Raw genomic sequence first — 72,089 nt, 5'->3', positions numbered from 1 at the left:
ATTAACATGTGTGTCCACTCAGTCCGGCTCACAGGAAAAAAGTTGGATTGTTTCGGCTCTGATGAGTGCTTTAATAAATTATCGTATTTGTCAAGAAACACATTCCTTTGAACATTAGCATTTAGTTTCAACATCCACACTGAAAAAAAAAAATTCTGACTCTGTACTGCAGCCCAGAGTTCATGCAAAAAGACCAAAATATATGTTGTGCTCACTGTAGTTTAGCCTTTTTCTACATTATAGTTTCATACAATGCTGGTGTTTTCTTCATTCTGTAACTGAATAAACGTACAATAAGTCCATTAAGTCCGTGTTTATTTAAAAGCAAAGTCTAACACAGTCGTAGGCTACAATTTAATGCAATGGGAAAATAAAACAGAGTCGTCTTCCAGAGATTATCTTCTGAGTTAAATACAATGTATTAATATTATTATTGGAAGACGAGCCGGTAACTATGGCACCAGCTAATGTGGATCCTCAACAAATAAACATTGTGGGATAAAACGTTTCCCAAATGATAAATTACAAAAACTGATAGGTTAATTTCCATCAGACTGACTCTGGTGGTTGCCACGCGTGGATCATTCCTCTGTCGGCGCCTTTTCGAAAAATTTGACTGACCGTGTGTGATATCACACCAGATTCATGTCTCGCAGTCAATTATTAAAAGAAAGACATGGAGAATGACAATAAATGCAATTTGGACATGTCGTTACAGCATAAAGTGACAGTTTTTCAAAAACACCACACATTTGACTCGGTTCCCAAGGATTCGTACGCAAGTGCAAGTGAAACGAAAAGGGGTTTAATATTTTTTTAAATCACAGGTGTCAAACATACGGACCGCAGCCTGAAAGCAGCGTGCAAGAGGGTCTAATCTGCGCCAACAACACAGCGATGTACCAAAGATGTACTTACTTTTCTTAAGTAATTCCATTTTTTTTGAACATGGTAATCATTCTCCAACTGAAGGCCACGACATATCTGGGTCTCAATAAGGAAACTGATTCTTCTTCTTTTTTACAATTTATATTTCATTTGATTGGCAGTGATTTAAAGGCTGCATGCACATCTTAGATTTAGCTTAGGTTACAACAGTATTTGCTTCAAATGGAATAAATCTGGAGCTGTTATTATTTGTATTTATTTATGAGATGAGTTTCACACCCCTGTTATAAATTCTCTTTAATAGAAAAAAAAAAAACTGCTGACACTGGTGCATGTTCAAGCTCTGTAAAAGTATCACTCACATGTTGTGGACTTGTTGTGACTTACATATCTTACATGACCCAATTCTCTGAAGAGGATCATTTCCACGTGAATTAAAATTAACTGTAACGATGAAATTTAAGATTCGGGCCGTTAAACGCGCGGCTTCTTGCGTCCGATCGCCACGTTAACGTTTCCGCGTTTAAACGCGATCGTTGGGACTTTATAGGTTTTTCCCCGCGCTTAAGCTTCGTTTTACGGCTTTGAGACGCGTTTATTAAGACGACAAATGGATCGCGGCCGCAACCAGCTGCAATTATCACTAGCGCTATGTTTACATTTCTGCCAGAATTCTGGGCTTCTCCTCAGATCTCCGTCACAGGCCCTTAAGTATTTGATACCCAACATCATGCTGTGTTTATGATGCCGCCAAAGCCTTTATTACTTTCTCGGCTATCATAACAGTTGGGGTACTTGCTGGGGGCAGAAAATGGCAGGCGAGCCTTTTAGATGGGAGCACATATGCATGGTGATAGATGTAATCCCTCTCTCCCCCTCTTGCCCTCTGTTTGCTATTCCCCCCTCGTAGCCCTTAATAGCGACGAATCCCCCTTCAAGGCTGTGAACCCACGCAGCGCTCCAGTCTGCCTTCATGCTTGTTGACTTCAGAAGGTTCTGATGTCATAATGAAGAAGGCTGCTGCTTTGATATGGCTCCTCTGGAATTTCATGCTCCCTGTGTTTCGAACGGGCTAAGATGCTCAGCTGGCAGGTACAGTAGAAATAGGAGTTTTATTGCCTCTGCCCGGGGGGATTACCAGCCACCCCTGAGGCAAAGATGGGGCAAAACACGGAGGCGGCACCATCAGAACCCTTCTCTTTCTTCAACCTTTGAGCTGCATTTCTCACGCCATCTAATGTGAATGCGCAGCTCAAATCCTGCTAATCCCCTCCAAATATGAAGGAATCCAGGGTGGAATACCTTTTACTAGTCTAGCGGTCTGTTAAAATAGTTAATTGATTCATTGTGCCTGGGGGGGTGATTATATGGAACTGGAAAACACTCAGCCCTCGAGTTAAAGCATATCAAAAGTTGGATTCTTTTTGTTTCTTGAGACAAAATGTGCCATTTTATAGTCATAAAATATGTGAAAAATGTCTTCTGTGTGGTGCAATCGAAGCCAGATAAATGAGGGAAGGAACAAAAGCAAAGTATTTTGTGAAACGCAATAGCAGGCAGATGCACAATGGCAGATATGGCATCTGCACTTGCCACAAACCATTTGCAAGATGTTGAGGCTTTAGAGGAAAACAGAGTGAAGCAGGAAGAGGATGAATATGTATTTGTTTTTAGTAGTGAGACACATGTTCAGTGTCTGTCTCTCAGCATAGATCTTTATTACATCAAACAGGCTGTTCGATGTCAGGACAATAGCGGGGAACAAAGCCTAAGTTATTTCCTGCGATACCTTTAATGATGTAATGTATTTTGCCATCAGCTAGCGGGGAGCAGCAATCAGTCGGGGGATATACGGCATTCCTACATGATTCCTGGAGCAAATCGTCAGCGCACAGCCGCACTTGACAGGGGTACAAATTTATCATTTGCTTTACGATATCCCCCCAAATCAGTTCAGAATGCCTTTAAAGGGGGCCGCGGGGAAGGAAAGGAGTGCAAAGACACATGTGAGTCGTCTGTTCACCAGCATGCTCCCCGCGGAACATAAATTTTGGGCTTCCACCGCAGGACGGGCCTGAAGTGGAAGCAGACGTACTCTGCTAATAAAGAGTAGTTTTCCAGCTTTGCTAATGGCTTGAAGGGGAAAGGAGGACTTTTGTTAAGAGCAGACATTTTCCAAAAACGGAAAGAAAGAAAATGATCCCCTTGAATTGTCTTTTAACATAACAGTAGCCAAGTTTACATGGAGACTTTTTCCTCATTCCGATTGAAGGTTGCAGGTCAACTGTTTACATGTGAGGTGATCTATTCCGATGTGATGTTTACGTGCACCTCTTCTTTTAATTGGAACGGCCGTTTTACAGACGTGTGACGTGGGCAGATCGATGAAAACATCATGAGTGATCAAAGATGGAGGCCTCTGAACTAACTTGCTATTGTTTTTACAGTTTTATTATTAAAGCAAAAGCTTGATTTGGAAAGTTTGTGGGATCATATCCACTTTCTGAATTTGTTCCGCGCTTCGGTCTGTCCCGGCTTCAATTAATTTTTTTTAATGGACCTTTTTAAACATTTTGATATGTCTAATTTTCTGCCGTCTAAGCGTGCGATAATAGTCGCAGACGAGTTGAGGAAACGTCACTTGAACGTCACTGCACATTTACGTCAAGACAGAGCATGCTCAGACAGAACGTAGCCTGACTACATTCAGATTCACTGTTTACATGACTTTCGATCAGTTTGGGAAAAGGAATATTCTACACCTTCAGACTGAGGTGTTTATATGGAGCATTTTTATGCTTCTAAACCGATTGTAATCAGAATATTTGGCTCCATGTAAACCCAGCTATTGTGATGATTAGGTCAAATATGTTTGTTTGCTGGTCTAAACTGACAACGTCCGCTAAGTCGTTTGACCTTCATCAAGTATGTGAATACGTGAAGTACATAAACAGTAGTCTATTTGTAATTAAGTGTCGAGAAGCAGAAGTAACCAAAAAAAGGTTACGAAAATAATTTACAAAAATGTGTCTCAGGAAAAGTTCACTGTGGGACAACTGTATAACACCCACCGCACCCTTGTTTGTGAACAATCACGATAATAAGATCGACAACACAGAAACCCTTTTTGGAATATGATGAAAATTAGTTTTTAATTCCCCTTTTATTAAACAGCGAATCGGCGCCGCGTTCTGCTTATTTACCTCGCCCGAGCCTCCGCCGCAGCTGGCAGGGGACGTTTGCGCTCTCGCGGTGACATTTTTTGGAGCGAAAATGACAATACAGCTAAACGCATTTCTCATCTTCGAGGCAATAACGAGATTACGTGATGGATAGGTCTCTCGGGAAGCCATTTCCATGCAGGCAATTACGGATAGTCTTTTCCCCCACATGCTGCTCAAACAACACAGTGTCAGATGACAATTTCATTAGCGAAGATTAGAGGCGGATTGTGGAAATTACAGGACATTATTACACTTTTCTGCCTGAAAGATCCATCGTGTAGTGTTTGACGAGCTTTGACAGATGTATGAGGAATGGGGAGGGTTTGGAGATATTCTAGAGGAAAGCAAATTCTGCCCTAAACTGAATATTTTAGTTGTCTTACTCAACTAATGACGATTTTTACGATGCCATACTCATGCAAGCATTATGCGCAATGGCTTTCTTTCAAAGGATTCAAATAAGGAATAGTGTTACATATTCAAATGCACTTGATGTATATATATATATCCTCTATGAGCTTGTGTTGCTTTTCAAATGATACAATAAAAATGATACAGTTGGTCATTTTCTGCCCATTTTTTATCAATATGCAACGTCCACTTCTTTCTTTCTTTCTTTCTTTTGTCCTGGTTCAGAATGAACTGCCATCGCTGTTCCGTTTGATCTGCACGGCGAAGAAGAGCTAAGTAATTGATGAAAGCTTGATTGGGGCGATAACCAGCTTTGGCAGCAGTTTCAAAAATCATGTTCTGTAGCGTTCTGCGACAGCGATAAACTTCTGAGAGAGGACAATCCCGAGCTTAAAAGTGAGGATAGATGCGACGAGCAAAAAAAAAAAAAAAAAGAAAAAAGAAAGCAGATCTAAAACAGATGCTCCGGTCAGAAGACACAACCATTAGTATTTTGAATTTATTATTTATTTCCTTGTTTTCTCCCGTAAATGCCAGGAAATGTGCATTTCACTTAGCTGTCATCAGGCGTGCAGTCGTTGATAGCGTTGCATTCGATCTGTGTGCGATTTCAGTCTGGAGCATCTTCAGCGATAGTTTGTCGTCCCATCGCCGGATCGAAGGCTGGCTAGTTGCTCGTATGCTGTGTATGCTGACGTCCAAAATGAAGGGTTTGGGTTGTGGCGTAGTTGATTGGTCCCCGTTTTTGCAGGGGAATGGAGAGAAAACGTCTTGAGCTTGAACCCAGTAGCCTCTAATCAGTGAGAGCAATGCATCAAGTACTGATGAACACATGAGAGCGAACAGGAAAAGTCACCTTGATTTTGAAATCAAGTTGCAGAGGTTTTTGTTTTTTTTCAGATGTTAAATACTGTAAGACAGATTTTTCATATCATTGTTGTTTTTATGTTGAACCACAGTAAAAGTGTCAAGCCCATTGGCCGGGACGTGAGTACAACAAACACACTTTATCTTGGCTTCATCCACAATAGGAAGTAGGGATATTGTCTCTCTGTATAAACAGTCAAAGGTCATAAACAGTCAAAATATAATCCTTCAGCCAGCTTGCATAACAGTAAAGCATTTTGCTTTTGATAGATCCGACGCCAAATATGAAGCTCCTGATTGTGAAGCACAGGAACAACTGGCATTCATTAAGATGGTGGAGAACGAACTGTCCCCGGAAAGATAAATGAGCAAGGGAGTGCCTTGCTTGGAATCAAGAGAAGTTTGAGCGTGAGATGCATCTTTCAGCAGAGGCTCTGGGTCTTTGTCGGGACACCTTGTTGGGAGTGCTCTCCATTGGGATGGATGCTGCCGCTGGAAGCTCAAGGCACAATGAGCTGCAGACCAAACGATGACTGAGCGTTCGCCTTTGATCTGCCGACGCAGAGTTTGGTCTGTTTTTTGTCTGCGATGCCAAATTAAGTTTAATTTAAAACTATTGCAAATTACTCAAGCGCAGCGTTGATTCTGAGTGATTATGCAAAAAGCTGGATAATATTCAATAACAGAGTCTGTGCCAATATTTCTTTTAAAGATTATTTTTTCCTGATTTATGGAGCATCTGCACAAAATACGTTCCTAATCAAAGTTCCGCCACCGATCGTCTTTGCCAGGAAATGACGTTGGTAGCAGTATTTATGTAGACAAATAGAACAATAAGTGACTTACTTCCATCAACCATAAAATAATAATAAAAATAATTACATGGCATCAAGTTTGGGGATGCGACTAAAATAATTTTGAGAGCCTGAACCAGTATTTATCCTTAACCATCTCCTACTAGTCTGGTTTGGTCTGCACCAAATATAAAATCCTTTTCAGACTTTGATAGACTTTATTGATCCACAAGGGAAATTGCTTGGTCACAGTAGCTCCGTTGCCATAGTGGAGAGAAGTTTGTCCAGTGTCCTCCTGTCTCTGACTGACGCAAACGTCTCCAACTCACTGCAGAATAATATGTCCGGCCTTTGGGATGGGTTTGTCAATCCTACTGATGCTACTTTTTGCTGGTACTGCTCCCTCAACAAACCACCGTAAAGTACAGAGCGCTCAGAACCTAAAGACCTGAGTTTTCTCAGGACGCACAGTCTACTCAGGCCCTTCTTGTAGACACAATTGCTGTTGTTGTCCCTCCATTCCAGTCTGCTGTTCACTTTCAGGTACGTGTAGCGACCCACTACTTCCACCTCCAGGTCCTGGACGGTGATGGGCTCCACTGGTGTTCTCTTCTTCTTCTTCTTCTTGAAGTCAGTGACCAGATCCTTGGTCTTGTCCATATTCAGGAGCAGGTAGTTTGTCTGGGACAACTCCAAAATGTCTCGGTGTCTTGGTGTCCTATATACCTCCTGTCCATCTCTAATACACCCAACCTCTGTAGAGTCGTCATAGAATTTCTGCCGAGGTTGGCAGAACCACTTTGGGCTAAGCATAACCAAAAATGTGGAGGAAATCATCCTAACTGATAGAAATGAAGGTATGTTGTCAAACAGATACTTGACTTGACTACCTGGCAAGATTAATTCCCAAAGCTTTTAACATCTGTCTGCATGAAATAATCTGAGTGCACCAGTCAAAGTATAAAAGCAAGGTAAGGCATTCCTTAAAAGCCACGTATGCCCTCCACAAACACTCCCCTGCATAAATAAAGGTTAAATAAATGTCTACATGTGACCGTTTCAGCACAGTAAGGAGCTGTTTGAAACGTGCTGATTCAGCTGTGATTCCGAAAGGCCCGAAACGCTGACATGCCTGAGAGAGGTTAAGTGGCCCTTCAGCGTGTGTCGTTTAAAAACGCTTTAATGGCGAGCCCACAATAACAACAGTAACACTGTCACAGACACTCACCCCTTTTATAGAGCGCACTCCGGCCCGCGGAAGGATTGATGCGTCGTCATAGCAACATTGACCCTTAAAAGTCTCATTGCAACCCGAGCTCAGCCCCAGATTTATGGGTGTTTTCAGCTTGTTACAGCAGATTTATCTTCACAATAAAAAAGAACAACAATCTGCAGAAATCATTAAGGGGAGTCGGCTGGAAACTCTGGGTTACAGGCAAAGGTGCGCCAAGAGCAGTTGAAAAGTAATGCAGATATGATAAACTACAAACATTTGGAAGGCGAGCAAAGCCTCTTACAAATCGCTTTTGCTTACGTCTGCTTATGGCTGGATGGTCTACATTTTACAGGCAGAAATAGGCCAAAGGGGAAAAGAAAGTTTGGTACATAGCTGTAAACCTCCGACTGTAAAAATGTTTTAGCTGGCACAGTTTCTGGCGAACTGCTTGATTCTTTGACTGCATCATATAGCAACTCGTGGACATTTTCTGGTGTCCTCTGCACAAATTCCAGGAAAAGCTATTTATAGTTTGTGTTTCATTTTTGGGGAGATTACCGTCCTCATTTTCTTTCCCTGAATCTGCCTTGTGTGCCTCACGTATGTGATGAGGCGAAGATATTCAAAACCTCAAAATGATGCCCGGCACTCCGCGATGTTACTCAAGACTCCTTCAAGAATCTAATGGGAAGACAGTGAGGAATGGTCTCTTGTCAGAGATAAAGTCATTAGCAGGGTCCGCTGATAAAGACGGATGACACAAGAAAGTGGTGACGAGGAGCTGGAAGGGTAGAAAACAGTCCGGAGCAGGATGGGCAGGGGGGGGCGGCGGGGGCTAGACTCCGGTATTTTAAGCAGGACATCTTCATTCCTTTGCTGCCAACGTGAGTGATCCTCTTCCATTCGCTACGGTGGGAAGCTGCGTGACCCTGCAGGGGCAGCTCGGCTGACTGGCCCTTCTGCAGGGTAACCAGCAGTGCATCCCTTAAGCAGGCTTGACCGACCCGCAGTCACACACTCTGCGGTCAATCCCTGGGCAGGGGGATTTGAGATGTGACAGCATAATCAATTTCCATGATTCATGACGGTCCCGAAAGGAGGCCACTCGAAAAGACCGGGCAGCTGAAAAAGGAGAGCAGAGGGGGAATGCTGACAACAGAGCTAAGGCCACAGCCATGTTTAGCCTCTGCTTCTGGCCCGGCCCGGCTGAAAGATCTTCCACGATACTTAATATTGGGAGCCTTTAATGATCTCAGTAGGAAAATCTTCTTTTCACTGAATGTCCTCCAGAGAAAACGCAGAGATCTGGGTCAGCTGAAGAACAGAGGAGAAACCCTGGAGATATGAATATCCAGATTCTCAAAGATTAGAATGTAAAGAAACGTGCTGTGTCTTTTGAGACTGCAGTGCAGACGTTTCCCATTAAAGCGCTGTAGTTAAAGCCACAAACTGGACATTCAAGGTTGACGACTAAAATATTTAAATGCTTCCTTGCTGATCTGATGATTTAGGGCCTGTTCAGACGTTGCATTGAGATCCGACTTCGGCTATCGCAAGTGACCAGTTTTGGGTACGTGTGTTCAGCCTTGGCATTAACATATGTCGTCAAATGCAACTCCAGATCTGCAGTTAACATTGTTTGTCTCTTTGTTATTAGTCTTTGACCTCGACCCTGATGTTTGTTAAACCTGCATAAAAATCAGATCATAGCTCCAACCCTGGAACCACCCCTATTGAGTTTAGGTGGTCTTTAATGCAACTCAGGATGCATTTCATTCACACTTCCAGCACTGGTAGGACACATGCAACTCAGACCAAATGTGGTTAGAGATCAGATCTCTCAAATGCGATCTCAGTGCGTCCTGGGAGTGTTCACACTTGTCTTTTCTGTGATTGAATCCAGCTCAGATCTTACTGCAAGATCTGAACAGGCCCCTAGTTGTGATACCTGTTGTCTGCACCAGTGATAGATCTGAATCTTAGCAGGTCCTTTCAGTTAACTGCTTGATTAGAAACACCACTTTTAGCCTTATTTACCTTCTGTAAAGACATTTTCCTTACGATATGTCTGTGTGTCTGTAAGTTATGACTTTGCAATGTTAAGGAATGGTCAATCAATTGAGGTGAAACCATAAAAAAGACTGGCTTTTATTGGCTTTAATTCAGATCAGTCCAGGTTTTTATACCATGCGTCGTATAGAGCCAGCCATCTGAGTAAACGACATATTTGCCATGAACCATGTTATCCTTGTAAAACCCTGGGTTTGTTTTTTAGCCTTGGGAAACGGTGCCGCCAGAGGGACTTGAATTCTAGAAGGCGTGAGGAAAGGTCTGCTAACTCCTCATCCATCAATCCATCAAATCCAATCAGCAGAAGCAGCTGAGATGTGCACATACTGCTCATTATTTTTCCCTGACGTTTTAATTGCAAGAGCATTGTATCATTATTTATATTATTATTGTTATTATTACATTATTATTTATATTATTATTATTAGTAGTATTTCAAATAGTATTCATGGCAAAAAGTTAATTCGAGTTTAAACAATAAATGGTCACAATATCAATTTATTTGGCGCTGCACTGTTTCCCATTGGGCCTCTACAGTTCACTGATAACTCAAGGCCAACACCCACGGCCTCCGTGAATGACTCTAACAGCTGAAAATCTTGTGCAGATGTGAGACTTTGTCGCTGTGGATAATGTCACAGACTCGTAAACGCCGTCTTGAGACTGAGAAATTGAATCTATAGTCACTCCCTTTGCATTCTCGACGGGGTTCATCCCTTGACCTTTCCCAACCCTAAGAAATGCCTCAGATATCAACACAGACCATGGTTGAAAATGAAACAATACCCCACTTAAAACACGGCAAATTACAAAAATGCGTAAATGATACCTTACTTTGAGGATGCTTTATGCATTACATGACTCTCCTTGGGTGGATAGCTTCATTTTATTGATGCTTTAATGAAATAAATAATCCTATTTGGTGTTTTTTTAATGCTTTACATACAAATTCTATATGTTAAAATATGATACATAACTTCCTATACACATTATATGCGTACAATATAATTCTTTACTCACAAATAAATAAAAATATAATGTTTCTCAAACACAATACTTTATAGCTGATTTAAAGTACTTTATAGCATTTTTGGCCATAGTTTAGAAAATTTAATTTATTTATTTTCTTTGTTTAACAAGTACTATAATATTACTTGCCCCTGTGCCATATGAAATAACTAAATAAGTGAAAAATAATAGAAAAATAAAAATACAGATATATCCTTATTTTTTTCATTATGTTTCTAATAGAACACACACCCTCTTTCGCTTTTAAATAACGCTCACAATGATAGTTTAGTCTAAATCTGACGCAGCATTTACTCGCGTCGGCACAAAAGAAAGTCTAAAAGTAAAAATAAAGTCATAAATAAGGGGCTGGTTAGTCGGCTTCGTCCCGTGTCAAGCTCCCTCCTCGTGTGTTTGTCCAGCTCTCAAGGTCACGGTCTCTGGACCCATTAGCGGACAACGGCTATACGGCTGCGCGCTATACATGGAAAGAGTTGATGTGTGTTGTGTGTGTGGGTTGCGGCGGGGTTACAACTCAAGGGTTGATATGTCTGTCTCTCAGAGGCCAGCAGGAGATTGGCCTCTCCTGCCCAGACGGCCGCTGACCCCTGTGGAGACAGCGCCGCGTCAAGTTGCTGCCGGGTCCCTTTGAAAACTCCTCGGCCCTGCTTGAGTGATTGGCCATATGGGCTACAGTACCATCCAGAAACCCCCCCGCTGTGCCAGGCATGGGGTGTGGGGAGGCATGAGTGGGTAGCATGGCAGCCTTCCCCCAACTCCTATATCCCAGTCATCTTGTCTCTAGTACCGCCACAGAATGTCTTAACACAACTACATGCTGTAATTTATTGTATACTAAGACGGGACTTCCCTTTCACATCACACACACACACACACATTCTGTTACCCAGACACTTAAATCATCAATCATGAGCTCAAATGTTGGGATGATCCCACGCATACAGGGTGCTAGTTTCCTGGTTATCCAATTTCACAATTATGCTTTTAATGTTAAACGTGATTATAATAGCCTGCAGGATCTTTATAGTTTTCTTCTTATTGCATTTGTAGCATGCTAGAGATTATACTGTTGACTTACGGTTACGGAAACGTACAGGATATATCATTTAAAAGCGTAATTTTAACAAAATGTGAGGGCTTGAGTCTTGAAATTAACGAAAACATAGGAAAAGATGCATGCAAACAACGTGTACGGTAGATGTAGGGTATATATTTAACTCTTGTAAACATAGCCAAACGGCTAAAAGTGGAGGCAGAAGTAACGGGTGAGGCATTTTTTGAAGTTGGGATGAATAGCACACAACACACACACACACACACACACACACACACACACACACACACACACACACACACACAGGTGCATTCATAACGCACTTAGCATGCTTCCCTTAAGCATAAAAGCTATACATAATACTTTGTGAGTTTTAGGTTTGTTCTTAGATCTTACCGCTCGTGCCCGTGACGCTGCACAACATAGCTTTGGCAAAAGGTTGTTCCCGCACGTCTTAATTTATTTTGAAACTGCCAAGCCGCTGACAACTCAGGATAAAGTGCATATGTTCATATTAAAAGGGGGAAATATCTAAGAAACACCAGACACTTCATCTGCTCGCTGCAACAATTTGAAGCAGGTTCCTGTTCACGGAATTCTTCCTTTTGCAAACACTTGAATGCATCATCACCATCACCATCCCAAAAAAATGTTGATGCAACAGAAAACAACTGCAGAATTAATGACCTTTTTTTTTTTCTCTACGCGTCATCTCAGATGCGCGGTGTTGCGTAACACCGAAAGCATACTTAACGCCGTAGCTTAATTTGGCTAACAGATTAAATAACGCTGCCAGATGAATAATGGAGCAACACTACAAATAGTCCGCTGTTACCACATGTGGCTGCGGCATTTTCCACGCAGTTCACGCCGCAGGTTTGTGCTCGTCAAACATCAAAACCCCACACCTGCAGCACATCAACCTGCATATCTATACAAATTGAAGCATCATGTCTTTTAAAGTATAAAACCGCAGGCGGGCCAAATGGCCCGGGGACATCAATAACAGCGGAATAATGAAATATGTTAGCCTCCCTTAAGTGGGATTTTTTATTGATTTATTTAGACCTGATAACAAGAGTCGTAAAGCCATTTTTGAGGCACCCTCCCCTGCCACCCTTCCTGCGCTGTCAGACCTCAAGTTCAAAACACTTACTGCTGCTGCTGCTTCTGCTCGAGCAGCAGTGGAACATTTCGCCAGAGTTGTAAATCTCCTTGCCAGATATTTTCTTTGATTTCTTTTTTTTTTCTCCCACTCCCCCCCCCCTCCTCTCTCTTTCACCTCTCCCCTCCGTATGGATCATTCTGTTTCTTTTTTGCACACGACTGTGCAAAGCCTCAAAGGCTTATTTGGCAGCAGTGAAAAGACAGAGGGCGTTAAAATGAGCAAAAGTAATTTCACGTTCACGGGTACAAATTTGCTCACATTTTGTTTCAGTTAAATGTTGCGGCTACACACTTGTCTCAGTGAAAGGCCGGGGGGGGTGGTGGTGGTGGTGGAGGGGGGGGATCCCCTTGGAGATTTCCGTTTCCAGTCCATATGCTTTGTTTCACATGGCTTTTTTATTTATTAATTTACCAGGCCATCTGGTCTTGGCCTAAGTCACGCCTGGGTCAAACAGTACTTTCAGTTAACATCAGCGGAGTGGGACTCTTTTTCTTTTCTACTAAAGACGTGGTGTGCAGGGAACATTTCAAAATATAAATGGTGTGACAACAGATATGTGTAAGCTAATAATCCCATATGTTATCACGTCTACATCTGGGATAAGCCCCCTTTTTTTCACTCTTAAATTATACAGAAGTGCATTGTATCATTCTGGTGGCATTTAAATTACTGTATGTGTTTCCCAGTGGTAATTTTAAAGAATTAGTAACCAGAGTAATGTGCTCCTAGCAGACATGTATAAAGTACTAGAGACCCAGACTTGGGACAAGTACTCTATCAAAAAAGTGACTTGAGTAAAAGTTTTCTTTAACTGTTCTTTATGCTCTTAAGTAGAAGTACTAAAGTATTCAACATTTTTTTTTGTACTTAAATATTGCAAGTAGTTTATTATAATATTTACTACTTAAGTACTGAAAGTAAAAGTCTTGCGTTATGTAGTTATTAAAGAAAGCAATCAAAAGTCTGAATATCATTGTTTATATTATTTCAAATGTTAATCACACAACTCCTTTGGCTGTAGCAGCATTACGAGGACAGGATTGTACATGTACAGTCACTAGCATCAGGAGTAGGCTGTCCATTCACAAAATGCCACATGAGAGATGAAAACAAAATAAGTTTAAATTGCCTGTTGCACACCTGCTATGTTCAACTTTTATAAACTGACGAAACATAACGATAGCTTCCAACATTGAGACCCAACGCAACAGCTAATGTTAGCTAGCTAACGTGAACTCGCTAGCTAGCTAACATCATGTTAATTAACATTACTGTATTTTCCGGACTATAAGCCGCTACTTTTTTTCCCCACGCTTTGAACCATGCGGCTTATGCAAAGATGCGGCTTTTCTGTGGATTTATTTATTTATTTATTTTTTTGCGATAAATCCTTCAAAAAAAATGTCCGCATGCGAAAAGCATCATTTTCAGCCAGCTTTACCCCGGGATGACAGCGACACGGAGAGCAACACTGACATAGACACAGAAAAGGTATGTGACGAAGCTCTTGTGAGGCTGTTCAACTTTTGGATATTCAAAACTTTGGATATATGAGCATCTTGCTAGCTCGATGTTAACTAGCTTAGCTGCCACTATAGCTTTAGCCCATTCTAGCCTTACCTTGGCGCAGCCATTGTGTATTTTCTTCCGATTTAGCTGGGGTGGGGGCTTTTATACTGTTTGATCCACTTGATCGTGTTTGATCCTGTTGTCTTTCGGCTTCGGGAAGAACACGAGTCCTACAAGCAAACTCTTTGGGTACCTAGTGTCCGACCACACCGCTTAGCCACTTAGCATGGGAGAGGTCGGCAGCTTCCGGAACCTTGTTCACATAGTAACGGTTGCTCGGATGTATGATTGTCATGATTATGATGTTTACAGCCTGGTACAAAAATTAGTTTTGGTCTCAATAGTTTATTTCACTATTCATGACAACTGCATGGGGTATGAATTTTTTTCGAACTCATTAGCTAACTTTATTTTTATTAAGTTTTAAAATTCTGCTTAATTAAGGGCGTTCCCACTTTGAGTGACAGGTGGTAGCCTGAGCTAACAAGGTAGCGGAGAGTTAGGTGGGTGGGTCTCAACATCCGATGTCCATATTTGGAATGTCCGCGTGTGGGTGGAGTAAAGCTCATCCAACATGGCGACCGCAGGCTCCGCCCACTTTGGGCTTCATTTTCAAGGTGCAGATTCCAATGGGTGACGTCACAATGGGTTTGTCCATACAGTCAATGGGCTCTGCAAAAGGTCACTGCAACAAGTAACGATGCAACACATAAAAAAAAAATGTATTGGAGTAAAAGTATTAAATTCATCCAAAATATTTAGTGAAGTAAAAGTGAAAGTAGGAGAAAAAAAAAATACTCCAGTAGAGTACAGATACACCATTTTAGTACTTCAGTCCAGTAGTGAAGTAGCTCTACTTTGTTACTATGCATCTCTGGCTCCTAGTCCTGGTCTATTTTACACTCGTATAAATCCACCACAGCCACGTTCTTGCTTGTTCCTGCTAACCGCTAGAACCTACTGTTGTTGTGCTTTCTGGCATGTTTGTTTTTCGCTCTGTGAATGCCTGATTCTGACACTGTTTATAAGGAGGAATGTGTTCTGGGAGAGTGAAAAAAGTCTGGCAGGCCCCAAGATCACATGCAACCCTTGTTTGCTCAGCCAGCTGCGCCCCTATGAAGGCAACAGTAACATGAAACACTTAACAGCAGCTTGACAAAGGTCATAAACGAAGTCAAGGTGTTAAGCAGGTGCGGGAAAAAAGATGAGAGTGGGAGGAATAAAAAAAAAAAAAAAAAAAACAAGCACTGAGGAAAAAGAAGGGGATGAAGAGACGTTTCACCACCAGACAAACCTCGACCCCTTCACTCCTAGCCGGACGGTGTTGTAATAAATTGCAGGTCGTTAAGGTTCTGGACACCTCTTGGCACCCACTTCAAAAGAGCTCTGAGGTTCTGCCTGTTAGTTTCAGATTTGGCATGAAGGACGGGCAGGTTGTGATCCAGTTGCCGCTCCGTGCCTTCCACATCTGGCTGGCAGCACCTTGGCTGAAATTGAGACTTTGTGTCTCCTGAAGTTTTTCTTATGACATCTTTATGATCACTTGCTGTTACCCATTGCAACACCCACTGGCATTCTGGCCGTATCGCTCACAATAAACCTCACAGCCCACACCCCCGACCGTCTTCCACTCACCCATGGTTCCCAGCCCCAGAGCTCCAGTGATCCCTGACATAATGCAAAACACTCGGTAGTGTCTTCCGAAAGATGCTGCTAAGTGGAACCTTGCAAACTCGCTCAGAATCCATCTTGAGAGAGTTGTGAACAGCGGAGAAACAATCGCGCACACCTTGTCTAGATTACGACAGCGGAGGCCTTTTAAGTCGCTCTCCTATCAATGAATCTATCTCGGCTACTCTGATTTATTGGTTGGCCCATAAGTGGCCCCCTAAGCCTCCAGCCGCCTAAAGATCTCCCTTTCTTACCCAAGTTGAGAGGAGAGTAAAATAAGAGAGTGGTGTGCAGTTTTTTTCCCCCCCTCGCAAGTCTGACCTGTGCACCCACCTCCACCATCACCTTCTGTCCAAAACAGGCCGAGCATGGAAACAGCGCTCGTAGTGAGCCTGGAACAGGTGCGGAGTTAAAATCGTGGTCCGGAGAAGGTCCGTAAATTACACGGCAGGGCGAATCACACAGCGCTGTTGCTGTGTTAATCTGCCAAGAGCTTTGATGGCCACGACAACTGAATTCAGCCTGGGAAGAAAAAAAACAAAAAAAAAAAAAAAAAGGTTTCATCCTGCGCTCCACTGCCACCATCAAAGACTGTGAGTGTTATATGTGTAGCTGCCATCCTTAACGGCAAAAATGTGTCCTGCTGGAGACCATCTGAGTGAGTCTTTAAAGAAATACGTTTTATTCGTATTTATGTTTTTATAGATGTAGCCTGTGTTGAAACGCAATCAAAACTAAACTCAGTGGGTTCGACAGATGGACTCACATAATATATGACTTTGAAGATGAGCTCGTTTTAAAGTTTGTTATCCACAGGTGCAACTGGCATTGCCTTATGGATATTTTAGGCTAAATTGAAGTCTAGCTATAAATTGAAGAACAGCTAATCACCTTTTTTCAGCTATTCATACCTCACATTTCCTTGAAAATCAAAAATCTTGGAAGAGATTCAAAGATAGGAGTCAGGAGTCAGGGTGAAACAGAGGAGGCTCTGACTGGACCAAACACGACTTAGCTGCATCACTAGTTTTGTCGAATAGATTTTTTACTTAGCTGGATTGAGTTTGACTGGGAGATTATTCCATTACGTTACATTAGTATTGAGACGTTTAGCTCGGTAATACAAACTATCTATTTCTATCTATCTATACTGTCTATTTTCTGGTCGTAAATGGTCTCGCTTTTATATAGCGCTTTTTTACCTATTGGTACTCAAAACGCTTTACGGTCACAGAGCTTTAGTGTCTTGTGGCACATTCCGGGATCAAACAGCACCAAAATCATCATCACAGTCATGCTCTGCCCTTGAATCACCTCTATTAGCTGCATTTAGTGCAAAACATCAACAAATATTACATATACATCCATAATTATTATAACAGATAATAAAAGAATACTTATTTTTACACTTACATATTACAAATAATTTTTTCCCCTCAACAAATACAAGTTCTGGATGCTTTGCATAACCCTAATAGATAGATAGATAGATAGATAGATAGATAGATAGATAGATAGATAGATAGAATGCAGACTGCAAAATACAGTAAGTACTGTATATTAAAAAAGGTGTATATATCAGAATATACAAGTATATTATTCAAGTATTGCAAACTTTATGCAATATGATATGTGGTAATATAGATATAGTACATAGTGAGATATATAAGATACATAGTTGCCTGATATAATGTATAAGATATATAATATATAACGCTGTATGAAAAAAATATTTATACATATCTATCTATCTATGGTGGTCAGTGACTGACCAACAAACACATCCTCCTAGTACTAGAAATAATAATAATGAATTATTGATGTTACCCATCCTGAAGAGCCGTTCTGAAGCTCACTGCGGTGACTCTCTTCCTTGGCAGTGCCCGACTCTGCCTAACGCACGCATGTTTTTGGCAGCGGCTGCTGCCCTTGTCACAATTTGGTAACATGCCATTTGGATTTCATTATGGGGCATGTTTCAACCAATACAAAGAAAATAATTCCTCTCTACACAATCTGACAGTGCTGCAACTAGTCTGAGCCATGTTATTGTAAACAAATTCATCTCATACGACTCATGACTGCTAACACCGTTACTCTGCTGTCCACTGCAAGCTAAAACACGACTCAAATGATTAACAACAAGTAACATTCTCTGCGTTTTGGGGCAAGTGTGTCTTTGTACTTCATGCCAGAAACCATCCAGTCTGTTCCTAGAAAGCTTTCTGTGTTTTTTGTCCGGCCTTTCTATCCCCCACCTGTTTCCCAAGTTGTGTATTTGTGCATCCTCAGCTTTATTTCCAAGCGTTTGTGGGTTAGTGAGTTTCAGGGTGGATCTAAAACTAATGAACCTCTTAGAAGCTCCTCCTATTTGTTGGTCATCAGAACTCCCAGCTGAAAGTGGGATGCACCCTCTGAATGTGGATGTGCGCTCTTTAAACTATGCCTTGAGTGTTACGATAAGTCCTGTCAGCCGTCATTACTCCACGTGAAAAGTGAATAAAATCAATCAAATTAAATTAATTGTGGTTAAAGGAGCCCTGGGCTTGTGAAACCGCAGGTATTCCTCTTAAATGAAAAGAGGAATAAAGAGTAACACCCACAGATGTTCCTATTTAAACCCCAACTCCACCAAGTCCTTCAGACGTGAAGAAGCTGCCTTCAAGAAATTCTACAAGTCCAGTTGCTTTTCTTTGACCTTTTTTTTTAGATGTAACCACGACCTGGAAGGACTGAGAGCCTTCATAGACAATAATGAAACTGAAAAACAGGCCCAACGTTTGCTCCAAAATGTCAAGGAACACTCACTGGAGATGACACGGGGGTCATGTGACCAGTTCATTTGAAGTCCATCTTCTTCAAGGTGAAGTCTCACGTGACGAGAATTTAAGAGCATTGTGGGATTTCATGAGACGAGACTTTATGAGAGTCACAGCTCGTTCATAAAACACCTTTAAATGGAAACATGTACAAAGCGCAATTGTAATTTCAGGAATATTATTTTAATATAATATATATAATATAATATATAGAATTATATTGCTTAGCCATTGGCGAATGGAACTTTCACCAAAGAAAAGTCGTACAAATGTTTGTACCTTCAAATCTACGACGTAAGTGTCTGGACTGAATCAGTTCCTACAAATCTGGGGTGAAACTGTACAAAATCTGATTAATTATAAATAGTAACATAAAAATTGTGTGGAGGATGGAATTTAACCAGAGTCCGTTTGTGATCGGTGGTGAGTTAAGGAAATCTTTAAAGAAAAGTTTACCTGTCGTGTGTTTAATATAAGGCCAAATTATGATCTAATGTACGTTTTGTGTGCATTTTGTAGACAGATATTTTTGAGTACTTACCAAATTCTTACAGCACGACAACTGCTTCATCCAAAGTCAACCAACGGAGCACATGACACTGTGTTATAGCTGATTCAACATATTTCTTATGCCAGTGTTTGACTAAATTGAAGGAAAAACAAACACAGACACGGAGGCAACATCCTTTTCTCTCTCATATGTGGAGAGCACAGTTTGGCACATGTAAGCACTTTTTTTTTCTTTTTTTTTTTTAAAGTTCAACAATTATCTCTCCTATTGTGTTTGGTCAAGTCTGACTGATTTACAAGTTTTCTCTCTTAAGAATGCACAGTTAATCTGTTTGCCATGAGAGTTGATGACTTTTGTGCACCCATGGCTTCAAAACACGTAAAATGAATTTGGAATTTTCTCGTTAAATTTTGTGTGTTTTATAATATAGAGTTCAAACACGAACACATTGCCACAGTCCGCTCCCACAACCCAACAGCTCTGGTATGTAACGGTTTTTGACTGAGAGCGTTCGTTTGGGCTAACACTCGTAATGTTCCCGGTCAAATGTGACCGGAAACATTACATTTGATGATAAATCCACAATGATACACACATCATCACATTATCAAGTTGTATTTGACGTGTTCATGTTTTAATTGCAGTTGTAATGTGGTCACGTTTTCAAGATTTGGGCCTTTGACTAAGAAATGATACTGGTCAGTTTTGACTGGGAACATAAAAAATTTTATTTTGTGCAACTATTTCAAAAATTAAATGGTTTCAAAACAGTGACACATACTACTCAGTGATAAATAGTACAAATATGTACAATATTTTTTTATGTATAAGCTAAAGTAAGCTGGGCCTAGAAGGACATACATGGCAAATAGAAGTTCAAGACGTTTTCACAAGATCTGAAGCTGTTAAAAACATCTGACACAACATTAGGTGATAATACATGTATTAAATATCTATCAGATATAATGAAATGAAACAAACACAACAGGGTTATTTAGATTGTGATATTGCGCAGTTCAGTATGTGTAGTAGCTGGGCTGCTTTTTTTTTTTCTTGCTTTTTTCTGGTGAGGTATCCAAAAGGAAACTCAAACATCTGCTTACGAGTATGGTCGACCAACATGGTCACCAGAGGATTTTGGTTAGTTTACAGTAAACAGCTGAAGTTGCATCTATTTGCAGACAGGAAGCGTCAGGAACATAAGGGGGCTGAGTTTTTCTTGGCTTGGCGGCGGTGGGACGTCCAGGCGGGATGTGACGTCTGACGGGCGGGTTCACTGGAGCCACGGGAGCCGGACTCATGGCGCCGTCCACGGGGTCCTGTTCGCAGCAGGACGCTGGCCCCCAGCGCAAGACGGATCCTCTTCCAGCGGCCTGCGAGAGTCCTTGGGGCACGTTGCCATCGCCCGGGGGCGCCGAGCATTTGACAGTCGGGCACATGGCCGCGTCGACGGCTTGTCGAGGCTAGAAGCGCGCTCACACAGTGAGACGCATGCGCACATTAGGAGCCGGCCCCGGCATTTACACACACAGATGCATATCCTAATTTTATTCTAGTTTCACCGGAAAGAGGACGTTTGCAGACGAGAGGGGAAAAACGAGAAGAAAAAAAAAGAAACGCAGAGGGGGCAACTGAGGGCATTAGCCTTTAGCTCTGACAGGGGAAATAAATCATCGCAATTATGGGCCAGCCCAAGTAAATGGGGACAGGTCAGCCTTATCATTCCCAAGTTCAAGGTGTTTCCTGTTCATCCGAGCCAGCGGGGCCGCGATGCCAATAAACCCATGGCTAGCGACGAGGATCTAAATGTGCCACGCTTGACAAATACTTGGCACAGGCAGAGGGAGACGTTCTTCCCACCCCGGTTGGCATTATGATGTCCACTCAACGTTGAAGCGCAGCAACAATATGAGTGTTTCGATATATAATTATAGCCGCTGCCTCGAGTTTGCGCTGAAACTAGACCCCCAATAAACAGAATTATTTCCAACGACGTTTCGTTCGCGCGTCGTGGGTTCGGATCTGGATTCTGAAAGCTCCTGGGGACGCTCTGGTAAATGACAGGGTTCAAAATTCGGCGTTCCTCGCGTTTACGTGCGTCTTGTTGGAGGTGGGAAGTGGAGATCCGGTGCACGGCTGCTGTGTGCGGCTGTGAGAGGTGAGGCGGCGCCTGTAACCACTCCAGCAGTCAAACACCGACTGAAATTTAAATGGACGGCATTCTGCTCCAAAACAAATCAGCCCTCTCTTTTGACTCCCCGCTGCCAGACTGTGTTTACGTATGTGTGTGTGTGTGTGTGTGTGTGTGTGTGTGTGTGTGTGTGTGTGTGTGTGTGTGTGTGTGCGCGCACACACCCAGAAACATCCCCAACGCCACCTCTGCCATCTCTTTAATCCTTTGTTTCTTCACCTCTTTCTGTCTTTCACCACCACCATCTGACTACTTTGCTTTTATCCCTTTTCATTCTTGTTTTCTTCTTTTTTCCTCCCCCCCTCCTCCCTCTCTCTCCCTCTCCCTCTCTCTCTCTTGTGGGTGCGAGTAAAGGGAGCGCAGGACAGGGGGAAATTGGTGTAATGAATTTAGGGCGCTCATGCTTGCTGAGGCGAGCCTCCCTTGGCTGCTCGTAGCCATTAATCTTCCGCACTCTGTCAGAGCAAAATGTGCCCACAATAGGCAAAGGGGGAGCTCAAATTGACTACCAATTACGCGCCTGTGAATAAAGGATATGGAGAGAGGAGGGAGGGCACAATATGGTTCAGCGGTAACGTTTATTTTAACCCTGCGAACGTCGCGAGAGCATAAAGGCCTGGAGATAGTGAGAGTGTGTGTGTGTGTGTGTGTGTGTGTGTGTGTGTGTGTGTGTGTGTGTGTGTGTGTGCGCGTCCGCTCAAGGGTGAATACTCTTTCCGAGGTCCTTGCTCAGCTCTCAGGATGCAGCGGTTCACGCCAACACGGTGTGTAATGGGTGGCAGAGGCTACGACTCCCACACTGGCACATACAGTGTAACTCCTTCTAAGTAATTTGGGTTATATGGGTTCATACGTTCCCCTTTAAATACCAAGAGATAGATAGATAGATGGATACTTTATTTATCCCAAACTGGGATGTTTCACAATTTTATTGCTTCACTTTTTGTAAATCTGTCTTGTTTATTTTTTCCCTTTTTTCAAGTGCAACATCCACTCCCATCTCATATTTTTTTTTTTTTTGAGAGCAATTCCTCCTGTTGGAGTCTTTATTCATGAATGTCAATATCTATATTCAGCCTCCTTTAACTTTAACTTTAGTTATAGTTGGTTAGTTACTTCAAACCTGATAAAATAGGTAAATATTTTTTTTACCATTAAAATATTAACTGTTATATATAATTACTCTTATCTTGTCTATATAGATATATACATATTGTATTTTACACTTTTGTTATCTGCCTCTGTAACAGTTTAATTTCACCTTGGGGATAAATAAAGTTTTATCTCATCTCATCTTATCTCATATAGAACTTTCTACTTTTTCCCGTTTATATTTGATACATTTTTCAATACTTTTGTTGACTTTTCCTTAGTGCAGACAAATACAACTATTTGATTAATTAATACCAAATGCAAATTTCAAGTTATTTTTGTCAATTAAGGTGAAAAAATAAATAAAAACATTGTGGTAGGATGGTGTATACCCTCATACTGTATCACTAGGTCGATTAAACATCTTCGTCTCTATATTAACCATTTCTTCCAGTTTTGAACACACGCACACAAAAAAAACTTTTCCTCTCAGTCTGAGTTGTTAAGTCGTCTTCTCATAATAATCTCTCATCATTTCTGACCATTGCTCCAAAGTAGGAGGTTCATTTCGTTCTCGTATCATTTTCTTGTTATTGACTTTTTGCCTCGCAACCAAAAATATCTGTATCATACTTTACATTTAACCTCCTGAGACCCGGCGTCCTCATATGTGGACATTATGTTTTAGGTTTGTTGCAGCTTATCCTGCTTCGTTTAGACTCATATTGAGACACTTTTGTCTGTCAGTGCACTTGTTCATTTATGCTTATAAACTTTTCTAGTTTGATATGACATGAAAATTTATCAAATTCACAATTACTCATTTCAGGACATCGTTTCCAATTCTGCTTTTACTTTAAAATAATCACAATTATATTTTAGCAAACACCGGTGACTTAACTTGTCGTACAGTCTGAAATATTTCCTGTATCCACATAAAACTACTGCCAGTTCAAAGATGATGTTTAGTTTTTCTTCTTCTATTACTAATCCCAAATCTCATCTTAAATAAATTAAGACATATTCCAAACAAATGGGTCTCGACAGGTTAAAGCATTACTGTAAATAATTGTAAAAACAATTACATGAACAGTCCCATGAAATCCCCTGTGCTGCTTTTTTTAGTCATAAAAATCACTTCAGATGGTACAGCATTGCTATATTATATAAGAAGTCAAAATTATAGCAATCCAGTTCAAATTAAATGTGCGTTATCAACTTATTTTCATTCAGTATTTACAGTGCATGGGGGCTTTTAGCAGAAATGACACTTATGACTTGACTTTTTGTTCAGCAGTGACAATGTATTTATACATAAAAAGGCCATTTGCACAGGGGCTATGAAAATGTTTTCACTTACTTGAAGTCTTGCTTAACACCTCTGGAACAACGTGTGTAGGCTTTAAAGACACCTACAATAACACAGAGTCAACTCAAGCCAAGGCGCTAATGCCGGTGTACTTGTTCAGGGAAATTCAATTGTTAGTATGATTGCAGCCCTGATGGTTGTGATTATTTGAGGGGCCGTGTTTATTGTATTACCCGCGAGAACTTGACAAGAACTAATAAGTTCCTTAATCGTATCTGATTCCATTCAGGCCTAATTTTGCTATCGGAGGCAGGAGCCAGTTTTTTGCTTGGAAACCACCTCCCTTTTAATAAGACCATTACACGAAGAGTGTGCTCAACATGTGGCGTGGGAGAGCGGAAAAAAAATAAATAAAAAAAAACTCGACCCGACGCTGGAAGATAAATCGAACGTTTTAACGAAGTTTGACTTGCAGGATTAGGGAATTTAGGCCCGAGTCGCTCTGAAGTTATGCACAGTTTATAATTCCAAGAAAAACTTTCACAGCTAGAATAATACATTTCAAAGCTGATTGCTGCAGGAAGGCGAGTCTGCTATGTGTTTTTTTTTTTTTTTTCTTGCACATTTCAGCGGGACCTGCTGTCGGTTTGAAAAGCGGTAGGCCTGCTAAGCGTGCTTGGAATGTATCAGTTTCCATACGTGCGGTACGTCAGGCTCCGAAACTCGGATCTTTATTCTAGTTTTACAGCTTCAGATGTGGAGGAGGTGGCAATGCCTCTTTTGCCCTCTTTCGTTCTGCATTGAACAATAAAATAAGCACGTGATGTGTGGTGCATCCAAATATAAGTTTATAAAATACTTTTATCAGACATAAAAGCGTTGCAGCCCCCCTGAATTCTCCCCAACATGCTCTTGTACTTGTAAATTTCATTATGTATCTGTTGCAGACACACGGCAGAATGTGTCCCGGCCTGTCGAGGGGGGGTGGTGGTGTGGATGGGGGGGGGAGGGGGGGGGGGGGCAGATGGACGATGTTGTTCTGGGTGGGATGAAAGAGGCGTGAAGGAGGCACAGTCAGCCAACTGCTCAGGGTCACGTAAGGGTTGTGCTCTCCGCTTGAAAGAGAGAGGCAGGGCGACTTGCTCGAAGACGCTGACAACAGAATCTCAGCGGCCCTCCCCGCCACGGCGACACGCACTCAACGCGCGAGCACGCGCACGCGCACGGGCGCCCAACACAAACATTATTAACAAAGCAAACACCCGGATTGACAGGACAAGCAGAGTGTCACCGAGAAAATGTCCTCGTTGTGTAGCTGTTGTTGTTTCTTTCGCTTCCCCGTCCACTGTTTTTCTCACGGCACAAACCCCTCGTTAATGAGAGTCTGGACAGCTTTGAGCCACTTGGGCAGATGTCAAATACGTGAAAAGTGCAATTTTCAGTCCCACGGCTTCAAATGACCACATCATAAAAGCGAAGGAAACCAAATCAGGTCACACAGGAAGTTTTGGAGACGGGTTCGAAACAGAATATTGAAGCTTTTCCAAGTTGTTTGGACGCATTTTTCCACCTTTGCCAAATACTTTCAGCCATGAAGGTAAAGGAAAGTGAATCCAGTTTATTTATCTTTATGGATTCTGTTCACAAAGGCAGATCCGCTGGCATGCAACAAATATGATCCGAGGCAAAAGATATTGAAAAATCTAAAACAAATGCAATTTAATTAACTTCTCCTATAAATCCTGTAAAACAGATGTCTGGCTAGTCTTCGTAGCCTCTTGTGTTTGCACAGTCTCATATCTTCTCATAGTGTATGAGTAACACCCCTAAGCCATGTTGCGTTCTATCAATGCACGTTTTGTGGGATGGTTGTATTAATTCATGCAGTCTACTCTAGGGGTGGGAAAAAATATCGATATGGCAATATATCGCGATATTTCTTCTTCCGATACAATAAAAAGAACTTTTTCTGTACAAATGCAATAAATTGGAAATGAAGCATTTGGATTATTATTGTTTTTTGACTCAATTTGTCCAATTAATTATCACTGTCACCTGATGTACATATACAATGTGTATTTAAAATTTCTCAGTGAACTATGTAGAATATTTCAATATCGTATCGTATTGTGACTCAAGTATCGTGATACGTATCGTGAAGTCCTTGCCGATACCCACCCCTAGTGTACTCTCAACAAGTGGGGCCACCTATCCCCATCCTAAGGCCGGACTGTAACCACGGTAACCTGTGTCATTTTACACCAAAAGTTTTCCACGACATGCAAAATGTGCCTTAATTAGCTTGTTACAGTGTACACAATTCCACACTAACACAGAGGTTTGCATATAGCGATCTTCATGGTCTGGATTTGGATTTAGCTCTGGATTTAGCGCTGTAATAATATATTATTTTTGTGATGAATTGCCTCTATATAAACTTGTCTGTGTTTAGTGCAGAACAGTGTACACTGTAGCATCTCCTGGATTTTACCTAAAGCCGTATTCATCGATTGATATTTTAAAGTAAAAAGAAAAGAATCTTTCTGACTAAAAGTACTTTGGAAATTAGAGAATTAAGAAGAAATGGCCACAAAATTAGTATAAAAACCATTTTAAATTCATTTTAAAAGGTTTCAGAGGCTCACAGTGTGTTTCCAGTGTCATACACTACCAATTAGAGTCAGATTTCCCAAACTTCTACGGTGCAAGTGAGAAGTGAAGAGGTGTCGTGTCATTGGTCAGAATGGCCACTTTAATGAGGTTAAAATCAATGATGATAAATCCTAGAATAAATCACTATGTGTCCTGCATTATCTCAATATTGTAGAGCAAACTGTACAGCCCGCGGGCTGGACCAGTAAAATAATAACCTATAATTAACGCCGACTCCAGATTTATTCCATTTGTTTTAGTGCAAAGAAGAACAAGACGGAATGGAATTTATTAAGAACAATAAGAGGAAATTGGGCTCATTCATGTCTGCTGTTTCATCCTGGGGTTTTCACACTGCGGGTCAGATTCGAACCTCTGACGGGCCTCTTTTGACCCACGGGCCATATGTTTGACACCTGTGATATAGAAGAATATCTGAGGCTGTTCCACATGTTAAGAATATCAAAAAAAAATAATAATAATTTAAAGTCTTTAAAAGTGATATAAAATGTAAGGTAACCAGCTGAAATGTCATGATTATTCCTCAAATGAATCATTTCATGTGATCGTTTCTGATTTTCTATTTCTTTGCTTTGTAGATAAAAGTCCAATCAGCATGATCATTGTTATCTGTCTGTAGCGCTGTCATTTGTGAGTGTATTGTGTTGTGGCCATGGCATCACTGACACATAATTTCACATTTGTCGCATGTGTGACTAATCTGTTGAACTTTGGCATTAGCTTTAATATGTCTCTGATCAAGATTGTGTAGAATAAGGATTCAGATAGAACAACACCATTCATACTACACAACAGGAAAACATAATATACTATGTACACAATATTTATGAATTGAATTGAATTGAAATAAGTGAATAGAAAAGGAAAAAAAAGAGTGTACAGAGTGTTATCTGTCACACAATGAATGAATGTACTTTATTTTAGTCAGCATCAAAATCATCTTCACACAAACAAAGAATATCTGACCAACAAGGGCTTCGGTTCAGGCGCAGGGTAAAAATGCCGAACTCTTGTTTTTTTTTTTCTTCAAATCAAACAAACGAAACATGATTATCTGATAAACTGATAGTTTTGTATATACCCATGAACAGAAGTGTGTATATATATATATATGCAAACATAATGTGTCCATGCAGCATATATCTACACATACAGATGAGAACATCTGTCTTCTTTTGCCAGAGATAATGTTCACTTATTTTTTATAATTCTTGTAAATATTGTACATATAGTATTTTGTGTTTTCCTTTTATATAGTATATATGGTGCTGAGTGCCTGTATGTTGCTGCTGCAATCTATCTATCTATCTATCTATCTATCTATCTAGACTTTTTTCTAAATGTAGGATAAACAGACACAAACACCGTTCACTTAAAACCACTATTGACTCTTTCTGTATTTAGACCAGATGCACCTTTTACCTAAGATGAATTAATTCCCGTCAAGTTCCTGAATATAAACATAAACCTGTTAAATAACTGAGTGGTGGATATCGTATTTCCAAATCAAACATTTGACAAACTAATAAAAATATGGCGTCTGTGAACACTTCTGTGTCATAAAGTTATATATTGTACTTTATATCTCAGCACTGACTGAAACAAATTCACTCTCTTCCACCGCTGGCTGACATTAAGGTTTATTGGCTGTTTCACCACCAAAAACACTCAAACGTACGACTCCCGAGCTTTTTTCCGCACCGACATCGTATCTGCGCGCGCTGAAACGTGCGGCTCCGGGATCACGACGCGTCGAGGGCTGCTGGGAGAAAAGCCTCACCGCTGCGTTTGCTACAACCCTCTCACGCCGACGGAGAGACGGAGAGACATCAATCTTTCACTAATTCCTTCAAGTGTGAAAGGGTCCTCGTGGTGTCAGCCAAAGGGGGAAGATGGTCCTGGCCAGAGGTTGAATGGAACAGAGGCGGATGGGAGGAGGAGGAGGAGGAGGAGGAGGAGGGCCTCCCCGCCACAGATCCCCCCACCACCACCACCACCACCACCTCCACACCACCTCAACCCTGCGGCCGACACCCCCGGACGGCTGACCAGATGGCGGCGGCATTAACTCAACAAAGGCTATCTAATTAGGGGCACAATGGAGAGAAAGGAGGGAGGGCGGCGGCGTCCTGATGGACGGCACGCCACGAGAAGAACAGTCAGGCAAAGCCGCCTGAGACCAAAGCAAGTCAATACCGTACCTACACCGCTTCCCCCCTCCTCGTCCTCCTCCACCCTCACCCACCCCCTCCATCGCTGCACGCACACTCACCCTTAACACACACTCGCTCACGCCCCCCCTGGCAATAATATAGGGGGCTATGACTTTATTACCCCTCATTAACACAAATTAGACCACTTGAGCCTCCCTGAATGGCGATGACAAATTGAATTAAGTGTTTGGAAACAAGTCAATCCCCCTCCTGGCCAGGCTGCGACCATATTGCATTAACATTCATTGAAGGGTGTGTGTGTGTGTGTGTGAGAGAGAGAAGGAGGCTATAAAAAAAAGAAAGAAAGAAAGAAAAAAGTGGTATTATTTAGAGGTAGGTGGAGTTTTTAGAGGCTGTGAATGGTTAAATTCCTTTAGAAATGATATGCATCCTCCTGGCTGCGCCGAGTTAAGTCAGGCAGGAATAAAACAGAGGTGAACAGATGGTTTGGAGAGAAGAGGCAGGAAGAACTAGACACATTTTCTTTTATTTATTTTTTTTTGAGATCGTTCCTTTTTTTATCTCACACATGTGAAGTATATGGATCTGTGTGAAATAAATTCCCCTGTATCTTTTTCTCTGATATATGAGCTCTCCGACTCAACATTGACACAGAGCATTTATTCCAGAGCGTTCGCAAAATATCCGATTTTATTGATTTACAGAGATATCGTTTCATTAAATGTTATTTTGCTTAAACTACGTAGAACCGTGATATTTAGGAAAATGAAACGTCAAAGCAAGCTGTTGGTATTAACGCCGACTTAATCATCTATGCAAATGTTATTGAAACCATATAATTTATTAAATAATGGGCTATTTCTTATGTTTAAACAAACACTATGTGTAGTAAATATAGTTAAAGCATGAAGCGTTAATCGTATATTTTATTTTTTAAGAAGTAATCAAACTGCAAATCAATAGTTGGACAAAAGTAACCAACAAATCTGACCTCTTGATCTTATTGCCTTATTGCCACTGTAGCAATCAGGCTAATTTCAACATTTAGATATTTAGATAAAGGTTAATTCATTGATATTAATCCATTGTGTGAGTTTCCTGTTAAATCTGTTTTAAATGTGCAGGTTTTCTACAGTTCAATATGTATAAATATATTTTCTCTGTTTTTAATTGTAATTAAATCAGTTGAGGAGAATAACAACAATAAATGCTTAAAAATCAAGTTAAACCTTTTACTGTTTCCATAAACCAGTGTTTTACTAATCCAAGTTATTGATATAAGCTTCGTTATAACTAATATTTGGTAATAGTGATCAAACCAATGGATCTATACGTGTGTGTGAGAACGTGGTTGTACTGTTATCATTGTCTCCTACTAATTACAGTCTAACAGACACGTGCAGCTGTCCAACTGTGTTGTTCCTCTCTGTGCTCAACATTAACGTCATCTGGCCAAGAACAACGTCCTGCTGCCACCTTGTGGCAACTGTTGAAGTTACACTTTTTTTATCGCAAAATCTAACAGAAAGACGTTTTGAATATTTATCCATTGTGACCTTTTTTTCTTTACTTTCTTTTTCTTTCTTTCCTTCCCCATTATCTTCCACCAAGTGGTCGTTAGTCTTCCCGGGGTCCACACAACAAATTTAGCAACAAAAACAAACAAAAGCTGACATTATTCTATATAACTAAAACAGCAAACACACAGCATATAAAATATAATAATTCAACACCCATTTTATTGATATAATTGTTATGGATAGTAATTTAATGGAGTCACTGGTGCAATATTTAAATTACTCGATAGGCTACGTCTGAACATAATTATTTCCTTCAATCCAAGTGCAATATATTATACATACAATACAACTGCTACACTGTATGTGTGTATGCAGTATTTTTTTCTACTCTTATTTTTTACCTAATTTCCCTTCGGGGATGAATAAAGTATCTATCTATCTATCTATCTATCTATCTATCTATCTATCTATCTATCTATCTATCTATCTATCTATCTATCTATCTATCTATCTATCTATCTATCTTTTTATACATTCTAGAGGTTTTCTTGTCCTTGCATTGGAGACGGAGATGGTCTCTCCAGTTTCGTTGTATGCTGAGATGTACAATGACATTCTATTCTATTCTATTCTATTCTATTCTATTCTATTCTATTCTATTACATTGACAGGTTTGTAAACAGTGTGACCTTTTTTGAGGGGCGGGGCTTAACTGGATGCCACACATTTCAAACACTATAACATGTAAACGGCTCAGCATATTTCAGTCGAGTGAAAAGCATATTTTAGACAATATACTAATACTCTCACTACCTGAGACCGTGAGTGTTATTTTAAAAAGTTGACTCAAACTGATGTGACTATATTCACAGACCTCTACGCTCTGTTTTACTGGATGGACGATTTGACCAAAGAAGGACACAGGGGGGACGAAGTCTGGTCTGTATTTATCAAGAGAAGCCTTTTTCCAACAAAGATATTACAAGTAAGTGGAACCACTGTGGAGGGTAACGTAGTAAATGCAACTTCTGCTTGGACACGCCTGAAACAGGAAACTGACGTTGCGTTAGCTCGTGATTAGCATTAGCATTAACAAGAAATCCCCTAAATAAGGACTAATTTAACATAATCTCAGGGCCAGAGCAAAACCAAAGTTGTCCACGACTGGCAGTGGCTTGTATGTGATAAAGCTTTAAGTTAGTGTTTGTGATTTTTTTTGGTTTTAGCAGCCAAAGCTACAACAAGGCGACATTTTCCTGGTTGAAAGTGACAGTGTTCACCTCAAGCTTCCCTCTGTTTGCCTCCAGTTACCACGGTGACGTCACAGTGACGCAGGCCATGAAGGGGTCTGTCACGGGGACCCTGCAGATGGCTCTTTGATTTGTGTTTTATTGTCTCATAACTGCATTGAAAAGATTCTCAAATATGCGGCACACATTCTGCACACACACTCGCACACATGCATTTAATTGAGCTGTTGCCTGTTGCTTTCAAACGTCTGTGCCGGGAAGGAAAACACAAAGGGCAGGTTTACGGTGGGTTATATAGGGGTTTTCCATCAGCATTCGGTTTCAGCATATTTAAATCAAAGGGTGACCAGGTCAGTGCTGTCACTGTTTTATTTATTTATTTTATTTTTTTTTTTTTGGACTCCAATCTACTGTTTACGCGGTGAATTTTCCTACACATGTGTTTTCTGGAAGTCTAATTTTATGGGATTGCAGACGTTTCTTCTTCATTTAATATCAGTTGAAACAAATAACGTTCTGTTTTGCATCTGTTTATCCCATTTGTCAGAACATAACTCAGTGTCTAAATCTCCTTTGTGAAGACTTTACAAGTCACAGATATTCATCACTTTAGATGAGCGCACAAAACAGTTCAACCACTGCACCTTTTGTAACTTACTGAATAAACCTTGAATTACAGTAAGAACATAAACCATTTATTAACACACTTAGTTTCCACTAGTACATGTGCAAATAATGAAATTTACATTGAAGTAGTTTATTCATTATTTACTTATACTTTCAAATTAATGTTATTAACCAATGATGACCAGTTGAATACTTTAATATTTAATTTATAAATGATAAACAGCTCATTGGACTGTGATTAGGGGTCTATTTTGTGTTTTTTCCCTTGTTTTATCCATCTATTCTTTTAGTTAAAGTGTTTTTTTGTTTTTTATTCTTCCTGTAGGGGGTGTTGTAGAGTATGTGTGGAGGGAGCTGACATTCAGATGTGACAAATCCACGCTAACTATTTAGTTTTTTAGGATTTAGGCCGTATATCACAATGTTTAAAAATAAATTAAGTTGCAAATAAAGAAAACATAATTACTAAAAACGTTATAAAGCTGCTTATGAATTAAGTATTTAATACAAGTGCATTTATAAACTGCTTACTCATGTCCCAGATAGACACGATTCTTTATGAGTGACGAATGGAGTATTTACGAATGCTTTACTGTGTGCGGTTATTATAAAGTGTTACCAAGGCTACTTTATCTAATCCTGTCAAATAAGACACTGAATCTAGATGTCTTCCCAGAATGCACTGCTTTATATTACAGCTAAGATTCAGTAGTAGACACACAGACCTCCCAAAAACCCTCGATAGTGACACTATAGTATGGATGAGAAAAAAATACAACAAATATGAGGATAGTAAGTCCAAAACCATGGCAACAATGTTCAGAGACTAATGACTAATGAGTCTAATAGTCCTGAATGATGTCCACACAACTTATTTATTTATTTATTTTCTTTATTTTGTGTCAGTACTTCTAGTTAAACAGCAGAGGGTGCTAGAGGTTAAGAATGAATCTCCCTCCCTTCATGCTTTATAGAAAGCAGGTCATTTAGTGCAACAAATAGATTTTTACCAGCAATTCTCTAATGGCACACAGATGTTGTTTTATGCTTGTTTAAATTAAACAGATGTTTTGATGACTAAAACTTTTTTAATAATGGACCTTCAGAAATGAAGTGTTGGGAGGTAAAATAAATAAACAAATAAATAAAGCTCTCCATCATACTGCTCCAAACTACCAAAATGTTTCACATATTCACATTAGAACTTAGGACTGTTCATTATGAGCAACATATTAGTGAAAGTCAGACACTTACTGTATACACCGTAGCAGATGGAAAATGTTGGCCAGATGGGAAATGTAGCATTTTGCAATTATGAAGCAAAAAAAAGCATGATTTAGGCCAAGGTTTATTACAGCAGAAGGCAGTTTGTGAACACATATTATTCCTGACCAAAGCACCCGTGTGATTAAAACCAGATTAAGTCAGAATATGATTGTTGCTTCAGTTTGTCGTAGTTGTTTCCAGAGAGACATCTGAACCTGTACGTCAAATATAAACTAATTTCAGACGATGGGTTTGATGCTGCTTCTATGCTGTTTATAACTGTAGTCCCATTTCAGAAGGTGGCACAGTGTCCCAGTTAATTTTCCTATAGTTTTATTTGATTGTCCCAATGGCTTATAATCGGAAACACAAGGATGTTTGGTATTTCCCTACTGGTATGAAAAATAACTAATCTGAATACTAAACACCTTGCACCTTAGACACTAAGAAATTTTGCACCTTAAAATACAAACTCATTATGTTTTGTCCATTGGCTGTTTATAATATGGACAACGTGTCCCTTCTTCCTTGCACTGGCCAAACTGATGCTATTTTCTCATTCAGTAGTGGCCATTGTGTCACATCCTGTTTCTATGGCGTCAAATGACTAAATAAAGCAAAACTTATCCAAAAGATTGACCCTCAAATATGCATCAACATTATACTAACTACCTAAAATGACAGAAACCATCCGTGATGTGTAGTTTAGTGTTTTAATTAGGTCTAAGTCCGATCCACTACCATGAAGGGGGTGAAGCTTATGACCTATACTGCAGCCGGCCACAAGGGGGAGCTCTACTTGCTTTGACTTCACTTTTGAGGAGCAGTTCCTCCGTCCATCTTTATGCTGTCTATGGTTTTGACCCACAGCATTAGTAAAGAAAGTCTTAGTAAATTGATAGTGACCTTCTTTCCTCCTGATTAAACTAGCTGTATTTATTTTCAGTTGCAAAGCTTAGACATATATATATATATATATATATAGATAGATGCTTTATTAATCCCAAACTGGGAAATTTCACCCTTTTTTTTTTGTTTTGGTTGATATCTATACGTCCAGTCTAGATCTGCAGGATGATTGATTGATGGTTTTAATTAGAAATGTGATCAATGTCACACTGCCTGCATGTTACTATGGTTACCGGGGCACCCAATCCATCTACCATGTGTTGCCATATACACAGATATATAAATATGGCTGTTCTTTTAAATAAAAACTACACATAATGTCGACATTGCAATGACCAGGATGCCATGCTTGACCTTTCACAATCTCCCGTCTTTAAGAAACCTTGTGTACTTTTACACCAATGTAATGGTTAAATCCTCTCTTCTATATCCACTCCTATATCCACCTGTGGCCATCAGAGAATGCAGTTTATTATGAATATCATGTATTATATGTATGCTTCACCTATGGCGTTGCTCTCTGGACACAACAACAACAGCATTTTCTCTAAATAAATAATATCCATTGTCCATTATCCTGCAGAGCGTTGAAGCCTGCGCCTGCTGGTATTGTGCGAGAGGCGGGGTACACATTGTACAGATACTGACAGAACCAAGCAACCACTCATGTGCACAACAACTACGGCTTATTTAGAGCGACTATTTAACCCAGCAAGTATGTCAGTGAGGAGGACAGAGCCAGAGCACCTGCAGAAAACCCAGGAGGTACAGGGAGAACCATGCGAATGTCATGCAGACAGGCTCCAGTTAGTGGGTTTGAAACCAGAACCTGCTGTGAGGACTCCACTGACTTTGAATATTCTCATTATACGTAATAAAAACATGGCTTATCATTAAAATGCAATATTTTCTTTTAAGTTAGCGACTTAAAAGAGGTCACAATCTGAACACAATCTTCTTCGTGTGTTCAGTCCAAATGTTTTTACATGAAATTGAGGATATTAAAATGTTTCAAACGACTGATGTGCCAGTATTTAAGGGGGCAGGTTCTGCTGGGAAACTTTTTACCTGGCATTCATGGATACTACTGCGACATGAAGCAACCATGTAGACCAGACCAGACTAGGCAGTCCCACCCCATAGCGGTGACACAGCATCATCTCACACAGAACATGATTTTCCCTTCTACAGTGAGGCTCCTGGCCAACCCAAAATAACTGGGCCTAGTGCAATACAATGGTTTAATCTTCCCCTCTTTTTAAATACTAGTTAATGTGCACTTTTTATACGTAATACAGTTGTATGTGTCTTTTCTTTATAAAATTGTGTGTCTTTCCTGTGTCTTTTTGTCTGACTCTCGGTTCCTATGTGTGTATGCGCAGATGGCAAAACATTTCTTGATTCTTTCCGTAATGTACTTGTAACGGTTAAGTCCACGCTCCTATTTCCACTCCTATGTGACCATCAGCACCATGAACAGAGAATAGAGACACAAAAATGGTTTAGGAACAACTCAAGGACACACGCAAGGTGTTGACCTGGCCTCCAAATTCGCTAGATCCCAAACTGATCAAGTGTCTGTGGGATGATCCACAGAGGCCCCTCCCCTCAACCCATAGGACCCAAAGCTAACACCAACACTAACAACAGACCCCACAGGACACCCTCAGAAGAAGCCATGTCCATTCTCTGATGAGCCACAACTGTTTTGGAGGCACCGATTTCACCCCAAAACACCAAACACACTCTTCTCTTTTTATTCATCTGCCAAAGTTACAGTATGTGTGTCGGTTTCCAGGAAGGAGGTAGAAGCGTCACAGATGCAGCACCTCTTCCAGCCTTCGGGTTGTGCTGTTGCACCATCCTCCTTCGTCTCCGGTTGCAGCGCGGAGGACTTGTTTGCCTGAAGACTGGCCCGGTATCCACCTGGAAGTGGTACAAAAGCACAGTTGTGCAGGAAGCTTCTGCAATTTCCTCCCTCTTGCGTCACAAACGCATTACTGTGCCTCTCACCCAAACCACAACCACATGGGACGCAGTGCAGCGCTGGAATTTTCCCACTGACAAAAACACATTAAGTGTGCCGAGCTATGGGCTGACTGGATCGCTGGGCCGAGCTGTTTCTGTCTCCGATGAATGAGCCTCTTCTTAGCAACACCTGTCATGTGTTAGGAACAAATCAAGTACAGTGTCTGTCGAAATCCGCCCTCCTACTTTATATTTAATAGTGAAGTGCTGAGTTTGGTTGTTTTTTTTTTTTTTTAATCCCCAGGGACATTCTTGTTCTTGATGTTTGAGCTTTGTTGGTTTTTCGAATGTTTCTTTTATGTCCCAACCTGTGAAGCTTTACCAAACCACCAGTCCTCCCCTGACTCCCTGCGAAACAATTAAAACGGCCTGTTGGAATATGTTGAAATGCAGAGACAGAAGCGGATAAAAATGAAAGATAACATTGGTGTTTTTTTTTTTTTTTAAGAAATGCATTTTCTTTGCAGCGAAGTGGAACATTTTGACTCGAGAAAAGATAAATTATCCATTTGTAGACCATCAAAAACAACAGCTTCTCTCGTTCCTGGAAACCCACCGACAGAACCAAAAGTTTGTCAGTGACTCACCGCAGCGTCATCTTCGGTTTCAGGTGTCACGCTACCACTCCTCTCCCAAGCGTTACAGAGCAGCAGTCATGAAGAGAAATAAAGCGTCCATTTCTGCAGGATAGAGTTCGGTTTACAGTTCGGTCAAACCACAAGCCAGGCTGCTATTGTTCGCTTCCACCTACGGAGAAATGAATCTCGCAAGCGTTCCTGAAACCTGTAACAGCATTTTCATCGGTTTCAGCTGAGAAACGATCTCACAGTGAGTGGAGAAGACCCCCCTCGGGCAGTTTTAATTCACTGCATTATTAAATAAGAGAAGATAGAAAACAGATCAATTTACCACTTGGACGGTGATCAATGCAGCAGCACGATCACAACACACACACACACACACACAAAAAACAACCCTGGGCCAATTTAATGAACATTATTGTCTACGAGAATTAAGTAGATATGAGTGAAGACGAGTTGTGTAACCTGAACTCAGAGCACTGGAGCAGCCGAAGTGTGAAGCGTTCAGAAATGTTGAAACGTGTGGATTTCTGCATTCTAGCTGATTAGGTGGTGGAGCATTGTGAAAGTATGCTTGTCTCTCAGCACCACAACTGGACCAGATGTTGGAGCAGCTGAAGAAAGTGGCCTTGTCTTATAAATCTCTGCTTTCTTTTGCATCAAGTGGATGGCACCAGGAGACTCTATGGAAAAGGATGCAAGCCGGTGGAAGCAGTGTTGTTCCAGGAGACCTGCATAAACATCGTTACAGACCATGTAACCATTTCATGTACAGCGGTGGCCTCTTTCAGCAGATTCAGATTCAGAAAACTCTATTTATCACCAGGGGGCAACACAGAGCAGGCAACAAGGTAGAAAAGATTTAGGTAACATCTCATCTCATTTCATCTTCTGCTACCGCTTATCCTCACTAGGGTCGGACGAGAGACGGGGTCCACCATGGGCAGGTCGCAGGGCTACCACAGAGACAAACAACCACCTAGGGTCTATTTAGAGTCACCAATCAGCCTAACGAGCATGTCTTAGGAGGTGGGAGGAAACCGGAGAACCCGGAGAGAACCCACACAGACACAGGGAGAACATGCAAACTCCACCCAGAAAGGCCCAAGCTGGACTCAAACCCGGAGATTTAGGTAACACAGGGTAATACATACACTACTGGTCAAAAGTTTTAAAACTCTTCAATTTTTCTCATTTTACTCTGAAATGAAAGCGTAGACCAAATGAACGACTGAAGTTAAAAAAAAAAACATCATGGAACCAGGACATAACCCAAAATATATTTTGGGTTATGAATGGGTTATGTATGGGTTATATATAAGTTTCAACTCATCAGAGGAGCCATCTTTGTCTGAGCATATTTGTGACATTCTTTCTTTCTGAAATGGAAATCAAATATTTTTCAGAGTTCCTCCCAGTTTTGTTGCAGAAGTTCCCAGAAATGTGTGTCACTTGTAGGGAGTTTTGCTTTCACTCTTCTGTCTAGTTCATCACAAACCAGCTCCACATGGTTGAAGTCTGGAGACTGAACCATGGTCCACTCCATGTTTTCAAGCTTTCCGTGTTGTTTTTATCCAGAGGTAGTTCTGGTATAACTTGGACTAAAGTTTTGGGTCATTATTTCGCTGTAGGATGAAGCCCTGACCAACTATACCAGAGGATGCTGTGTGCTGTTGTAAAAACCTTTAACTGGGAGTGTGTAGACACAAAATAAATGAAAAAAGAAACACACACTTGGTCATGAGTAGTGTATAAATGTGTAGTGCAATGACACCTTCAGTCTGCAGCAAAAGTCCAGTTGGTTTATTTATTTATTCATTCATTCATTTCATGGAGTGATGTAAGTATAGGAACATAAGTGGATGTGATAAACTGGGGGTTCATCGTGAGTTGAGGAGCTGGGTAGCCCTGGTAACATACGTAGCCCTTGTCCTACAACCAAGGAGGAAAAACACATCATTCAGGAACAGTTCGATAGTTCGGAGAACACAACAAAATGTTCAAGCATGTGCAGGATGTTCTCAGCAAACAAGTTCGATCCATGGAGGCCACTCGTCACAACTTGCAGGACGTCATCTGTTGCTAATGTCTTGGTCCCAGAAACTCACCTTCAGAGGTGTAGTGGGGTCCAACAAGTCTAAATGCACCAGGGCTATTTTGGGTCAACTTACACAGCATATTAAGGCTGGTGACCATAATGTTATGGCTGATTGGTGCACTATACATCGTGTAGGAACTGGATGTTTTTCGCCGGTTAAACCGTGACTTTCAGTTTTGTACTCACAGGAAATGATAAAGATTTATTGCAACGATCGAAATCTTGTTTTTCCAAACGTTAGTCGTTCGCTGCTCTGTTTCCTTTGTGCATTCCAGAAAACAGCACGGTGCAAACTCACTGACATATCTGAGTGCACTTTATTCTACTTTTGAACGGCACACAAGAAGTCATTCGTTGTAAATACGAGGTAAAAAAGACAGTGTTTTTTGCAGTCAAACCCAGACTGTGTGTGGGAGTGACTGACTGAGTGAGTGCGATGGATTTTTAATTACGTTTCCATTGAGAAAAAGAACACACTCACAACCTGATTCCAATTAAGTTCGCACAACCCAGTTTATCAAGACTCCGGCAGGGAAGAAAAACAATGGACTTCAGATGCCACACATCTGTGAAAGTTAAAATATATAGATATATATAAATTATCACATTATTATCTTTTTAAATCAGTGTGATATTTACACCGATCAGCCACAACATTATAACCACTGGCAGGATAAGTAAATAACATTGACCTATCTTGTCTTAATTCAGTGTTCTGTTGAGAAACTTTTGGACTTGGCATTTATGTGGATGTTACTTCAAAAACATGAACAAACAAAACAAAAAAAAACTTGAAGAGGTGTTGACCTGGCCTGCAAAGTAGTATCAAGTATCTGTGGGATCATCACTAACACTAACGCTCTGTTCATTCTCTGATGAGTCACAACAGTTTTGCAGTTTCACAAGGGAGACCGTCACAATATTAATTCATAGTGTTACGCCTGATCAGTGCACACATATGAAACCACACATAGTTAAGAGTAGCCGTTCAGTAAATATGCTCAGTGCCCATATCCGGTTCTTCAAACAGCTGTTTCCACACGCCCCCGGTTACATGTTTGTTGTGGATAATAAGAGATAAAGAACTGAACTGAAGCTGAACTCGCGCCTCGCGCTCGCTCGGGTCGGTTTGAATCACGGAGGGAATTTATCTCGCGCACCATTTTCAGGTGCAGGTCGAACCCCTAAGTGACATTTTACAAGCACATCAACGCTTTCCCAAAATTTGGGTCAGATAAAAGTGACTCCAAATCACTGCGACGCCATAACGGCATAAAAAAAAAAAAAAAAAAAAATGGCAATGGTATCCTCTTTACCTCGCTCTATGGAATGACTTTCATGCTTGGCTGCTGTCCAATTTTATCTCTAGGAGTTGCTAGGCGACAGGGACATCCTCACTGCGAGTGTATTCTGGGAAATGATGGGACCAATAAACGGATGCTCTGCAACTTGTTATCTGCCTTCAGCGTGGCTATCATATGGCTCAATGAAATTGGAGGATGCTATGTAAATGGACCTCCTTATTACAGCAGTGCTACTGTATGCTAAGTATGTTTAACCGGTAAATACAACGTGTAGCGACCGTGATTCGGCGCCGTGCGCTAAAGTCACTTACGGCAAAGACTAATTGATGCCAAGGAGTGTTAGCTTAGTCTTTATCACCTGCCAGAGGAGATCCAGCTCACCTCGTCCTCTGTGATAAGCACTTCCCCACCTGACTGATAACGCTGCCCTTTAATTAAAATGTTGTTTGTTTTTTTTCTCTCCCCCAAATCATCTCCTCCATCTATTAACAAAGAACCGGAGGTGTGATGAATGACAGAAATGAAATTTCCCTTAAAATTAAATTGTCTGCTGTTGCTCTGTGCATCCAGCCCTGCAGGTATTTGTTTCAGGCACACGCTGACTGTTTTATCGATATTACTTTATGACTCAAAAGGACGACGCGACCTCCATCCAAGAAGCTGCTCACATCTGTGAGAGAAAAACTAATTCAGAAAACTTTATTTATCCCCGGGGGATAATTTAAGGCACATGTGTGAGCAGCATGTGCTTAAAAGGAAAGGACACTTTTAAGAACAAAAACAGAACAACAGAAAGAGAAAAATCTATGCTGTAAACAGTCAGTGTAGATGTGAGCATGACTGTAAGACCGGGGTCTGCAAAGTTAGGCCAAGATTAAGATTAAGTGCTATTTATATGTATATTATTATTATCATTTTGCATTCAATGCTAAGCTATTCAAATAATATAGAGGTTCAAATACTAAGTTTTTTATTTCAAACGTGCAACATAAGGTGACATAAACATACCTGAAATAAATATAGCTAACTGGTACAAACACACACACACATATATACATACATATATATATAATATTTTACTGAAATATGATGGATTTATGTTGATGTGTTTAAAGATTTAAAGAAATTTGCAAATGTGCGATGGGAGATTGTGGGGGGAAATTAAAAAATGATATATATATATATATAAAAAAATAAATGTCTAATCAACCAAAGATTTTGCAAACCCCCTGCAGTACCTCGGTGGAACCCCTAGGGGGGTTGAAGACCTAAGCTGCAAGAGTAGAGTAAATAAAGTGCAAATGTAAACAGGAATTACCAGGATTATACAGTTTACTTCCTGCAGACTTAGACTTTACTCTATTAATCCACAGCGGAAATTGCTTGGTCACAGGAGCAAACACTCTCACATAAAAAACCACAAGTAAAAATAAAAAATTTAATTTAATTTAATTTAAAAAAATCTAGTAAAATACAATCAAATAGTACAAGCACAAATGCACAAAATTTGCATATGAACAAATGTACAAGAAACAGAAGAAATATATGTTATATACAAGGTAGTGTGGGTAATAAATAACAACAAATATCAGCAGGAGGCTGCTGCAGGTAAAAGGTGCGTGAAAGCTCCGCATGTGGATTTTCATAAACACTAAAGTGTTTCTGTTATTTGGCCTAGCCCACTTTTTGGATGTTTTGTGTGACCCTGTGTGGTTTTCTTTGTGTTTTCTGCTTTAATTTGTCATCATTTTTCTTCTTACTTCCCGTCTCTCTGTGATTCCCCTCACCTGTCTTGTCTTGTGTCTTGCGTCTTTTGTCTGCGTGGGACCAGCCCTCTTTGGTCTCACCTTTCTCTTGTAATTCCATCACCCCGTGTGTGAGTGCTTTTCTCTTTGTGGCGTTACCTTCTTTTCTCCTACCCCCATTTTGTCTCACTGTTCAGTTCCTCGTGTTCTTAACCTGATTTCTGGTCTTCGGCAGTTTCTTGCAGGTTAGTGTGTTTGGATTACCCTGCCCTCCCTGCAGCTCTTTTACATTCTGTTCTTTTGTTTGTTTGTTTTTGTTTTTATTAAAGTAATTTTGTTGCCTCCTCTTAGTGTGTTGCATTTAAGTCCTCACTCTCCCGAAACTGTGACAACTGTAAGATTCAATAGTTCCACAAACACAAACCGCCTCCGGAGGTTTTAGTGCAGAACTATTACGTTCTGATTCATTTGTTTTCACTAGTGAACCCAATGAACTGGCAAGTGAGAGTATTTATCATAGACTTTATATAAATATAGTAGTGATGTGCAGATCTATACTGAAATGTCGATACTTCCGATATCAGGTCTTTACGCTCTAAAATCGATTCTCAAATCAAAGTATCGATACTTTCAATACTTCAGTCATTGGAGGTGATGTAGGAACACAGTGGAAAGTAACTAAACTATGAAGTTGTGGCAACACAACAAACCTTGTGAAACACCTCAGGTTAAACCACAACACAGAATACGAGGCTTTTATGATGAGGAGGACAGAGTAGGAGAGAACAGGGTCACAATTAAGATGCAAGTTTAAATTTATAGTGTCAAGGTTCTTTGTCTGTCTTTTATTTTGTGACCATGATTTGTGTTTCCTGTTTTGTTTTGTCATGTCTCCTAGTTTCCTGTCCATTGTGTTTCTTTGTGGCTTTGTCATGTCTGTCCATGTCATGTTGTGTTTCCTGTTTTATTTTGTTAAGTTCCTAGTTTCCTGTCTTGTGCCTCCTTGTCTCTTGATTGTTTATTGGCTTCACCTGCGTTGATTGTCATGTGTTTCACCTGTGTCTTGTCATCCCTCAGTCCTCATGTGTATATATAGCTGCCTTTCCCTTTGTTCCTGGTCACGTCGTTAATGTTACCTTCATGTCTTCACGTCATGTTCCATGTTTCATGTTTCCACGTGTCCATGTTTCATGTTGAAGATTTCTTTTGATTTTTGGATTATGGTTTTCCTGCCGTGGTTTTCAGCGCTTTTTGTTAATTATTAAAAACCTTTTTTTGTTTGAGATCCTGCCTCATCAATAGTCCTGCATCTGGGTCCTCACCTTCCACCTCCTCAACTCCCTGACTTGACGCATAGTAGTTATTAATCATTAAACAATAATTTATTTAAACTGTCTTATTATTTTACTTATTTCCTGCATCAACATTATATTAATTACCTAAAAAAAACCTATGACCTATACTGCAGCCAGTCACCAGGGGGAGCTCTACTTGCAAACATCCATTGTCCATCTTTATACTATCTACACCGTGGACAGTATAAAGATGGACGACGGAACATACCGTAGACTCTATGGTATGAACATAAAGTTTTCCATTATCAGACCATAAACAGGGTAAAAATCCTGTAATAACATTGGTGTAAACTGGCACAAAACAGTGCGAACCTGCCGCGTTTTCAGACTCATGGAAACACACAGAGCTGCAAAAAACAACCTGCTAGAGCTGAATTCAGAGATACAGAAGTGGTATGAAGACCGCACTGAGCCACAGCGCAGCGGTGAGCGAATAACACAACACTATTATACAGCTGCCAATGCTCGGTTAAGCTGGATAAATCCAACTGAAAGGAAAGACTGAGAGAAAAATCTTGTAAGTCGAAATGAAAAACGTTATTCCTCTTTGAATTGATAAGGTGTTTGTACCTTCTGTTATGTAGGGCCTCGATTATCTCCGCTGATAGAGGGCTTAGCAGGTTGTAGGCGCACATAACACAGCTGAATAATAACACAAAGATACTGCAGTGAAAGGCAGCAGCTAGCATGTTTTATATCAGGATGCTGATAGCATATACTATATATATATATATATATATATATATTTTGGATTCCAGTTCTTTTCACTTGGAGCCAAAAGCTTTCACCCACATACCGCAGCGTAGTAAGGAAGACGACGTCTGGAGGAAATTGAAGTCTTCATCCTACAACAATTTCTAAGATATGAGCACAAAACACGTCCCCTGCCGTCTGGTTTTATTTCTGTTGACCGTCTAAGAATATGCCAGTAATAGTGGACGAGTGGAGAAAACATCCGGAGACGCGCTTTGAGCGAAGTCAAACAGACAAGAATTTGTTTCAAAGGGAGAGGCATTTTTTTTTAATAAAAACACACTCACTGAATGAATGAGCGTTCACATTATTTAATGTTTTCTTTTTCTTTTTTTTTTTGCTGTGCAGATCCACGCACCAGTGACTTGGAGGATTATTCCAACTGACAGTACATCTGCACCGGTGAAACAGCCTCTGAGAAAATAAGCAGATCACGCTGTGAAAGAAACTTAATAACCTGTCGGGCTCACTTAAACGGCAATGAGTTTTGATTTCAAATAAATCCTTTGTGAAATTTCAATTACTGCCTCGGAGCTGAGACGTGGCCTCGCGGGGACAGAGCTGTTGTCACAGAGTCCAGCGGATGGTCAGTGCAGCCATGTTGACAGAGAGTTCAATAACACCACGCTCCTCATTTTGATTCCTTCCACACCAGCAGCTTTGGACAACATCGGATATAAGAAGTGTCACAAAGCAGGGGTTCATATTTTTGTAATACCCTTTGCCGCCACAGGGGGTGGTAATGTGTCAAAAATACATCAATTCCAAAACCATTTTAGTGTTTTTTCTACCAATTCTAAAATCGAACCCGCAGCAAATCACCAATAAGCCATCTAATATGAGGACTAAAGGTGGTATCCTCCATACCTCGCTCCATGGAATGACTTTCATGCTCAGCTGCTGTTCAATTTTATCTCCACGGGAGTTGCTAGGCGACAGGAGCATCCCTATTGCATGCACATTCTGGGAAATGATGGCACCCATAAATGAATTCTGCAGATCAGTAATTTATTATCAGGCCTTCCACGCGGGCCGCGATGTGGGTCAATGAAAGAGGCGAACGCTATGCAAATGGGCCATTAGGTCATTTGGTTGAGTCATTTCAGTATTTGCTTTGTCCTGCCTGGAGACCCGGGCAGATTGAGGCTGAATGTTTCTGCTCTGTTGCACCATGCAGAAAGGTTAAGTGAGCGACTATACGCACAAAAAAAAAGATTTTATATTGGATTTCAGCACAATCTCGTTTTTTCAGGAGGCCTCATTTCAAAGCAGCTGATGAAAATACAGAATGGGCCCAATAAATATATCAAAAAGGCAAATGGACTTGTAGAGAAATTCTACAAGTCTTTTGGATTAGCATGACCTGGATGACTGAGAACCTTCACAGACACCCAATAAATATACAACTCTTTGATTCATTATTTAACCTCAGCGTTATTGTTATTATTATAAAGTTAATGATAATGAGGAAGACTGATTCAAATGGTCCCTAATTAATTTTTTTCTTTTGTGTGTTTTTTTTTTTTTAATAAAGCATACAATAAAAATACAGTTAATAGTGTGAAAATGATTGATGTTTACACATAAAATTGGACATTTTAGGTCGATAAATAAAGAAAGAAGAAAATCAAACTCCAGGGTTATTTGTGATCCATAAAGCATGTTTTTTGTTAACACCAAGTTTGTTAGTTGAGAAACTCTCCTGGAAACCAGACCAACATATCTGCCTAAAGGTTTGGCGGCAAAAAAGTTGAAAATGTTCAGTTGGGAACTGATTGTGCATTTACATCGATATAAAGCATAACATTATGACCGCTGACGAGAGGAGTAAATAACATTATGACCGTCTTGTGACGACTCAGTGTTCTGCTGGGAAACTTCTGGACCTGGCATTCGTTTGTGTGGATGTTACGTAGACATGAAGTATCCACCTAGACCAGACCAGACACCCTCCACCCCAGCAGGATGCAGCCTGACACAGATAAATTCACTCATGTGAATCCAAATTCACTAGATCCCAAACTGATCAAATGTCTGTGGGATGGTCCACAGAGGACCCCTCCACTCAACCCAGAGGACTCAAAAGTCCATGCTTGGAGGCACAAGAAAGATCTACACAATATTGGGAAGATGGTCATAATGTTATACCTGATCAGTGTATTTCATTGTATGTAGGTTTATCCAGCTGCACACAGATTTTTTTTTCTGTGTATCAATGGAAGCGTCCCATAACCAAATCCAAATGTTACCAGATTCATAATCGGGACAGAGAATTGGTGAAGAGAAAAGCAAAAAGCTCGACCATCCCTCGATAACCTCGTCTTCACAGTGGCAGCCATGAACTTCTGTGCAGTTAAATGCTGTGAGCAACTCCATTCAGTCGTTCCATCCAGCAAAACAGTACGATAAAGAAGTATCTGAATCAAACTCCGATGCTAAATCACATAAAAAAAAAAAAAGTTGAGGACCACTGGTCTACTGCAGCGTAACTAAAGCACTTTAAACCCCGAGACATTCAGCGTAGTCGCCGTGATGAGGAGCGGCGCGAGTTAATGAATCCTCTAAATCACATTAACAGCAAAGACCAACTACTGCTGCAGAGCATTAGCTAAAACTTAATCACTCGCTACGAGGGGATCGGCGCTCCCGAGACAACAGCTGACCGATGACGTTGCCCTTTAGTTAAAACATCTCCCCCGCTCGCCTTTTTATAAACATATCTGCTGTGAACGCAGCTCTGCATCGTGTCTCGGAAAACCTGCCTCGCAGTAGCCGAGATTTGTTGTGCAACGCAAATTGTATTCTGCATAAAAAAACAGCCAGCTAAGACATATTATATGATCATGAAAGATACATATCTCATAAATGGTGCGACTAACTGGATTATATGGGCCCTGTCTGCAGAGCAGCTAATGGAAGCCGTGGCGTAGTGGGAATAAGGCCTGTTAGCTGACTGTGTTCGGGCTGAAACGCTAGCCCGCCTGGCTTTTCCACCACTGTTCTCGCGGAGATAAATCCCTGTTGCACTTAGTCGTCATCCATTTTTAATGCCACAGCCTCAGCTGGAGCGATACATGAAGACAGAGGAGGGAGGAAGGGAGGGAGGAACGGCCAAGGTGTGTGTGACACCAGCCGAACGCTTCAGGCTAGTGTATGCACAGCCGCCTTGATGTGTTTGTGCGCCCTGTGCTTTGCATCAGCAGCAATTATGAACGTCTGCGGTGGTTTCGCTGGTGAGACGGACCACAGACAGTGCGGCCATTCATGAACTCAGCCCGTCTATTTATCATTTCCCCTCGTTCGTAACAAACCGAGCTGCTCACACAGCTGCGGCCGTGTGGAGCTCTGACTCTTTTCAAAAGCAAAAAAACAACAACAACAACAACAACAACAAAAAAACAAAAACAAGAAGCGGCAGCACAGCTTCCTGCCCGCTTTTCGAGCCCCATAATGCGTCCGCAGCAGCCATTCCACAGATGGCAGGCGGAGAGAGGGCCGGGAGGGCCAGCTATTCAATCCACTTCAGTGCAAACATGATCTGTTTGAATGGCGAAGGCATAAGCCAAGACATTCTTGTGTGGGCAGACCTCCCTAAACAACAGCGAAACAACCATGGCACTGTGTTTGTCTTGCTGGGAAAAACCTTTAAAGATACGAGAGCAACAGATCAGCTCGGGTTTGTGTTAAAGCAAAGGTTAAAGAAGGGAGTTTTTTTGTATTTTTTTTGTCGACTGTAGTATATGTTTATGTATATATATGTATATATATACATGCAGGTCTTACATGTTCCACAAACAGTGGAGGGAGTCAGTTAGAAGGCCAATTAGGGGGAAAGCAAAGCCATCTCTTTGTTTTTGGTCGGCTCGCCTGCGTGATTTAATCAGCCAGTTTGCAAATCACTAAATCAGTCAGTGAGACAGAAATACGAGACTCTTACACAACTTTTTTTGTGTGTGTGTGTGTGTGTGTGTGTGTTGAGGAAAGGGCTTAGCCCCCCCCCCCCCCCCCCCTTCCCCTGCACGTCAGACACACACGGAGGCAACCGTGTACAGAACACGACCACGTAGCTGCAAATATTTGATACGTTTTTATTTCTCTAGTGAATTCATATGTTGTTATTCTGCACAGCAGCATACAGGAAATCGTGGTAAAATATAAATAACAAAGTTCAACAGTGTTTCCTTTTTCTCTCTCTCTCTCTCTCTCTCTTCTCTTATTCATTTAATCCAAAAAAAAAAACAAAAAAAAAACAAATCCTCTGTTAAAAGTGGCAAATTTTGTCAGCCTTTTTCAATATCCACTCTCTCGCACGCTCTCCAGAACATCGAACAACTAAAACTTTTAAAAGTATGGGTATAATAATCACTATTTACAGACAATCACCTTTTGGTGAGCAAATGCTTATAGCTTCTCGGAAACTTACTTCCATTATGTTAAATGCAACAAAATGAAAATACAATTATGTTATACAAAGATCAAAAATACTATCAAAAACCCTTATTATAAATGGCAGCACTATATCAATAAACTGCTGTTGACATTTTACATGTAAGTACAAAATCCTGTTGAGGTAGCGCCCTCTGAAGTCACTTGTAATGTTAAAATACTGAATAAACATCACTTTATATACAATACAGCAAATTCTTTTCTCCTTTCTTCAATGCAATTGTATTCCTTTGGTAAACAAAACTGTCAGACATGTGCAGTCCTGCAAGTGACACTTTCAATCATACATTCACAACATTTTTGCATCTTTTTTTTTTTTTTTTTTTTGGGATTCTTCAGAAGAGAAGTTACGGGATGACCTGTTGTCATTTGCTGAACATTCATTTTGCTATTTGCCACCCTCGCACGGGGTGGAAGGTTAAATGGGACTCGCTCCACTGTATAGACCTGCACATGAGACCTCCTGGTGAATACACTGTCAGGGCAAACCAAACCAAAAGAGAATAATCATAATAATAATAATAATAAAGAAAAAAAAAACACCATCAAGAAGGAGAGACCTGACAGAGAAAATAAATCCAGTGTGTCACCCTTATTTGAGAATGTAAACATAAAAAAAAATGTAGGATAGCATCTCTCATTCTTGACTGCCCCTAAGGTCAGATGTCTGTCTCGTCACATAGGACTGGAACAGAGGTTTGGCTTGACAACAATTGATTATAATGTTCCCCAGAGAATATGAGCCCTAAACAGAGGCCACATTGTCTTTTTTTCCTCCTTTCTTTCTCTCTTTCTTTCTTCCTGGTAGATTGAATGTCAACTTTTTAGGGCAAGTTGGAAAATATGTTGTGGAGTTTTTTAGGCAGGCAGATGGGATCAAAGAGTTCCTCCTCCAGTCAGACGCACACAAGTATTCATTCATGACACATTCTTGAGCTTCTTTAATGGCAAACATAACTTTGGTTTTCTAAGACGTGAAATAAAATGGTGGCGAGCTTTAGCCCGCCGTACAAAAATACTTGGTAGAAATAGACATTCATCCCCTTTTGCCAATGTCAGTGTGTTTCCCTACATGCCCAAAATACTTTTTTTTTTCATCTTAAAACGTGTTCACACTCTGCGATTAATGATACATAGGTGTATTTATATGCACACGCTCAAATGACTACAAACTAGAAAGAAAAATAAAATGTATAAAGCATAAAATTATTCTATGTGGATAAAGGAACTATAAAAATATAAGAGATCTTAGAGACAGAGAGGAAAGAAAGATAAATCAATATGTTTATGAAACTGGGGTAAAGGCTAGAGCCAAAATCAAAACAGTCATCTGGAAATTGTTCAGTGCAATTCAATTAACTTTATAGTCTTGTCTGTTTAAAATATTTTCATCCTCTTACCACCCACAGCCCTCCCCCCCTTTAATGGTCGCTGCGATGGCTGGTCTTTTGACAGTGGACAGTATTTTATCGTGTGGGCATTGTCCCCGTTGGCACTGCAAAGGGGGCAAGTGTAAGCCCTCAGGATCGGGCACACAACCCTGCCGTCCGGAGTCTTCAGGACGTGGGAGCCGTACACCTCCTCGGGCGCTCCGTTATTTCGGCAGAACACGCAGATTTTGGGCTCCTGTTTGCTCCTGGAGGCGGGTTTGCGCATCTTCCTCTCCATGCCGAACAGATCGAACCCCGGGAAGCTGCCCCCGAAGCCCACCTCCCGCTCCGGCAGCTGCACGCCGAGCTGGTTTTGGAAAGGGCTCAGTATCGAGAAGCGCTCTTTCAAGTCCAGGATGGAAGCCGGCGGGGGGCTCCCGGACGGGCAGCAGCAGTCCAGGTGCCCGTTCTCCCCGACGCCGCCCGCGATTACGCACGGACACGCTGGGGAATCGTCCAAGCCCAGGGTCGCTTTCAGGGACTCGGTGATGGAGTTGGGATTCGGGGGCATGCTCAGCTTGTTATTCTTCGTAACCAACGTCGTCAGGCCGAGATAGTCGTTCCAGAAATTGAAAGTATAGTCATATGGGCTGCGCGCATCCAAATAGTTGTGATTGAGAAAATCCATGGTCACTTCTGGTCGTTTGCTTGCCGCGAAAAGGCGAAACAGCCAGTGTAATCCGTAAGGTCTTTGTAGCCAGAGTTCGCCTCCAGGAATGGTTCATGTACAGCGATGTGGTCTCCAGTGTTCCTGTTATGTTTGAGCGTCCTGCAAACAGGCTTTCTGGTTATAAGGACCAGGAGGGCGGGGCACTCTCCCTTCACAACCAAGTTTCTGATGAGGTCGAAAGCAAGCTCCGTCTCTTCAAAGCCACATTCAGACAGATTTGTTTTCTTGCGGGCATGCGCTTTGTCGACATCAATCATCACTCTGGCGTTTAGAGATTTGGGCACTTTCACGAGAGAAAGAAAAAATGGAGGGTTGTTAATACTTAATGATTCAGACAAGTGCGCACAGAAATTATTTCGCTCACAAAGCGTCAGTGTCGTTAATTACATTATTTCAGGGCGAATACCAATCAATTAGAGCTCGGCTCTTGAGTTCCCCCGTGGTACTAAAACATTACAATTCCGCACGTTTCCTTAATCAATATCGTTAATCATTGTGCTTGAATGGCATCAACGTCCAACTCCTGCGTTCGCACTCCTTTAACCCCATGTGCGCCACGAGCACAGGCCCCTTTGTTCCTTGGAGAAGCCACCTATTAATGTCAAACGCTGAAACCGAATGAATAAGAGGGAAACTTAGACACCAAACCCTCATGTTTCAACATTTTGTCATTGTGAGGTTCAAACATCGGTTCAGACATGGTGATTTTTAAATGTAAAGATTGCACTTGTAAGTATTTTTCAACACATTTCACTGGTTTTAATGCATAAACAAAGATTCATCTTATATTACTATATGTTAAAATGAATGTATTTCATTATCATGCCATAATATGATTGGTCATAAAACCCAGAAAAGGCACCACAACAACTCCATGCTGCTTTCACAACACAACATGCAGATGAGTTTTTTTCAACAGGGGGCAGCATCACGCAATTACAGGTCATTCCATGTGAATCTGAACGGCCCCTTCCTCCCCTCCCGAGCGAACACAGTGCCAACAAATACAGCAATGGTAGCCACTGGCTGGGAGATGAAAGTCACCAATTATGTTGCACCATAACCAGATGTTATTAGTGCGTTTTGGGTCGACGGAGGCAGAAATGTTAAGTTTTGAGATCGTGGCTGAAGACTTTAACCAAAACCAAACAGTGATTCACCTCAGCGGCTTTAGATCTGGAACACAAACAGTGGATACTGAGCAATGTGTTCACTGACTCTCACGCGTAAACAACAACCGGAGAATAAAAAATAATTTAATTTTATGGAGGTAAAGCCAATAAGAGTCAGTTAAGATGATTTCCAGTAGCCGCGTCTTAGTGCGCTGATGCAGTGGCTCGGGTTTTATTTATTTTGGTTAGTGCAGGTGAGTTAAAACAGCCTAACAGCAGCATCACTGTCCACAAGAGGAGCTAACTCATTAGCTTTGCTTCCTAATGTTTCACTACTGAAGTTAAGGCAGTGTTCTGTCATTAGGATGACTCGGCCATTTGCAGTCAGTCTTTAATGTGTTTCATGTGTCTGCAAGATCCATGTTTTATTCAGCTGTTGAGTTGCGGCTCGAGGTAGGACATCAGTTTGTCGAGAAACATCAGCAGCAGCAGCAGCACTGCAGTCACCCAAGAACCGTAATGTGACCAAACGAGCAAGTTCTTCTTCATCCAAAAGCCCTTTACAGGAATTTTGTTAGTTATTTTATTCTTATTCTTACATGCACATATCTGAAAAGCATACCTCATGCAGGGTAGGCGTTGTTTTTGTTGACTTGTTCACGCCTCTCAAGCTGTGCAACAATGTAGCACATTTCCTTTACATCAGTGATAAATAAATAATAAAAGAAAAAGATCCGGATTCTGAATCTTGAGGAAATATGAGGCAGCCGTCCTCAACAGTCCACTTAGCGCGGGCCTCTGATCCTGTGATGAAGTGGGCAGCTGAGGAATGTGGAAGCGGCCCTCTTGAAACAATGATAACACGAGTGACTGGTGTTCTAATTAAAACTTCCAGGGGGAGGCTGCAGGAACTCACTGACTTGGAAGGTTCACGTCTATTTTTAAGGGATATAATAAGAATGCGCCACCTTCGGAGACGGAGCGATAACAAAAGCACGGCTCAATGAGCCGCAACGCTTCGGAGGCCATTTCTCTCCGTTCTATGCGTTCAGCAAGTTGGGCTGGAGTAGTATTGACTGCTCATCGGATTTTCGCTCCGCAGCCTCCATTCATCTGGTGCGAAATATGAATTTTATTACGAAGCATTAATAATGTATTTAATCGCCAGTTCTTTTTTTGCAAGCCAGGACAGATTGCGCCCGCCGATTCCCGTGTTGCTGCAGTGTAACTGAAATATTCATGGCCACATTATCCCTTAATTTTGTTGTGACGAAGAGGGATTAATGCTCATCCATTAACTAAAGCCAATTCCGCGGCCTCCTCGAGGTTGCCTGAGTATATCGGACAAGGAAGCGAGATTAGCGGCCGAATGATGCACAACATCAGCGGGGTGGCTCTGGCTGTAAATCGATTTAGGAATCACACTGACTAAGTGATTGTTGGGTAAGTGTTTCGGGGCTTGGCAGAGAGAAAAACGCGTCTCATCAGGAAAAGCGGTGGCTGTCTGAGGAAGACACTTTGTTTTTAATGATCGTATCATATTCCTGCGCGGTCTTATTAGTGATACAAGACGAGACGCACCAGAATTCCTTTGCTGTTTTTTTTTTTGTTTTTTTTATAGCTTTGGATGCAAGATGCCATGCAAATCAGCTCAGACAAGCACTTTGCTGAAGTTCGGAGAATGATAATGTCTGATTTATACCATCTCGTAGAGCTTATCTAACACTTACGCTTCACCATCAGGCTTTTTTTTTTTTTTTTTAGGGCAAACAATAAAAGACGCGGGGTGAATAAACCGCTCAATTCCTCTTGACAAGATAAATGAATGACTGGTGTTGTTGAATGCAGGCAGAGAAATAAATCTCGCCCCTTTTTCACCCTTATTGCGTCTACTTAATAACTGTTTAAATGCATCAAGCCGTGTTTTCAGTCGTTAATGTCTGACATGTTGACTGTAACCTCGTAAGATGAATCAGAAAGCAGCAGTGCTGGTCCGTCAGGGCCAGCAAAGCCTTCTCTGCTCGTCTAAATTTGATCAAAATCACTGACTTGCATGTTAATATTTTCCCATTAATCTTATTAAATTACTCCCGATATCTTGTTGTTCTCATTTTATGGCTTGTCTGTCTCTCAGCTGTGGTGCTTCTTCCAGTGTAACTTTGCATTAGAGCTTTTATATCCGTCACATTTCAGCCGTCACGTGTTGCTGGAGTCAGAGAGATCTGCCTGGGCCTCCACAATTAAAACTGCAGGCGGCTGAAGCTAGAAATAATTCGTAATGACGTGGTTCCTTTAACCAATCACATTTCAAGTTCAGTGGCGTCCATTCTTAGAAAGTCATTTTCATGGTGGACTTTGAAGAAAAAGCTGTGGAAAGGCCGTCTAATCCTGGGGCTAGCTAGCCTGACCCAGCCGGGGAAAATATGTGTCCGCCACTTTCAGGTCGGCAACTCTGAGCGTTACCCTTGGCTGACAGGCTCAGAGAAGAATGCTAACTTGTTTCTTAAGTTTTGGTGAGTAATATGAATTATATTTACAGATTTAACCCTTCAACATTCTGCTGTTTCGTATATGGGACAGCAGCAGCTATTTGAACCAATCAGAGCTCTGCACACGAGTTGTGTTTGAGTTTTAACTGAACGCCAACTAGGGATGGGCATCGATAACTGTGTTAAGGAACCGGTTCCAACTGGTTCAGTTCATCGATATCCTTAGCCTTCATGCTTATCGATTCCCTTCATACTTTTCGTGCCGAATGTTTACATCCCTGTCCAGATGGTGGCAGTAATGCACCTTAAAGTTGTGGCAACTGCCATAAAACGAAAGAAAAGGAAACTTTACGTTGAAGCACGTCATTCACATCGGCGTCAAGGAAGACGCAATGGCGGAGAGGCTGAAACGGTGGAAAGTGTGACTTGTTAAAAGGAACTCTAACAGCGTAGCACCGCAACATTAAGCAAGGGCGGCAACACCACCAACATGATGAATCATTTGTTGACAACACACGTGTTAAATACAGAGAGTGCCGTGTGCACGGCGATCGGATGTGTTGGGAGCAGAGCAGTGCTAGTGAGGATGCAGTGACCAATTTCCTGTTTGATTTCTTACCCAAGCTCTTATCTCTTGTTTGGAAACTCAATAAAATTTTTGTTGTTTACACGAAATCACGAACGATAAGGGAATCGATAAAGAATCAGATCGATAAGCAGAATTAATAATGACATCGGCATCAATAAAATGTTATCGATGCCCATCCCCAGTGCCAACTTTGATTACCCAAGAACAACACGGCTCAAAGTGATTTCAAAGTCTTGGCTTTCAAAAGAGACCAAGAGCATGTATGAGCTCCAAAATGTCCATGAACAGCATTCAGTTTACTTTGGGTATGTCCTAAATAGCTCCTAATTTTGTTTTTTTGCAAAAGGGCTGGAATGATAAGAGGTTCGTTTGCCATTCTATTGGATCGACATTGAGGCTGGTGCACAGACGCTGTGATTGAGAAGAGACTTCTTGAAACGTTAAGAGTTTATTGCCTTAGTAATGGCATTAATTTCGCTATACGAGATAACCGTCTAGGATGCAACGTCCTGTGTTATTGCATATCCATATGATGCTGATAGTCTCTATAGCGGCGGCGTCATAATGATCATATGAAGTTTTGAATAAGGCTGGAGGGCACTGAAGGCCGAGGTTCGTCTGCAGAATGCGGCTGCGTGGTCATCTTTAATTTTGTTGCTTTTTCGTGAAGCAACTTTCAGCAGTGGCCTTGAAATGGAAATGCACGCTGTGGATTACAGAGGAGGCTTTCTGCATATTCCAACGCCGCTGCTGAAGGCAGCTGCCGTGGATGAATCATTACAATGCCTTGCTCAAAAACAGTAAAGAAGTGGGTATCCCCTCCAACTCTGTTTAAGCTGATAATCCCAGCCTCTGCACCACCGGCGGGCCTCGTAATAGTCTTTTCATGTAACAACCAGCTCCTCCATCTCCATGTTTACAGAGCGAGATATTGATCACTAAAACAATACATAATGGGTTTGCAGGAATTGCTGAAAAATCCATTTTGCCACATCGATTGCTGTAATGAAGATGAATGCTGAATCACTCAGTATGAAAATGGCTTGTGCATTTGCAACCTGCCTTTTTCTTTTTTTTTTTTTCATACCGTACCATAAAGAGACTCTTTGCCTCAGACCCCAAAGATTACCATGTGTTTTCATTCACAGCCATTAGAGCTCTGTTTGTGATTATGCAAATGAGAAAACATGCAGGATATTTAATCAGAGCGCAAATTTGATTTCATATGAAAGATTGCCGGAGGGCGGGGGCCTGTTCGCGTGATGTTGAGCAACAAAATTATGCTCAATATTTGTTTTCGCGTTGGGCCTCCACTCGGACACGGCGCGGCTTTATAGGCTTAAGGTTTGCCTTGGTTCAGAAGCTTGTAGTTAACAGCGCTGCAGAGGGTTTGATTATCTTTTGTTCTCCCCAGAGATGCTGAATAGGAACTGCAGTTAATGGGAAGCATTTCCATATCAGCAGCAAAGCACAGCAGCTTGCGTTTTTGCATTTTTATTATTGCCGTGTCCCCTGCACCAAATATCTAAGTGCTCCGCTTTCTTTTGTTCCCCAGCCGAACAGCAAGAAAATGGGCTCCTAATAATTGCACATAAACTCGGAGGATGCCTTTGTGTTGTTGTGTGTGCGCCAATGCAGATAACTGGTGATTAAACTGAATGTTACTCCAGAAGCACGAGTGAACTGAAACTAATAAAGCTTGTCAGTCAATAAAGGAGGTCGGCCTGTTGATCAAGCTCAGAGATGTAGAACACACACTGACATTCAGATTTTCAAAGAGACCGGCTTCATTTAGTCATTTGTGACCTGGGTCAAGGAAATGTTTCTGAATGTCATTCAACACCAGCTCAGAAAAGAGTCGGCGTATTCATTTTGCATTAACATTTGACAACCTACCAATCCATGTGCATTTCTAGGTAGAAGCAAATCAGGAAATGGGTTTATGTTTAGAATTCCTAGAAGAATTGAAACAAACATACACCGATCATGCATAACATTGTGACCACCTTCCTAATATTGTGTACGTCTCCTTTGTGGGTCCTCTGGATCATCCCACAGATACATGATCAGTTCAGGATGAAGTGAATTTAGAGGCCAGGTCAACACCTTGTGTTGTAGTTTGTTGTGCATCAGGCTGGATCTTGCTGGGGATGCCTGCTGCCATCATGGGGTAGTGGTCTCTACAGGAGGCCTGGTCTGGTCTAGATAGGAGGTACATGTCTGACCAACATCCACATAAATGCCAGGTCCGAAAGTTTCCCAGGAGAAAGCTGAACTATCACAAAATGTCATTTACTTCTGTCAGTGGTCATAATGTTATGGCTCATCTATGCAACCCATTAAATTGGTAGAAACTCAACTTTGTAGCACATACGCCTAAGCACTTTTTGGGGGCAGTAACTGCAGGTTTGAGGGGTCTCAAGTGAACCACTTCACGTTGTGGTCATTCTTAACGCCATCTGGGTTATGGCCATTTAAAGATGAATTCTGCACAGACACGTTTTAATTCATAGTGTCAAATACTGCAGTTAGGAACCAGGAACCAGACGTCCTTTGGCATCAGTTTCAAGATGCGCCCTCCCGTGGCAACGTTGGCTGGTGAAAGAAGACACACGACATTTGGTCCGTTCCTTTCCGACTCCACCATTTGGCACTTAACATCGCAACAGCTGGGTTAAGAGTCATTTCGCAAACTCTGTATGTCAAGGACACCTTGTGAACATCTCTGCAATGCCAGTGTGTTGCCTTGGGAACGGGCTGGCTCATTAAATTTTGGACTTACTCATATTCCAAGAGGACGACATTAAAACCCAATCGAGGACGGTGGCAACCACCTAGGCACAGACGATGGTATGCTTGAATTCAGGGAGATGTCTCGATATTGGCTTAGCTAGCCGACCCAAAGCTAGCCAACCCAAATATCCTGCACAAAAAGACATTTAATCAGGATGCAATAAACTGCAAATAAATGTTGTATTCTGAACAGATTACAAAGGTTTGAGCGAATCCAACCATTCAGTGCAAACGTATCAAGTCAAGAAAAACCGACTTTAAGGTTCTGAGTGTACAAATTTTATTTAAGATAGAAAGATACAAAGCAATAGCAACAAATTTGGACCTTAATTTAGCAATTTGTCTTATAATTTATGCAAATACATGGTCCAGGACTACTAAAGGTAGGTTGAGGGCAGAATCACATCTCCGTACATACAGTCTTCCTCCAAAGCGAGATTGTACAAGCTCCCAGATGCCCCCTTGTAGGCACTCGTCACAATCTTCAGCCAGCCCTTCTCACCCTGTGAGAAAAGTCTCAAGGTCAGACGGATTATTAAAAAACACCGACTGAGTTCGTTCCAACATCCAAGTCCTAAATGTCAAGTTTAACAACCACTGAACCGTGCACAACTTTGAGGCCGTTAAGTACCACTGTACGCGATGACTTACCCATGGCTCTCCCCAGGAGTTGCGCACAATCCAGTATTCTGTGCCATTTTCTTGCCCCCACCCGGCCACCGACACAATGTGGTTAATGGTGGGAACTTCCACATATTCAGAGTACAAACCCCCAGTGTATGCGTCGAGCTTCTTCGTGGCCATGATTCCACAGCTGAGGGAGGAAGTGAGATTCAGTTTGCCGTTAATAGTAGAAAACATTTGATTAACCAGCATTTAGACTGGTTCACCATTTGAGCCAACACATTTCACTTGCACAAGCCATTATTTTTCCCCACTCTGGCTTAAATACCTAATTGGTCCTCTTGCATAGATTTCAGCCATCATTTTATCCCTTCCACTAATGACTCCAAAGTCACCCACTTTCCACAGCGTGAAGTTCTGCACAATGTTGCACTCCCCAAAAGTTGTGCAAGTCCCACATGCATTGAAAGGTTGGCATTCTGGAAAGAAAAGATAAACTTTTAGTATTCTGATCTCACACAGTAATGAAAACTCAACTTGCTGTTGCTCGAGTTCTCACTCTGGTCAGTTGCCTGGTAGTTGTTGCAGGTCTCGTCAGGGATGCCGTGGTTGTGGGCGTACTCCCACACCCCTCCGTGGTCCCCGCCGTTACAGGTGCCAGAGTCGGCGCAGTCGAGGACGTGCTGGACGGACAGATAAGCCGACGGCCAAACTCCTTTCCGCTTGATGTTGATGCGATCTATGAGGCAGAGGAGAGATCTCCAGAAATTACAGATTTGTTTCAGAAAAGCGAAACGCCAAGTAATTATGGGGGATCCCATCTGTTCTTTTGGCATGTGATTTAATTAGAGAAAATAGATTTCTTCACATGCTGCCCATTAGCACCAAATATATTTTGTGAAATCCACAACACACTTAAACTATGGAAGGATTATGTTTTAAAGGCCTACGTTGTTTTTTGAAACAATAAAAGCGTAATGGCTGCATAAAAACAAAGCCGCAGATTTCAGGTGAAAGCTAAAAATAACTACATATAAATCAGTTAGCTAGCTAACATTACTCTGATATGCGTGTAGAGATTTCTGCAGATGACATGCCTTGTTCTGTCATGCCAAACATGACGTCAGAATAAGGTTCCAAAAACATTTTAGCTGGGATTTGGTAAACCAGATAGAAATCATACTTGGCTGCTCTTGCACTAAACACAGTAACGTCCTCATACATTCTTACTGTGAAAACAGCAACTTCTGTTTGCAAAATATGAAAAGGCACTTTGGTTTCAGTTTTCAAATTTTTATTTTTAGAAAGAAAATTAAAATAGACCATTTTTTAAAAAGTTTTATCCCTTCCTCGACACGGATAAAGAAAAATGTTGTGAATTTAAACTTTTGAATTTTAAAATTTTAATCAAATAACCACTCTTTTTTTTTTAATAATATCCTTTTCTGAAGGAAAACCCAATGACCAAAACATACCCACAAGCAAGGGAATAATTTTCTCCAACCTGGAGGAAAAAAAAAATAATCTCACCTGCCATTGAACTGGTGCTGCCGTGAGCCCAGCAGGAGCCACAGTACTGAGGGATGTGCTGGTTACGAGTGGTGCTGGCGTAGTTGATACCGTTGACATTCCTCCAATCCCAGGACTTGGGCAGCTGATTGAGGTTCAGGAGTTCATGTGGACGGGCCTCGGTTCTTGGAGAGACAGTTTTGGGTCGTGTTAGAGTTTAAGAGCAGTTTGTAAATGCACAGCATACAACTCAGTAAGGGAGGAGTGCAATAAAAATCACAGCCAGGTTAAGTCTGGAGCTCCTCTGAGCTTCATCTTAAAATCAGCCAATTTAAAATAAAGGAAGTTGGACAAAATTAAAATAAAATCTTTTCATCTTAACACTGCAAAGTTGACAACTTTCACCATGAAGAAAAAAAAAAAAAAAAACATCTTCAGAGAAGGATAAAGAGTGGTTCCCAACCTATCACCAGTCATTGTGTTTTCTGAGACTGACAATTTGGAGCTCATTTCCCCCAGTTGTCTTGAATGCAGCAATCAGCTGCAGCTGGATCTCAACCAAGTTTTCCAAGACCTACCCTCACCTACCCCTGATTGACTAGTGATGTTAGTTTGGAGACTGAAAGCTGCATCAGTATCATTCCATTGGTAGGTGAACTGCTCCAACCTGGTAATATCCTGCATCACCATTGTATTTTTGTTCTAAATGTTTTTTATTCTTTTGTTTGTTTGTTTTTTTAAATCACAAATGCCACACGCCAGAGATCCAACACAATGCCAAAATACTTGAAAACCTGCATCATACATGTAGGGAGACACAACCAATACAGCATAAAAACTGGGGCCTGGTGAAAACTGATGAGTTTTGGTGCACCCCTCTTGGTGAGGTGCAGACTCCAGGTTGGGAACCACTGCACTAAAACACTGCTAGCTCCCATTTTACTCATTATTTGAGCCTACGTTTGAGCCTTGGGATATACAGCATTAGCCCAACAGAAGGAAAATCCCCAGAAATAATAATAAAAAAATTGAAACTCACCTCACCCCAAAGCTTGGTTTCCTGGCCACGGGCTTGTAGCAGCTCGGCTTATCGCTAATAAAGTGCCTTGCCGAAAGAGTGTGTGCAAAAAGGACAAAAACTAAAATGAGTAGCTGAACCATGTTGAATGACAGCACGTGAAGCCACGAGCCGCACGGGCAAGGACTAAGTAGCCTGTGAATCAAAGCGAGAGCGAACCTGCTGTGCGCCTTCAGTCAATCAGCCTCTATTGATCACACCTGAGAGCAGCGGGTTATAAAGGAGCCAATGGAGGAACAGATTCAGCTGGGTCACACTGGCCCTAGTGGAGCTGCTGAATGCCAGACTGTGAATGATTTTAGTTCCTGGTTTCTCTAGTCAATTAGGCTTATGTGTTAGTTTATATGAGCTGTCCCTCTTTTATCTGTGGCTGTGTCATGTGTATCTGTTGCTTCTGACTTCTCCTTTCCTTTCTTTTCTACCCTCCTTTTTCTTTTCTTTTTTATCTCTGTCTGTAACCGGCCAGCCTCAATCAGATAAGTCGTCCCACATGAGCAGGGTTCCTGTCAGTGGTTTCTTCCTGTTGAATTGAGCTGAAATGAGTGACCTGCTGTTTTTGAAATAAATTAAAACTCTTCATGCTGTGGAAATGTAACGTCTTCACCTTTAAATATTTAAAAACAGTTGGATGTATGGATGGATTTTACACTTACGTTGATGCTCATATAGATTCATATTTGCATTTTTAATAGTGATGCGTGAATCGATACCGAAATGTCGATACTTCCGATACCAGCTCTTTATGCTCTAAAATCGATTCCTAAAATCACAATATCGACACTTTCTGCCTCCTGCATGATGACAGTTTAGACAGACTCCAGCGACCCCGTGACCCTAGTGAGGATAAGCGATAGTAGAAGATGAGATGAGATTCTTTTATTAGCATTTGAAGCAGCATTTTCACATATTTTTTTGCATTAGCTCGACTATATAGTTAATGAGGCCGCTACCTCAATATACATCCCAGTTTAAAATAAATATATGAATTAGTCTGATGTTTTGTATTCTTTATGATTTGAAATACACTACTTTTTTTTTTTTTAGATTTACCGGACACATTAGGATGTATTTACATAATATATCGGTATCGGATCGGTATGGCCGATACCAGCCTGAATTTTACTCGGTGTCGGATCAGAAAGAAAATTGGTGTAATCGGACATAACTAATTTTAATCATATCTGCATTCTGTGTGTTTTATTGAGATCAGCTCAGCAGCTCAGACTCCCGGAGGAAACTCTTTTTTTTCGTTTTTGCATCAAAAGCAACTGATTGAGGTGACTCCCGGCCGTCTCCTATGTGAGGTTTTCGAGGCATGTCCAGCTGCTGCTAGTGAACCCCGGGGTTTGCCAGAACATGCCGGAGAGATAATGTATCTCATCTGGACCGGCCGTCCCCACGGAGGAGCTGGAAAATGTTGCCGGGGAGAAAGTTGTCTGGAACAACTTGCACGAGCTGCTGCAACGGTGACCCACTGTCAGAGATGGATGGATGGATGGATGGATGGATGGATGGATGGATGGATGGAAGCGTGCATGAGGATTTTTATTTATTTTGTCTTGCAACAATTAACTAAAAAATAACCTGAAAACATTTTGAGAAAACAGTCTGGTATTATTTTCTTTGTGGACTGTTTCGCTCTTTTGTTACCAAAGCAACAATGGCAGCCAAAATTATATAAAAAAATCAAAAAAAAAAATCAGTGTGATTACAATTTTGTACAATGTTGAGGATATTGATATTTTCTGGAGCAGCTACATCTGGGAATCAAGCTGATGAGGTACCAATCTTCAGTTGAGTGAGCTGAAGAACATAATACACCATAATTGCAATTTTTTGTGATTCAGAGTGTATTAATTTAAAAAAAAAAAAAAAAACATATCAAAAGCTTATTGACGCACTGATCCTCGACAGAAGCTCATCACTGCATTGCTTCACTCCCACATGTCACTTTGTGTTTTTGTTTACGCTGTTGCAGCCTCTCTGTGATAACAAAGGCTCTATCAGGCTCCACTGTGAGACCGCAAACAGAGCGCGATGCTAATTGACTGGCTGCCATCCTCTCCCATCTGCAGGAATAGAAAGTCATATTTAATGCCTTGATTAAAATCTAATCCCTCCATGTGAGTCGGAGATGAAAGTAATTTTCATGTAATGGAGACTATTAATATTTAGATATAGAAAGGAAACCAGATCCCAGATTCGCAATCAGCTGGAGGATGGTAAATGATATCTGCTGCCAGCGAAGCCTGCAATGCAAATAAGTTTGACTCTGTTCCCGCTGACATTTTACTTTCTTCTCTCTTCTAAATGTCCGTTTATCTTATTTCGTCTTTTTCTCTCTGGCTGTATTTCTCATCGTAACGAGTCCCCCTCAGCTATCAAGAATTCAGTTTTTATCTCTTGGGTGACGCTCTTCTCATCACAATGAATTGCAACATAAGGTGATATTGACAAAAAAGAATGCAGGCTCCCTTTATCCCAGCTCTTTTGTGTACTTTAGGCCTCCTGGCTCTTTTTCAAAAGTCTGGGCTCTTGGCTCCAGTGACGTAAAACATGCTTCGTGCTACAGTTACAGTCGTGTGCTTCCAGCCGTGGCAGAGCTTGACTGGCCTTTAGAGAACCCCGACCTACGTGATGTTACAAATACTGTGATGGATGAACAAAAAGCCGGTAACAAGAAAACTAGAGATTAATATCCATAGAGTTTAGGATTGAGATATTCTTTAACCAGAGTTTTGGCCATGTAAATATAACGTTCTACATATAAACTACCATTGCATGAGATAAAACTGTAAAAACAAAGATTGCTTGTAACCCCTATAGAGGGTATGCAGTGATGTCACTTCTGGTCAGGGCCACGCCCCCTGATACACTGTGAAATATATCAGTAAATACAGTGAGACTGGGGAAAATGTGGATTATCAGATCAAATTAGGGACAACTGGACTCAACAATGATCCATATGAACTAGTATGGATTGGGAAACGTGGATTAGTCTCAGTTTCAGTTAGTTTCAGGTAGTTTTAGGTCATTTCAGTTATGAAAAATGTAGCTAAATAAAAGATGCTAACGCTAAGAGCTTTGCTGAGAAGTAACGTTACAATACTGTAGCCTTAAAAGGATGACAAGGAGTGATCACAAATATTCCTTTTATTGTTTTATTGCTATTTATTGTAACATCTCACAGATCTCCAGAAGGTAACTTAAAGTTACCTTCACCTTTATCAGAAAATACAGCATAAATTAACATCACCTGACACTAAATGAGAACCACAACACCAGGTTTCCAGCTGTTTCTTCACAATGCAGTGATCCATTTACTTTTCTTTGGGAGATATCTGTAAAAATATATCTCTGCTTTTCAAATCAGTTGGTTTAGTCAATCACACAACTGCTCTTTCCCAAATTTTTAAATTCATTTTATATTTTAGACGCTATTAAAACCTATGATTAAATCTAATGCTGCTAATCTCCGAGATCAAGTGTCACTATTTGTCGCCCAGTAACCATGCCGTTACCATGGAGACTTCGCTGGCTGTGACATCACGTGCATTCCCTCCACTGAGTTGACGCAGAAAGTTTGCATGCTTTCCCTCTGCTTACAGTTGTCTGGCTCTTTTAGAGAACGGCAGACTGTAAATGCCATAACTTAATCACATAACTAGCACAGGTGCAGTCCATTTATACTTCAGTCTGGCTCACTCTCTTAAAACGCTGTGTCTTTTTAACTAGTTGGGTTCACTTTTTTTCCACTTCCTGTTTCCTGTATCTCCGAGCCTCCTCAGTTAATCTGTCCTCAACGTGTTCCATCTTTATTCATCCAAAACAATCAATTTGAAAATTGCAAAGATGGAGAAGCAGTCAGAAATACGCTAAAAAAAATATGATAATGCGATACTACCAAGCGGACCAATCGCAGCTCTTCACAGCACATAAGTTACATTTCTGTGGAGGTGCATGTCGGTTTTAGATGCCATGATATGCATAAGGTGTGAGCCGTATAAGTCTAAGTCTATAGATCAAGGAAACGTTCTCAGGTCAAATGCGGTCTCCAAGGTCCACCTATGTATGAACGCTGAGTGCTTTAAACTGATTTATTAGATACCAAGAAGAAGTGTCCTAATTCTGTCTAATGTGGTGATGTTGGCAAGCGCCTGAGCTCTAATGTGTAACCAGTGGTCTAAAATACATGTTCACATTTTTTACCATTTAAGGGCAAGGAACCATATATGGTAACTTCACTACTTTAATTTTATTCATGAAAAAAAAAACATTTCGAAAGATGTCACTCTGGGGTTGGATCTAGAATTTATAAGTATTTCACTGAGACGCCCTATAATGGGTTTTAATAGATGCAGAGAGTTTGCAAGCTAAGGCTTAGTGGCTAAGCTAACAACTTCCCATTCAGCTTCACATTAAAAGATCCTTCAAAAAGAAGACAGAAAAAAATAAAAGTTGGATTGACGTAAAACTCAGCAAAGATAGTATCTAAAAATATGGCTCAAAATCAATGGAAAACTTCCATCCACTTGAGATACATGGTTCTCTTTAGTTTGCAGCTTCAGGGTGTAAATAACCTCAGACACATGTTGCAGGTGGTGTTTTTATTTCTGCTTTCTGTTTTCTTGCTTTCGGCTTTTTTTTTTTAGGAACTGCTCCACGTGGAAAATCATGGGGGGAAAACAAAAAAAATTCACCAACCATCAGATCCAAGTTAATCGATGACTCATTCGCCGACATGAAGGCTTGTTAAAGGGGCATCAGTGTGATATCTCCATGATTAGCGTCGTTAGCTGCCTTCATGAGCGTGTCCCCTTCCTCATTAACGTCAACAACATCATTAGTGCGCTCGCTAGCCAGGTGATTGATTTGTGTATGTGTGTGCGCGCATGAACTGTCGGTAAGTGCTGCATGTCTGCGTGCGCACGGGGAGGGGATAATATCCGTGTTCAGTGATCTGTGTGAAACTTGGAGGTCAGTTGACTTTCTTTGGCATTTCCTCAGGAAGAAAGCTCACCCCCACATATTCTCCACTCACCTGTCATGCACCCGTCACGAAGGAGTGAAGGTCAGATAGCTGGACAGTTTGCTCTGAAGAGCAGCCAGAGGCGAGTCTCTGCGGGCAGATTGCAATCGTATTTGTTCATTCTGTATTGATAGAGAAGAGAAACATGAGCAGCCAAGTGTTTAAGGTCAGCTTTAAAAAGCAAAAAAGGAAATAAAACATGTGGATTTGTTTCAGTTTTCCCTTGGCAATTGGCTGTTTACACATAAATCAAAATCCACCACGTTGCCGAAGTCGACTGTATAAGGGCAAAGCAGTGCGAGATTATATAACAGTTTGGTGCCTCACAAATTCTAAATAAAAATAGCAGAAAAAAGTAGATGAGCTAAACACAAAGCAGTCTTTTCGGGCATAGGTCTTCAACAGGGGTGAAGGGGGTGACACTATATATATATATATATATTTTTGTCCCTTTCAGTCTCCTTCTGTCATTCAGCGATACAGTTTATGCCACCCTATGTTGCACAAGTTTGAAATTTAAAAAAATTGTATTTGAAAAGCTTAATATTGAATGCAAAATGATAATAATGATAATGTATAGTTATAAAAAGCAGTAGGCTGAGTTTAATATAGAACACATATTGTAGGTAGGGGGGTCCCTACTTAATCTCTCCATCAGTTTTGGGGTCTGAAAAACGTTGAAGACGCCTGTTTTAGGGTGACAACTGTAACAACGCCACCCAAACAATAGTTGGCGCTGTGACTTTTTCGCGTGTTAATTTTTGTTTCTACTTCCTGCTTTACTTTCAACAATGGCGACCAAAACTTTTGCTGTAGTTTAGCTGGAGACAAACAATACACAAAAACACGCTATGACCAAGGGGACCAATCACAGCTCTTGCGCTCTGCGTTGCTGATGGTTCCATTTAACTCGGAGGTGGGAAGTTGGCACTGGGGATGACGTCACACCTGAGTTATAGGCATTACAGGTACAGAAGTTGGAAAACAAGATGGCCGTTTCAAAAGAGCTAACCTTGTCCAAATATAACTTGGTGGAACCTTTGGTGTATTCAATATTTACATGTTTTTAGTGCAAAGTGAAATTGAAGTTTTTTAAAGAATATTGATATTGATATTAACTAATATTAAATGAGGATGGTGTTTCACACTGTCTTACCAGGCTATTGTTTTTAGCCATTGCTAGCTGACATGGGCTTGTAGTTCCCACATAACACTGAAATTACACTGTAACAGCATTTCAACATATTTATATGGAAAAATACTGTCTGTACAACTAACTTAATGCAACAAAACCTAATCAGAAGTGCTAATAAACGTAATATTACAGCAGCTTCAAATTAGTGTTTACACACATGGCAGCCATCTTGGAAACTTGGTAACTTTCCCTTTGGGCATGAATAAAGTATCTATCTATCTATCTATCTATCTATCTATCTATCTATCTATCTATCTATCTATCTATCTATCTATCTATCTATCTATCTATCTATCTATCTATCTATCTAAACTCAACTCAGAGTTAGCAAGGATTCTCCGAGTAGGAAATCCGACTTCGGCGATGTTCCAGTAGAAAATTCCAACTCGAAACCCATAAATTCCGTCTTCTAAAATAAATGTACAAATGGAACGCACCATTAGTTACATTTCTGGGGAGGTGCATGTCAGCTGTGGTGCTAGGGTCTCCGCTGTCGCCATGGATACATCGTCAAATTGATGCAGAAGCCAAAACTGCCTATTAATCTGGGTGCATTACAGTTCTCTGCTCATTATGGTGTTCTTTTAGGAAAAAGAGTCAACTAAACTTTTGCACGGCAGACATTTTGACTCGTCAAAGCAAGAAAAGTTTTGGTTAAGAATGGCTCTGTTCCATCAAGTTCCCCATTTCACCATGACATTGCCAGCATATGAAATACCAGAACCATACAACACAGCAGCTACTGTCAATGTGCAGAAATTGTACTTTAAAAAAACATTGGCACTGCTATTTTTTTGTTTGCAAGTTTGAAAAACAAATGTGATCTGGGTTTATGAAGAATGATCCAATGTGCAGGTATTACAGCAGCTCATTTTTCACCGTCGCTCTGCAGGATGTTTATCATTTTCTACAATAGCAGCCTCTCCAGTGTTTCTGTTTCATCTCGAAATAGTGAATATTGTAGATGGTAAGACAGAAACAAATGAAATATGACTTAATACAGCATTCATTTAATGTAAGAAATGGCAAATACTGTCATATTGTCGTTGTCAAAGATGGATTTGGGTTGTTGCAAACTCTTTGACTGAAAGGCAGACCCTCTGCAGAATGAGAGCCCCTTTGCAGCTGATTTCATCATTTGACTTTTTCAAGGCAAAGAAATAAAAAATAAAATGTGAGATAATTTTAGTTGGCCTCTGTGAAAATTTAACCAACTTCAAGGTGACATTATCTTAAAAAAAAAAAAGAAACATGACTTAATTGAAAGTGTCTGATTAGTCCAGAAACAGGGGAACGGGTTTCATTAATAATGCAGAAGGTTTCACCCTTTGCTCCGTCACAAAGTCTCGATTTTAAGACCGAGCGCTAGATTGAACGGCTCGGGTCATTATTTGCAGCGGAGACCTCTTGTCGTCTCTCAAAAGCGGCCGCATTTTCCAGCTGAGGAGATTTCAAAGGCTCCGTACCGAGCTCCTGCCTCTCCAGTGGAACCACCTGTCCACCACCGCCACCAAATCCCTCAGCCTTAAAGCTCACTGTCGGGGGTTTCGCCGACCCAGCAAGCCATTTCACATTCGATTGGCTCAAGAGATGCTAACAAAGCTGCAGCGATGACAGACTTATTAAGTACATTTCAGTCATTGCAGTCATAACTGGGTTTTAATGGGAATTGCATTAGAATATGCTCGGAGGGCTTAAACCTGAAGAACGGGGGCTAAGAGGAATCCTAGTGATCTTAAGCAGCCAGTAAAGGGATTAACGGAGGTTAAGCAGATAGGAAAACCAACACTACTCATCTTAAATCAATGCATTAATTCACCAAGACAGCAGTTATTAGCAGAAGATGGATACGTCTAAAAACAAAGTTGGTTTTGTTCGCAACAATGTTAAATTACAGCTTGACTTAACACTGGGATCAAAGACAGCCTGTGTCATCTGTGTGGCTTTTAGCATTGCTAATTTCAAGTTCAGCTTCCGTTTAATTTGCCAAAATCACAACAAAATATTCTCATGGTGTTTTACATAGTCGGGAGATAAAGAGAAACCCAGTCATCCTCCTTTGATCATTTAATGACAGTGGGGAGGTGAGCTGCCGTCGAGGGTAAAAAGCATCTTTTGCGTGTTTGTGCAAATTTAGTTGGTATGCATCGTAGACATCTTGTGAGGATTGTCTTGTTGTTGTCGGTTTCCTTTTGAACACTGCTTTGCAGATCCAAATGAGACATGATGGAGGCACAGGGTGTGGGGGGATTATCATGTTAGGCATCATGGGGTCATGCATTGAGCTCTTTATGATTGTCTCATGCCGCTTTAAACATGTACACAATTTTACTTAGAATTACCCAAATTCTGGAAGTATTTCCAGTACTTAACTACACTAAACTGAGATAACTCTAGAATAAGGATTGCAATTCCAACACGTGCACACATCTAATAGGAGAAAGAAACATCTGAAGGTAGATTACTCTGAGTCCAGATGACCATGGTCAGGTCAACACCTTGTGCTGTTCTTCATGTTTTTTTGAGTTGTTTCAAAAACATTTTTGTGCCTGTGTTGCACTGGATCCTACTGGGGATGGCTGCTGCCATCAAGGCGTGTCGTTGCTTTGGGGTGAGTGTGTCCGGTCTGGTCTAGGTGGGTGCTACATGTCTAAGTAACATCCAGGTCCAAGTTTCCCAGCAGAACACTGAATTGTCACAACATCATCAGCATAATCTACTTCTCCTGTCAGCTCTCTGACTTTACCGAATTTGTGAAACCCTTGAATGGAGACTTCAATTTCCACAAAACTTAGATGTCAGGTATAGATGGTCTGAATTTAGATTTTTTTTGTTTTTGAAATAACACATTTAAAAGTGGGTGCACGCTTGTCTGAGTTCTTCAGCAGTTTTCTGTAGGCACCTAATTAAAATGTTAAGATGTGCTTTGGTTATCGCTGACTGTATTTTCCTTGCACTCATAATCTCTGACGTCCGTGTACGCTTCAGCCGTTGCTGTGGCGTTTTCTACCCTGGGCTCACCCATCAAACAGTCGGAGCAGGACTTTGACGTCTTCCTGTGGATTCTCTGTTAATAATGTTTGCGATTCTGGCCGAGGAGCCCTCTTTTCTGTTTGCAGCAGTTTCTCCCTCATTGTTGTTCTGTTTATTAGTCGCTCAGCAGCACCTCGGGGCTCGCTGTGTTTGTTTATTGATTGGTTGATTGGTTTGTTTACGTTTAAACACTTTTCCTTTTTTTCTCCCCCCCCTCCAACGCAAGCTGTTCAGGGAAATCACAGTACGCACTGCTCAGTTGTAGAGAACTGACTCAGAAGGGAAACACAATGTGCACTCATGCACCAGGTGGAGATGCCCGAATCAATACGGTTTTATTCTCTCCAATCATTCACCCTCGTCCGCCCCCGCCTTTTCCGCTACATCGCCTTAAAAAAGTGCTAACACTTTAGTTACTGCAAGAAATGTAATATGCATCTTGAAACGAACCTTCCTTCTTGCCAGAGGACTTTTTATATTGAAGCAAATATAAAGGCACTCATAGGCTGAATACAAGATGAATGACTATCATAATTTATTTGAGGCACAGAGCAGAAGCGTATCTTTGTTTGGATGTTATCTTTTCTTTTTACCTTTATTCAGGGAGTGCAAGATCTCTTTTCCAGTGATGCCCTAACTTTTGGTGAAAATCATATATTTCGCTTATATTCTCGCTAACACCAATTTAAGTTTAACAAGAGTACTTTGGATCACACAAAAATGAGATTGTTGGTTTTGCAGACCCAAATCTACTGAGGAGGAGTCATCCGCGTACAAATGAATTATGCTGTTTCTAATACCAACATTAAAAACATTAATATATGAAGAAAATAACAGTGGTCCTAAAACAGACCCTTGTGGCACACCTTTTCAGACATCAGCTACCACAGCCTGCTTCCGCCAGATAAATAATTCTCAATCCATTTACAGGTTATCTAACCCAATATCACGCACGCACTTGTCCATTCTCTGGAATATTTAATATTTATTTGGCAGTCCAGCAGAACTGAGCCCTGTTCAGAACAAAAGGTCACACATGAAGACTGTGTTTTGTGTGTCCCAGCTCGACCATGTCCACCTCTCTGTGTTCTCACTCCAGCCCCCGTCTTTTCAGACCCTTGGAAACTGAAAACACATCCCCAGTGCACAAACTGTGACGTTATAAGTTTGCTTAGCTCTCCAGTCTATAGGCTTACCTTACCCCGAGTTTGGTCTTTGTCGTTTGGCCGGTATTCCTTCCCCCCCCCCCTCCCCCCCCCCCCCCCCCTTCTGTGATGTGATTATTGTTAAACAAGTCTTTCAAAGTCAAGAAAGAGAATCTGGAAATGGTGGGGTGTATGCCTGAATGGTTGATTCCCACTAATCCTTTGACTGAACTGCCCCCTCCCATGCAGTCAATGTATAGTTGTGCATGCACAAGTTCGGCACCATAAGGTTGCATTTGTTTGGCTGGCTGGATCACCACCACAGAGGACTAATCTTGCAGAATTAGTCCATTCAGCGACCACCTCTTGACCAGGAGGCATTGGCCATTAAAATGGTTACAAAAGGAATGCCTGAGTCTTTTAGAAAGGCTTTTTTTTTTCTCTCCGTAAGGTAAAGGTAGCCCCACAGAGTGAGTTACAGTTCCTACAACTCGGTTTGAAGCACCATGCGGCAGACTTCATTCGGCACATTGATTGTGCTTATTAAACATTTAGAGAGCCTAATTGGACCATGTGCAGGCTACATCCGCAGTACTGATAAGGAGGGTTTTTTTCCCGTAAATGGTGCAGCTGAGCGAGCTTTGATTTTATTTTGAAAATCAGAATCATCATTAGTTACAGTAATGGCAATCTCGCTTTGTGATCGAGAACAGTGAAACTACAAAAGGTAGTTCAACAGCTTCAACTAATTAGGAGCATGTCCATAGACACTCTGCAGAAG

General features: G+C 41.1%; 2 protein-coding genes across 2 annotated transcripts; both read right to left on the bottom strand.

The window, feature by feature from the left end:
* Positions 1–48,240: 48,240 nt before the first annotated feature.
* nanos1 (nanos homolog 1) lies at positions 48,241–50,870 on the bottom strand. The gene has a single exon (XM_047585665.1). It carries the CDS (start codon positions 50,668–50,670, stop codon positions 49,990–49,992), a length of 681 nt encoding a protein of 226 aa, XP_047441621.1. The 5' UTR covers positions 50,671–50,870; the 3' UTR covers positions 48,241–49,989.
* Positions 50,871–57,958: 7,088 nt separating this feature from the next.
* Positions 57,959–61,026, bottom strand: LOC125008233 (cathepsin Z-like). Its single transcript, XM_047585379.1, has 6 exons — positions 60,868–61,026; positions 59,850–60,013; positions 58,879–59,058; positions 58,648–58,798; positions 58,347–58,509; positions 57,959–58,198 (listed from the first exon to the last, which is right to left on the bottom strand). The coding sequence occupies exons 1-6, from the start codon at positions 60,987–60,989 to the stop codon at positions 58,073–58,075; spliced, it is 906 nt and encodes a 301-aa protein (XP_047441335.1). The 5' UTR covers positions 60,990–61,026; the 3' UTR covers positions 57,959–58,072.
* Positions 61,027–72,089: the final 11,063 nt, after the last annotated feature.

This window comes from Mugil cephalus, chromosome 5 (genome assembly GCF_022458985.1).
Source record: "Mugil cephalus isolate CIBA_MC_2020 chromosome 5, CIBA_Mcephalus_1.1, whole genome shotgun sequence".
NCBI lineage: Eukaryota > Metazoa > Chordata > Actinopteri > Mugiliformes > Mugilidae > Mugil > Mugil cephalus.
The sequence above is the reverse complement of the archived record's forward strand: the minus strand, read 5'-3'. Positions and strand labels throughout refer to the sequence as shown.

Bases quoted from the DNA above. Each gene is read 5' to 3' on its own strand.
- nanos1 (XM_047585665.1), bottom strand. From the start codon at position 50,670: ATGGATTTTCTCAATCACAACTATTTGGATGCGCGCAGCCCATATGAC.
- LOC125008233 (XM_047585379.1), bottom strand. From the start codon at position 60,989: ATGGTTCAGCTACTCATTTTAGTTTTTGTCCTTTTTGCACACACTCTT. The intron at 60,014-60,867 runs GTGAGTTTCAAT...TGTCTCTCCAAG, and splicing joins AAACCAAGCTTTGGGGTGAG to AACCGAGGCCCGTCCACATG. The intron at 58,199-58,346 runs GTAAGTCATCGC...CTTTTCTCACAG, and splicing joins ACTCCTGGGGAGAGCCATGG to GGTGAGAAGGGCTGGCTGAA.